Consider the following 50,480-nt stretch of genomic DNA (forward strand, 5'->3'; position numbering starts at 1 on the left):
CTTTAAATTTTCTTAAACTATTGACATCTATCTATGTCTGCAAAGAATGTCTAAAATTCTAAATTAAAATGAAACCATCGAATACCTTCATTTTGCATACCCGTTATAAAATTGTGTAGAGCACACCCTGTCCAGTTTTGGACAAATTACTTTGGTAAATTAGTTTTGGACAAAAAAGAAACTAAAAAAAGAAACTAAAAAAAAAAACTGTCTGGATTTATCATCAGGATTATGTAGAGGAAAACAAATTGTGTAGCTTTTATTAAAGTTGAATAATGCCCTTGCTATGGGTGTAAGACATTTCCATGCCTCATGAAGCCTAAGTGAAATATTTCTAGGACGTTGTCAAGAGACGCCTATTCATTACTGCTCACCTTCACACTTTTTCATTACTGCTCACAAATAATGAGGTCAAAGCTTATGCATCAGGGGACAGAATGTGCATGTGAGCATGTTTGATTCAAAGAAAGAGCTCACACCTGTGATGGCAAAGGTGAGCAGTAAAGCTGGATACACACTGTACCATTTTCTTTAGATTTTTTCCTTTATATTTACCAAAACCATATAATATGAGGTCAAACCTAAACACTTTCAATTTGGTTGCAATCAGGCAGGCCCTTACACTACATAGTTGAAGGTAAATCTAAAGGAAATTTAACAACAAAAGTTGTATAGTGTGTATCCATCTTAAGCTGGATACACACCATACAACTTTTGTGGTTTGATTTCCTTTAGATTTACCTTCAACCATGTAGTACAAGGGCCTGCCTGATTGCATACTTTTTGAAAGTGTTTTAATTTGACCTCATATTATATGGTTTTTGGAAATCTAAAGGAAAAAATCTAAAGAAAATTGTATAGTGTGTATCCAGCTTAAGGCTCAGTTCACACCTATACATTTTTAATGCTTTTTGCAGAAATGCACCACAGTCTATTTACCATGGTTTCCTATGTGACACATTCACATCTATGTTTTTTTCAGCCGCTGCATTTTTGGAAATGGTCAGGGACTTTTATAAGGCTGGGTTTATTCACACTGTCGCACGGAGCGGCTTACAGCAGGGGTCCAGTGCATCCCTGTTCACCGTTTCAGGTCCAATTTTAGTCTAAATTTTTTTGCCCAAATTCAGAACTGAAACGGACCAGATGACGCACAGGACAATCTCCTAACATGTGAATTGGATTGCCTAAAGTAAAACGTTGCCTTTTTTGGTTCAGTTGACTTCAATAGAAAAGCTGCAGAAAAGCATGTAGTGTGTTTTTACTGCGATTTTGCCACAAATTGCATTTTTTAATCCACCCAACAAAAAGTTGGCCAAAAAGAAGCATAAAAAAATCCAAAACACAAAATGCATAAAAAAATGAGTGAAAAAAGCGTCAAAAATAAGTGTGCAAAAACGCAAAATCGCAAAAAGCACTGCAGAAACTGATCAAAAGCAAACTGTATAGGTGTGAACCAAGCCTAATGGGCCATACACGTTTTACAATCGTCTTTAGATTTCTTCCTTTAGATTTACCAAAACCATATAATAGGAGGTCAAATCTAAACACTTTCAATTTGTATGCAATCAGGCAGGCCCTTGCACTACATAGTTGAAGGTAAGGCCCCTTTCACACAGGCGGACCATTCAGATCCGTTCTATTTCCTATTTCCCTATCCAGCGGATCGGATCAGATGAGAATAGACCGACGGTCCGTTCCCATCTGATTCCCCCATAGAGATGCATGGGGACCTGACAGCTGTGTCTCTGCACAAAGCGTGGAGAACAGTTATCATCCTCCTGTTCACCGGGGGATCGGCAGATCGATCCCCCGCTCAGATAAACAGAGTCCGTTTGACGGACTCCTTGTGTGAAAGAGCCCTAAATCTAAAGGAAATCTAACAACAAAAGTTGTATAGTGTGTACCCAGCTTTTTGAGCAGCATGCATAAGTGCTTTTTGCTGTGCTTTCCATGTTTTTTACTGCAATTTTGCAGTGATTTTACCGAGATTTTGCCCCAATTTTACCGCAATTTAGATTTTGCATTTTTTATGCTTTATTTTGGAGGGGGGGGGGGGGATTTGGTGGGCAGATTTAAAAACGCAAAATGCAAATTGCAGCAAAATTGCAACAAAATTGCGGTAAAAACACTGTAAAAAAAGGCACTACATGCTTTTTTGCAGCTTCTCCATTAAAGTCTATTGAACCAAAAAAAAAGCAAAAAATATGGTGGGACCAGATCCCCATTTTTATTTATGGATTGTCTCCATATTTGATAGTCATTTCTTTTGCATGTGTGCGCTATTCTTTTTTAATATACATGTGCTGAATTGTCTTGTATGTATTCTTTAGTTTCCATGCATGCCTAGTCTTGCTCTTATGATTTTTTTCTGATGAAAACTGTACTAATTAAACGAAAATTGGACGTTGTGTTGACATCCTGTTTTTGTTGTCCGAAAATTCGTAATCAGCTGTCGAAAGCTCTATACTAACAATCCAGAAAATCGGCAGATCGTTCGTCGGACGAAATTTTACTTCCGATTTTCGTATCGTGTGTACTGACCTTAACACTCGGCTTCTCTTAGCAATGTCCTAGAAATGTCGCACAGTTTTCTTTTTAACCTTCTTAGCGGTATTCCCGAGCGTGGCTCGGGGTTAAATTTCAGACCAAAAGCAGTAACCCCGAGCCACACTCGGGGTACTGCCAGAAGCATCGCTGGATCCTGTAAAAGAGGTTACTTACCTTGTCACCAGGATCCAGCGATGTATGCGAGCGGTATGCGGCGGCGGATCTTCCTCCTGATCGCCTCCGCGCCCCGGCTTCCGTCTCCTGCGACGTGATGCTCGCAGGGGGGTGGAACCGGCGGCAAATTCAAATGTAAAACACACCAAACACACTGATACCATTCAAAATAAAATAAATTCACATTACATTGCCCCCCAGTGCCCTTTCCTGCAGTTTTACTGTACCTTTTATGTGTATGTATGTATATACAGTGGGTACGGAAAGTATTCAGACCCCCTTAAATTTTTCACTCTTTGTTATATTGCAGCCATTTGCTAAAATCATTTAGGTTCATTCTTCATCCTCATGAATGTACACATAGCACCCCATACTGACAGAAAAACACAGAATTGTTGACATTGTTGCAGATTTATTAAAAAAGAAAAACTGAAATATCACATGGTCCTAAGTATTCAGACCCTTTGCTCAGTATTTAGTAGAAGCCCCCTTTTGATATAATACAGCCAGGAGTCTTTTTGGGAAAGATGCAACAAGTCTTTCACACCTGGATTTGGGGATTCTCTGCCATTCCTCCTTGCAGATCCTCTCCAGTTCTGTCAGGTTGGATGGTAAACGTTGGTGGACAGCCATTTTTAGGTCTCTCCAGAGATGCTCAATTGGGTTTAAGTCAGGGCTCTGGCTGGGCCATTCAAGAACAGTCACGGAGTTGTTGTGAAGCCACTCCTTCGTTATTTTAGCTGTGTGTTTAGGGTCATTGTCTTGTTGGAAGGTAAACCTTCGGCCCAGTCTGAGGTCCAGAGCACTCTGGAGAAGGTTTTTGTCCAGGATATCCCTGTACTTGGCCGCATTCATCTTTCCCTCGATTGCAACCAGTCGTCCTTTCCCTGCAGCTGAAAAACACCCCCACAGCATGATGCTGCCACCACCATGCTTCACTGTTGGGACTGTATTGGACAGGTGATGAGCAGTGCCTGGTTTTCTCCACACATACCGCTTAGAATTAAGGCCAAAAAGTTCTATTTTGGTCTCATCAGACCAGAGAATCTTATTTCTCACCATCTTGGAGTCCTTCAGGTGTTTTTTTAGCAAACTCCATGCGGGCTTTCATGTGTCTTACACTGAGGAGAGGCTTCCGTCGGGCCACTCTGCCATAAAGCCCCGACTGGTGGAGGGCTGCAGTGATGGTTGACTTTCTACAACTTTCTCCCATCTCCTGACTGCATCTCTGGAGCTCAGCCACAGTGATCTTTGGGTTCTTCTTTACCTCTCTCACGAAGGCTCTTCTCCCCCGATAGCTCAGTTTGGCCGGACAGCCAGCTCTAGGAAAGGATCTGGTCGTCCCAAACGTCTTCCATTTGAGGATTATGGAGGCCACTGTGCTCTTAGGAACCTTAAGTGCAGCAGAAATCTTTTTGTAACCTTGGCCAGATCTGTGCCTTGCCACAATTCTGTCTCTGAGCTCTTCAGACAGTTCCTTTGACCTCATGATTCTCATTTGCTCTGACATGCATTGTGATCTGGAAGGTCTTATATAGACAGGTGTGTGGCTTTCCTAATCAAGTCCAATCAGTATAATCAAACACAGCTGGACTCAAATGAAGGTGTAGAACCATCTCAAGGATGATCAGAAGAAATGGAAAGCACCTGAGTTAAATATATGAGTGTCACAGCAAAGGGTCTGAATACTTAGGACCATGTGATATTTCATTTTTTCTTTTTTAATAAATCTGCAACAATGTCAACACTTCTGTGTTTTTCTGTCAGTATGGGGTGCTATGTGTACATTCATGAGGAAGAAGAATGAACTTAAATGATTTTAGCAAATGGCTGCAATATAACAAAGAGTGAAAAATGTAAGGGGGTCTGAATACTTTCCGTACCCACTGTGTATATATATATATATATATATATATATATATATATATATATATATATATATATATATATATATATATATATACATATATATATATATATATATACAGTGTATATATATATATATATATATATATATATATATATATATATATATATACATACATACATACTTTAACGTATGTATAGTTTTTTATTATATTATAATTTATGATTTTGTGTTTCAAACTTTATCATACCCAAGATGTTATAAAGAAGAACGCACAGTAAAAAAAAATAAAAATACGTAAATAGTTGGTTTGGGCTGCTCATTCTGAAGAATTACATGCAAAATAATGGTACCCCTTTCAGCACCTAAAATCCGAAAGAATCATACCGCCAGGGAGGTTAACTACAGATGTCCCTTATCTGCAAAGGCAGTTTTTTTGGTAAGGTAAACTAACCCTTTAAGGCAAAATCTCTAACTGCGAAGGTTATTGCAATTATTTAATGGTGAAGATTATTGCAGTTATTTTCATAAATGAACCCTGTTGTATTTGTAAATGCTAAGTCATACACTCAATGCTATGTCCTGCCAACTGGCATGTGTAAAGAATGCTCAGAGTGTCTTGTACTATGTCACATATCATCAGCTGTCTCTATATTTAATGATATAATAGATCCGGATCACCGTGTACTTTTTTACTTACAGACTGAGGCATCTGTACACCTTTCACAACACAAAACGTGACATCATTGGCACGTTGAAGCATGCTAGCTTAGCACGGTGTTTCCAATTCCACCTCCTTATCTTTTCCTGGTGAAGCACAGCCGGTGACTCTGCAGCAGCTCTCACCTTTCTACCAGCTCCGCCTGTTTGTCTAGTATATGATCATTTGGAATGAAAAGGGGTGTGCACTGCTTTTCAGGCGGGTACAGGAATAGAAACCAGCTCATTCACCTGAGACACACCTGTCAGGATCTATCCACACACTTCTTGCAAGGTAAATCCATCTATTTTTTTCAAGACGCATGCCAATATTATCAATATTAATCTAGCAGCTAACAAATACACTGTTAATTGTCTTTTTGCTGTACTTCAGATAATTTTATGGTGTATGTGCACAATGGGTAAATATGTATTTTCTTAGTTTCTCTGTGAGAGGATCTGAACAGATATACACAATAATTGTGTCACCAAGTTCTATGAACAAACCTAAAATCTGAATATAGTGTGCAATTCCAGGATTTCAGGATTAGAAAAAGTGAACTTTTGTCTACAATGGTCAGTAGAGTCCCTTTGAATACCCATTTATGTAATTGTCTGCTATTTGTCTGTTTTACCAGGTTTAGACAATAATTTGGTAGGAGGTACTGAATATCATAATAATTAACCTTCAGCTTTGTTCATTAACTGTACTGGTTTGTAAATGCAACCAGTCACAATTTCCCCCTACCCTAGTCAGACCAGTATAAGATGGATACCAACTGGCAGGAATGAATTCCCTCACATGTCAGCTCTTCTCAACATACTTACCTGTTTTAATTGTAATTTGACCTATGTTAAATTATGTTGTATTCCTTGAAATGTATAATCATTATTATTTATTATCTATGTTTTATTTTTTGTATATTCATTTATCACGAATTGAAGTAAACCTTTTCTACTGGTGTAATATCCACAGTTGCTACAATGGGAGGCCAATAATGGTCCATTTTTATGAAAATATTAAAATGTTTATTTCATATAATCAAGGATCAATTTGCCTCATTTAAAGTCCCGCAAAACTATGTAAAGTATTTTTGACCAACTGGCAGGGGCTGACTGGCAACTTTTGGCCCAGGGGGCAAGTACAATCCAGAGGCCCATGGTGCAGTGATTCGGCCCCCCTCCCACTCTCCCTCTTCCCAGCCTCCTCCTGACTCCCCATTCCAGGCTGAGGCTCCACTCCAGGTGCTCTCGACCCACCGGCCGAATCTGTGTTCTCAACCTGCCCAGCAGGGGGTGGTTAGGGGAAGCTGGGACAGCTCGGTTAGGGCTGGCTGGGGGAGATTCTCCAGTGGGGCATGAAACTGGCTTCTGCTCAGACACAGTTTACACCATCCATGCTGGGGGGCCTGCGCTCTGTCCTTATCTTCATTACGCACTCAGTAGGTCTTCTCTGACCCTCCGCTTCTTTTACTGTCCCCAATCCATCTCCTGATAGAGCAGAGCCTTGGGGGCAAGCTACACATGCTCAGTTTGGGGTGTAGTGCTAGAGAGTTTTTTTTCTTAGGAGAGTGCATGTAAACAGCGCAGGGCCAATCAGCACTGTCCAGACAGAGGGTCAGGGGTCCTGTGGCCTCATATGACAGTCAGAGGAGAATGTAAACTCCTCCTACAAGCTTTAACCAGACACTGATAGAAGCCACAAGACCGCTAGGCTATATACTGCTGATGAGAAAAGGTATTTAGCAGTTTATATTTACTAAAAGTATTGAATTTCCATGTCCTGTGTACTGTGGGAGACCAGGTATAGTAAATGCGCGGTCCTGGGTTTAGTAACACTTTAACCTTGATCAGAACAATACAGAAGGGCTAATGATGTTTGTCCTTTACAAAGACTAACAACTGTAGGCCATATAAAGATCCCGTACTCAGCCTTGGGTTTGTTGTAAGGTGACATTTCAGGCAAAGGGGAGAGGCAAGCTGTTTCACTATGTATGTCAGTAGTAATGTAAGGGGCACATCACGGAAATCCAATGCTGGAGTTGTTTGTTAGTATTAGCATGATTTATCATTGTGATGCAAGATCTTTACATGTGAATCTATACAAGAATAGGTAAAGATATCCACATCAATGAAATTACAGTTTCCCTGTTGAGGGACAGTCATTGAGCTACCTGCAGACAGTGCTAGCCAAGACTTAATAAGGTACTACAGATACATACCCTCCATATTACCCTATGCAAGCTGCTAACTATAACACTGACCATGAACAAATACCATATGACACTAGGCTGGAGGAAATTTGGGCTTAAAACAGAAACAAAACATAAATCAGTACCCATAATATACAGGTTGCCGGTCTTGGGAGGCACCAAAACCAAATCAGACTTGTGTACCAGCGTTAATCCTTAACGGTCCCCAGCCACGCAACACTGGCTCGGGGACAAGCTCACATTCACCACCGATACCTCAATTGGAACCACTTTCCTGTTAATCCACCATAACTGGGATCCACTAGAGGGCTCCATACCTTAGATAGGTCACCCCCCTCTGAACTTTGCCAAGAATCCTAACGCCTCCAAAGACCCCAACCACCAAAATCATACCATTGTTCCTTTTTTTAAATTTTTTTTAGAATAGAACAACATCACAAACAAGAAACACCAAGGGAGGGAGGGCGGGGATTCTTTCTTCTTCAATCTTCTTGCGATCTGCCCCACTTTTGCTCAGCCTACAAGTTAACTTGGGACAGCCACCCCCCCCCCCCCCAATCAAAAACCCCTGACCTCTAAATGATCCCAACTAGTTAACCCCTGCAGCTAAGTCTGCACTGTACACCCAGTCATGAGGCCCTGCACTTATTTTTTATTTTTTTGCTTTGGTCCTGTCTTTCTTAAAGGTATAGCTATCAGACTACAGAGGAAACTTGGAGCAGTCAACACAGTTAACCCTGTTATATGTCAGCACTGGAGAAATCTTCCAGCCACTAGTGTCTGAAGCATACATCCCCTTCCTCGCTCCGTAAACCTAACACTGAGATGAACGGCCATTGTTTGGAGGCATGCTGGCACATGTGGATGGCTGAACGCCAAGAGAAATATCAAAAGAAACCTGCCTGAATGCGGTCACATCTTCAATGTGCTTGCAAATCTGACCACCTTGTAGTCAGTGTCTATAGCGAGCTCTCCGCAACACACACATTTAATATTTATTTAAATGGGAAACTATGAGGATAGAAAAAGAAATATGGGAGCTGCCATCAAAGCCTTGGTATGAAAGCTGCAGGCTCTGAAATTGTCATCCTGATAACTACTACCATCCTCAATGACTTTTCCTGGTAAAATCATTAGGCGGTAAAGCTGGAATCAGGATCACAAAATTCACTGAAAATTTTCACAGAAATCTAACCTGATCTGCAAAAAAAAAAAAAAAATCACATAATTAAAGAGGACCTCCTTTCTAATCTATAAACTTTTGAACCTGACTAACAGGGAAATAGACAGTCATAATTATCTATATCCTTGTGACTTTTTCTTTAAACATATCCATTTTTGTCCAGACTCTTTGTCCCAGTTCCCACGCCGCCATTTTTAAAATGCCCATGCTAATGCGCATGCACAAGATGAAGTGCACTTCATCTTGCATGTGCCATATGACACTACATGCGTCATTTGGAGTTTTATGTGTTCCCAGCAGATGCATTTAGTATCTCATGGCGCATGCTCGAAATAAAGAGCCATGTGCTTCATCTTGTGAATGCATAGTATGATAGTAAGAACGGGATTTCCTTCAAGACAATTCTATAATTGCCTTCCCAGGCGGCATCGGAAAGGGCCTGTCATCACTGCCTTCAGAAAATCCAGGAAGTAGAAGAAAAAAAAAATGGGTAAATAAGTAAAGGAAAATAACATTTAAAAAATGTGTTAGGCAAGGAAGAATGCTGATGTAAAAAAATGGGGAAAGGTCAACTTCTAAGCAATCATGAAGTGTATGCTTAACTGCAGGTTATATATATAAATAAATATATATATATATATATATATATATATATATATATATATATATATATATATATATATATATATATATATATATATATTTTTTTTTTTTTTTCTTTTCTCAGGAGTAGGTTATCACCAATTACAGCCTCAGGATCTGCAGTACTAAACACAAAATGCAAGTTCCTCACAAGATAGGCACTGTGAAGTGCCTCCTCCCTAGGCTACCATATAGGTAGACTATGGGCTTAAGGATGGGTACTAGCATAGTAGGTAAATAGAATGTGACCCCCTGAAAACTGTACTGCAAAACAGAAACAAAGAAGGAAAGGTACTCTCTTATAACACCTTCAGTTGCTGAAGAGAAATGCAGCCTGGTATGAGCGTGGACTAGAGCATGGAATAGAGCCAAGCACTTGCTTTTCCCAACCTGAATATATGTAGTGCACCATGTTGGTGCCTATTGATTTGAATTTTTTTTTGCTTATAATGCAGAAGGGAGGAGCAAAAAACAAAAAAAATGATCGGGTATCATTTGAAAACAACTGATGTTGCTATAGATCAGGCATGCTCAACCCATGGCCGCAAAGTCATCTCATGTGACCTGCAACCTCAAACCTATAGCCACCTGCACAGCCTCCTTCAGGTGCCCGCCGCTCCACTGAAAGATTGTTGGTCCTCCATAATCCCGGTGGCTGTCATAGACAAGCCACTATTACGGCCAGCTTCCCCGTTCTTCTATTTCTTTCCTAACACACAGACATGGCGAGAGGAGCCATTAGCCAAGTAGAATACATCTAATGGTATCCATACAGGGCTTCTGAAGGTAGATTCTCCCAGTTGTGTGATGAGTGTGGTGCCATTCCTGGAATATGGCTGCTGAGGCACATAGGCCCACAATTAAAAACCGGCTGTTAACGTAATAACAAACTCCTTGCCCCCCCCCCCCTCATAAATATACCACACCTACTGAACATGTAAACACTATTAACCAGTGCCAGTCACAGTTGTACTGTGAGCATTTAACATATTTAACTAGACACAGTTAAAGAGAGGACCTGTCCTTATCCAAGTGGTGGACAGACAGACTAATTCCGAATTCAAATCAAGGGCATAGCCCATTACAGCAACTTTAAATGCTGGCAAGGTAAAAAAAAATGCTGCTAAAGCTGTGACAGACTACCCAAAAGGGGCGGAAAGGTAGACAGCTCTTCCAGCCACATGTTCTTCAAAAGGCCCAGAATTCCCTGGGGGCAAAACTTTTATGAGCTCAGGCCCATCCCATCACCTTGTGACCTTCATCCAATCCTCCGTGACCCTTTACCTGCTATTTTCCGCCATGCCCAGCTCCTGGCCATTCCCCCATCAGTCAAGGCTCTCTTTCCCTAGAGGGATCAAAAGGCCTTCATGTGAGTGCATTATGTGTCATGTTATGGTTGCGATTGTGGGCCTATTGCTTGCTGAGGGCTACCTGAAAGAGAAATGGATAGTGCCGATTTTTTTTTTTTTTTGGTCACTTACCTTATTATAGAAGAAAATATACTCCCATTCCTTCCACTTCCTCCCTCTGCGGCTCCTTGCATTGATTCCTGGGAGCTGAACGTCATCGTTCCCAGGAATCAATGCACCTGCACCGGCCCGCTCATCACTTCCGGTGCAGGAGCGGCATTCACTGCTAAACAGCTTCTGGGCATTCCCAGAAGCTGTGCAGCGATGCCGCGCCTGCACCGGAAGTGACGAGCAGGGCCGGTACAGTGCATATTGGGACCCCGACGTCACGGAAGAGGACACGAAGAGGGACGCTGCGGCTTCAGCTGCCTACACCTGAGATGGCAGCGCTGGAGAAGAAATGTTCAAGGTAAGTATTTCTTCTCACAGGTATTCCATTATGGAATGTACTAGCCCTGACTGTCCCGGGGGTATTTTTAGCTCAAATTGACCCCCGAGGCCAGAACTCCGCTTTTAATAAAGAAGTTTTTTGCACTACTAGGGCATGCAGTTCCGTAGTCTGTTGTTTTTTGTTTAGATTGTCCACAGTCCTTGTTTTGGCAATTCAAGAGATGTCTGCAAAGACCCTGATATAGTGTAGACTGCAACACTGGTTCTGAGCTTTTTTGGCTGGTCACACCTGAGCGTGGGATTAATGGTAAACAGGGTTAATAAAATAAAATTAAAAATAGATTTTTGTGATTGTGATTATACAGTGGGTAAAAATCCAATGGGGATTGGCACCACAGAAAATTGTGATCCTAATTGTTATTTAACCAGTTGCCGACCACCCACCGCAGATATATTGCGGCAGGGCCGCTTGGCTGCGCAAAATCAAGGAAATATATTTAAATTTATTTTATTGGGAATGTTTTATAGCAGAAAGTAAAAAATATTGTGTTTTTTTCAAAATTGTCACTCTTTTTTTGTTTATAGCGCAAAATCTAAAAACCGCAGAGGTGATCAAATACCTCTAAAAGAAAGCTCTATTTGTGGGGAAAAAAGGACATCAATTGTATTTGGGTACAGCGTCGCACGACCGCACAATTTTTCGTTAAATTAACACAGTGCTGAATCACAAAAATTGGCCTGGTCATTAAGGGGGTAAAACCTTCTGGAGCTGAAGTGGTTAAAATTGTAGTACTGAAAGAGGCGCTAATAGTAGCTCTTCTACAACAACTGGGACCTTGGCTGCCAAACAGACAGAAGGTCCTAACCACTATGTGTCCACAATCACCTCCTTTCCACCTGACAAATGCCTTCTGAAAAGCAACTTAACAATGATCACTTTTCAGAGGGCAAAGCTAGTCTGAAGGGTAGTGTCATTTAACCCACTTCCGCCACCCAAGCCTCTGATTGGACATTGAAAAGGGAAGCAGCACGGAAATTAGTGCATCTCCCTGTCACTCTTCTTTCTGATCCCTTTAACACGCGTTTTGTCAGCACACAAACCGATTGGCTCCTTATGTTGCTTCTTCTTTTCACTCTCCAGCCCTGCAGTACTGTAAGGACTCATACCAAATTTAAATTCCAGTATTTACACTGCCTGTATGTTGCATTTCATTTACTGATATATTAAATCAGTATTAAACCCAAAACCAAATATGTAATATATTGCAGCTTCCAAATCATTAGATGTGGTGGCTGCATTCGTTTCCTTTTCTTCCGCTTTTTTCCCCTCTGTTTTCACCTGGTGGTCTGGCCGGTCTGGCCGGTCACACACCTCCTGTATTAGAAAGCCCCCACACTGAATGGATGAGCACAGGGGGCGCCTGTGGACAGCAACATTGTGTCAGTCTGAGGGGGGTGTTACATGTACTAGCATATTTAGATACACTAACAAACTGAAGCCAAACTCCAGTTCACACTTTATAAGCAGTTACAGCAGACAGTTTTTGGGGTTTTTTTTTTTTTTTTTTAGGGATAAAGGTTTTACATAAATAAAAGCTGACCAATGTAAGCACTACTATCTGTGGTAAATGGTTTGTCTCAAAACCTGCACCTATAGGAGAGCTTGTTCTGTTGAAAAGCAGCAAACCTCCTGGCCAGATCACAAGGTGAAAATAAAAGAAAGAAAGAAAGAAAGAAAGCTGCAAGAACCTGGTTTCTGTCCATATTTTCTAATAATATACACTATATTACCAAAAGTATTGGGATGCCTGCCTTTACATGCACATGAAATTTAATGGCATCTAAGTCTTAGTCTGTAGGGTTCAATATTCAGTTGGCTCATACTTTGTAATATAGTGTATATGTAAATTAAAGCAGCTATTGATTTCATATGCTGGCCGTGCTTCCTGTAAGTAGTAAAGCACTATTTTTGTTCTATGGTTCTTCTGGTTGTTCTACTGGTTGCTCCTTACAGTGCAAGTCTTCCTGTCCAGTCTGCCTGACTGAGGAAAAACAATGCATTCCATATAGAATTTGCTGTCATCTATGAAAAGCTATTAGAGAAATAGTACTAATTCGTAGATTTAATAATTTATTGGACTATAGCAGCCTTTTTCTTTTTTTTTTTCAAATTCTTTATTGATCAAACATAAACTGAAAGGTAGCATGACACATAAAATCACAGCATACACAATAAAATGCAGGCATGGCAGGAAAACGTAAAGTAAAGGCATGGCAATACACCAACAGCGAATCATCAAAACAGGCAATTGTCGTAAGAAAAACGTAGTATCTGCGCCATATGATAGTGAGTTGCAATTAAAAGGAAAGTCACACCATTGCGAGTACATGCTAAACTTGGAGATAGAAATAACACTTTTCTCTGAAGGAAGGGGAAAAAAGGAAAAACAGAAGGGAAGGGAAGGGAACAGACAAAGAGCAGCTAGGTGCAGAGAGAGGAAAGAGGGGGGAAAAAGGGGGGAGGAAGGCCAAGGATAGAGCAGAAAAGGTTCCCACGCGAGCGACCCCGCCACATCTGGACTCCTACTCAGGAGCCAGGGGTACTCAGCGCCTGACCCTCGTCCGATAGAATAAAGTCATTCCAGCATGCCCAGGTTTTGGAGTATCGTTCTCTTCTCCCCTGTGCAGTGAGTACCATGTCTTCCAAATCATTGATCCATTTAACCCTGCAAATCCACAGGGAGAGAGTCGGAGGCATCGGGGATTTCCAGCATAGACCGATACAAGACTTAGCAGCATCCGTGAGGTGTCGAAGCACTGATCTTTTGTACTTTCTAGGCGCAATCCCAGAGCAATGTAGTAGGAAAAAGGCAGGGTCATCCGGGACGACAAGTTCCGTCATCTTCTGAACAAAGGGCAACTCCAAAAAATATGGGCCATAGTCCCCTTCTCCCTTTGGCAGCGCCAACACCTGGCCGAGGACTCGGGGAAGACATGGTGGAGTCTAGAGGGGGTGTAGTACCTGTAGTGAGATAAAATCTTAAAGTTCGACTCTTGAATATAGCAGCCTTTTTCAACCGGGGTGCCCAGGCACCCTGGGGTGCCTTCAGGTGTCATCAGGGGTGCCTTGACAAAATACCTAGAAATTGCCCAAAAACTGTATACAAGCCAGTGGGAGGATCAAGCCTACCTATTAGTTACAAAGCCACAGGTTCATTGTGCACCATTACAACCTTCTAGCCGCCAGTATCCTAACAACCAATGATGTCATCAGTTAAAAAGTAGGAAGTCGGGGACCTGCTCCTCCCCTGCCCCTCTCCTTCACCACCGTGGTCACATTGGCTGAGTAAGGGAGAGAAACCGAGGGAGAAGGGAAACATTGGAGTACTAATCAGTACCAGTGTGCAAAGGTGTATTTGCTTTGGAAGAATAAATCACTGCTAATTTTGGCTGTCCTATGTATGTGGCTGTTGCCACATTATGCAAAACTATTAGTTTGGTTTTTTACATTTTAGACAAGGGTACCTCAAGACTGTGTGAAATTTTAAAGGGTGCCTTGATGGAAAAAAGGTTGAAAAACCCTGGACTATAGTACACTAACCACATCCTTGCCAACTCTCATACAAAACAATTGAGAAAACATTTTTTTGTGGCATTAAAAAAATGATTTGCCCTTTGCATGCCACCTGTAACAGCATAGTTTGCTTTGCCTCTATGTGGCTGGATATTTGTCAGGACATTGGGGGTTTGGAGGGAATTTACATTTTAGGAATATAAGACATTGTGCTACAGAAAAAGACTCACTTGGTATTATTTTACACATTATTAGAACAACTCAAAGTATATGTCATATATACATTTGTGAAAGTACTTCATATCTCTGGGGAATTGAAGTGGAATTTCTAACCAGGAAGGAGAAAATATATATATTTTTTTAATCTATTTAGCACTCCTGTTATAAGGCAACATATTTTTACTTTATTTTTATTGTATTTTTTCTCATCATATCCAGTGAGCAATGTCTGGTATGAGTTTACTTTGAATATTAAGATAACTCAGTAGGTTATAGAGCACCTGTAGTGTTGGAGAAAATGGAGGTAAGGAATGTAGTCACTGCCTTTTTCTTTTTTCAGTTATAAAGATTTTAGAGTATTTTGAAAAAGAAATCCTATAATGTTCCTACCTCCATAGCAGTTAAACCCCAACTAGATACACAATCTTAGCCCCATATACACATACTAGGCCCTATCTATCAATTATGCAAATAGTCAATGTAAGATGGTTATGTTGTAGCAGAGTTTAGTGTCACTACAATGTCACTTGAATGGCAGTTGAACTTATCACAGCAGGGCTTGTTCACACTTGCTCTAAATACTGGCATTTATAAAATGCGCCTATAGCAATAACGTACGTAAATAGGTGCTTATTGATAAGCGTTTAAAAAGAATTAAAAAAGCTCCCCCCAATGCCCTATGCGTGTTTGCGGCGTGGTTGACATGCGTTAAAATCGCACCACAAACGCCTATTATCAACTGTAAGGTACTACCACACCGCAACCGCCCTTCAACTGCACTGCATGCCAGCGTGGTTGTGTCGCATTACCATACTTGAATGGAAGGAGATGAAGTGTTTCAACTCCTTTCAAACTGGAGGCTTTAATTTTGAAGCGAAGCGACGCTAATGCCTTATGTTATGATAATCTGAACTGCACTAGTGCTGTCCATAGTATCATTTGCATAGGCGGTCTGGGGCATTAAAAACACCCCTAAAATGTCTGCTTTCAATGCCAGTGTGAACTAGGCCTAACTTTCCAATAACCTATCTTTGCTACATTTCCATGGTAAGGATCAGACAGCATGTACAGTGCCTTGTGAAAGTATTCGCCCCCCTTGAACTTTTCGACCTTTTGCCACATTTCAGGCTTCAAACATAAAGATATAAAACTGTCATTTTTTGTGAAGAATCAACAACAAGTGGGACACAATCATGAAGTGGAACGAAATTTATTGGATATTTCAAACTTTTTTAACAAATAAAAAACTGAAAAATTGGGCGTGCAAAATTATTCAGCCCCCTTAAGTTAATACTTTGTAGCGCCACCTTTTGCTGCGATTACAGCTGTAAGTCGCTTGGGGTATGTCTCTATCAGTTTTGCACATCGAGAGACTGAAATTTTTGCCCATTCCTCCTTGCAAAACAGCTCGAGCTCAGTGTGGTTGGATGGAGAGCGTTTGTGAACAGCAGTTTTCAGTTCTTTCCACAGATTCTCGATTGGATTCAGGTCTGGACTTTGACTTGGCCATTCTAACACCTGGATATGTTTATTTGTGAACCATTCCATTGTAGATTTTGCTTTATGTTTTGGATCATTGTCTTGTTGGAAGACAAATCTCCATCCCAGGTCTTTCGCAGACTCCATCAGGTTTTCTTCCAGAATGGTCCTGTATTTGGCTCCATCCAACTTCCCATCAATTTTAACCATCTTCCCTGTCCCTGCTGAAGAAAAGCAGGCCCAAACCATGATGCTGCCACCACCATGCTTGACAGTGGGGATGGTGTGTTCAGGGTGATGAGCTTTTTTGCTTTTACACCAAACATAACATTTTGCATTGTTGCCAAAAAGTTTGATTTTGGTTTCATCTGACCAGAGCACCTTCTTCCACATGTTTGGTGTGTCTCCCAGGTGGCTTGTGGCAAACTTTAAATGACACTTTTAATGTCTTTCTTCTTGCCACTCTTCCATAAAGGCCAGATTTGTGCAGTATACGACTGATTTTTGTCCTATGGACAGAGTCTCCCACCTCAGCTGTAGATCTCTTCAGCTCATCCAGAGTGATAATGGGCCTCTTGGCTGCATCTCTGATCAGTCTTCTCCTTGTGTGAGCTGAAAGTTTAGAGGGACGGCCAGGTCTTCGTAGATTTGCAGTGGTCTGATACTACTTCCATTTCAATATTATCGCTTGCACAGTGCTCCTTGGGATGTTTAAAGCTTGGGAAATATTTTTGTATCCAAATCCGTCTTTAAACTTCTCCACAACAGTATCTCGGACCTGCCTGGTGTGTTCCTTGTACTTCATGACGCTCTCTGCGCTTTAAACGGACCTCTGAGACTATCACAGTGCAGGTGCATTTATACGGAGACTTGATTACACACAGGTGGATTCTATTTATCATCATTAGTCATTTAGGTCAACATTGGATCATTCAGAGATCCTCACTGAACTTCTGGAGAGAGTTTGCTGCACTGAAAGTAAAGGGGCTGAATAATTTTGCACGCCCAATTTTTCAGTTTTTTATTTTTTAACAAAGTTTGAAATATCCAATAAATTTCGTTCCACTTCATGATTGTGTCCCACTTGTTGTTGATTCTTCACAAAAAATTACAGTTTTATATCTTTATGTTTGAAGCCTGAAATGAGGCAAAAGGTTGCAAAGTTCAAGGGGGCCGAATACTTTCGCAAGGCACTGTAGGTACATTGGAACGACAAAAAAAAAAAAAGATATATGTATATATATATATATATATATATATATATATATATATATATAAAAGGGAGACAGTAGCCCAGCATCAAGAAGATCATGCATTGTCAAATAGGCAATAAAGCAATACACAGCCTTTCCAGCCTTTTTACCCTAAGTAATCCCTTAAAACCATTTTTAGGGTCTCAGGGAACCCCTGTTAAAATTGATTCATTGGGGGTCATTTGGAAGAATTCCACTTTCATTGGTGGCCAGTGGAAAGAATCCCCCCTTACAACGGTGGTCAGAATGCTTCCTTTACAGACAGTAAAAAAGATAATTGAAGTAATGCTGCTGGCTCTGCCAAGTGGCTCTGAACCCAAAACTGGGTAGGCTCCATCAGGTTGGAGGTCAGCCAGTCAGTCACAGCTCAAGGAACCTCTAGGCTAATAGGCAAGGGATTGTCAAAAGAAATCCGTATACTGGGTCACTAGCTGTTCTAACTTATGGGAGCGCTCCATTAAATTCTCCCTTAGATGGTACCTAACTTCTTCTAGAATCCACAAATTGCAGGGATCCCCCATCCCTGCAATAAACCATTGTGCCCAGGGTAGCCACCCCTCCTGCCCACCCCTTGTCCCAGGCCTGGCTGATACTGAACATGCTGGCAGGAGGAGAATAGAAAGAGAGCACAGGGGTGTCCCTATCATTTGTTGCAGCTTATTACTGTCAAGTTGACAGGCAGGCTGGGAATGGTCAAGGGCATTTCTTTGGTAGGTAAAACGGTTCCCAAATACATAATTTAACTGTGTATAAAGCTGGAGTTAAGCTTTGATATAAAGCAAACAAACTTTCCATGGGGCTCGTTAATTGTTTAGTAACCCGTTTTTCAAGATGAAAGCAGCTATGACTGCTCTACTTTTATTATTTCACAACTTGACAAAAGCACTTGATGTTTTGGCATGCTTAGTAAAAAGTAAATCACTCGGGTATACTGGATGTTTTAGAACAATTGATGTAAAAAAAAAAGTAGTTTATTGTCACTTGAATCACATTGATTTTGATAATAAATGTCTGTGGAAAGCATGGCTAAGGCACCCAAATGCACCTCAAAATCAACCCCCATCCCCTTTACCCCAACTGCCTGCAGAAAAAATAAAAAAACTCAATTGTTGGAGTAAAATTGGCCGTAACGGCCATTTATTAAAAAAACACTAACAAAATGTAACATTCCTTAAAACAGAAACCTAAATAATAATACCATAACAAAAAACATAAGGTTGCCGATCTTTGGAGGCACCAAGTATCAATTATCCACTTAGAATCCGGTAACTGCTTACATGGTCCCCAACCACACCACAACTGCTCAGGGACGACCTCCACATTCTGCAGATACCTCCCAATTTTTAACCTACCAGTTAACCCACCATTAACTGGCATTCCACAGGTGACTCCATACCTTAGATGGGTCCCTAAACAGATTGGCACAGCAGGTTATTTTTAAAAACGCTTCCAATACCCCAACTGCCAATGTGAAGACACGTACAGGTGAACAAATCCAACATAGGGGTGGGTGGGAACGATCTTCCCCCAGGTGTTCTGCTGACTGCTGGGAAGATGGAAAAAAAACTCTTCGATGACCCCCCCTTGCAGCCCCTCCTTCCTGGTGGAACCATTAATTAGATGAAACCCAAAACACAAATAATTAGTTAACCCTAACTCTCCCTGATTCCCCTGTCTGCCCAGTAATGCTAACCCTATGCCTATTTATTTTATTCTTTTGCTGCGGGCTTTACATTTACTAGGGATGTTACACTGTAACTGTGGTTGACTATTTTGGTAATCCAAGATGTTGAGGTTAGAGAGAAAATAATTATGCTCTTCTGTTGGTGGGTGCCTATAACTGGCACTGAAGGATAGAGCTATGGATTCTGGTAAGGCCTCGTTCATACAGAGCATTTACATCTGTGCCATGTGCAGGGCCGTGTTTTACCGGAGGATGCACAGGTGTTGCATGTGTCCCTCCCTGTTACGGCAGTGCCATTCATGTGTATTGGGACACAGCGGCTTTACAGACACAGCTGCTGCTCCCAATATGACATCTGTACAGATGAGGGTACACAGCCATGAACGAACCCAGGGTGAGTTCGGGGACATGTACCTGCACCCACACAGATGTCATACTGGGATGCATCCGTGCAGCTGCTGCGTCCCAATAGACATGAGTGGTGCTGCTGACACAGGGATGCATGCAACACCTGTGCATCCATATATCAGTAAAACATGACCCTGCATGGGGCACGGATGGAAGCGGCCAGTGTGAACGAGGACTAAGGCTTTGAATGTCAGTTGAATCCTTGAGATGCCACATTTAAAACTCCAAGTGCATCTTTATGCAAGGACCTACCATGTGCTGTAGTCATGCAACTGAGCATCAGATTGGATGCAGATTCTATTTGACTGCCAACTGCTTTGATTTTTCATTCAAAGGATGTTTGGTGGCAGGGAGATGACAGGACCACTCACTAAGCGAAATTTGGCGAGTTCATCAAGAACCAGCCAAAATTTGTGCATGGCCATCCTTAATATACAGGGGATTGGTGCACCCACATAGGTTTTTTCTTTGTTGACCAGAGTTCAGTTTTAACACAAAGGAATTCGGACATCAAGATAAATACCTATTTGATAAAGGTTCTCATTGTTTGAGTCACATACTCCAGGGTAGTGAAACTACTGTTCAGTTTCACTTTAATTGACGTGACTACTTGGATAGATTATACAGCTTGTACATACAGCTATTTGACCTAATAAAAACTAATCAAACTGCTGCATCGTATTTATGACTGGCTTAGGTAAGTTACATTAAAAAAGTCATTTCCAACTGATTCTGTTTTTGAATTTTTATTATTTTTTTCTAACGTGTTGGTGTTATATCTTTTTGGATGTTATAAATTGCACTGAGTAAATACAGCTGGATTAAACAAAAACTGTGTGTCTTCAATTCAGGCTGCAAAGCAACAAAATGGGAATATTTTAAAGGGGGGGAATTCTTTTCTATACCCACTGTATTTTCAAAAGGTACACAAATCTGTCTTTTGCACCAACATTTGTCCTGTGAAGGCATGTCAGAATTCTATTGAAGTGTCGTGGACACTTTTAATAAATTCCTCCGACTGTTTTTGTTTTTTGTTGGTTGCCCTTAATGGCAGTGCCTGGCTTCTTCCAATGCCTTTTAATAATAGATTGCATAAGTCTCACAAATTCCAGAACTGAATAACAAGATTTACACCCGTAGACTTCAACAGGGTTTGCTGCAGAGTTCACAAACTTTGAACCTTGAGTAAGATTCACAAAACTGTTAGGGAACTGAACCCAGGAGGATTCACTCATCCCTATGTATAATAAGTCTATATCTTTATGGTCATTAGCTGTAATGACAATCAACAGGCTTTCCTCCCCTTAAACTTAGAATCATGTTAACATTATTTAGACCATACTTCAGTAAAACTTCAAACACGTAACAACTAGTGACTGCTATGGGCTTTCTCATAAGTTAACAAAAGTCATATTTTACACCCCCAAAGTAGTATACATTACAAAGGTGCTCAGTGTTTTCATGCTGCAACCTTAAGGCTGCATCCACACCTGAGCATATCGTTTCCAGATGTATTTTCGGGTGTTTTTCAGGCGTTTTTTCAGGTGTTTTTTGCAGGTGTTTCGAGCCAGCCATTGACATCTAACAAAAATGCTGGAAATCCGCCAAAAAAGAAGCTCATGTACTTTTTTGAGCTTTAGGCATTTTTCTTCAGGTGAAAAAACGCTCAGATTTGAACAGGGGCCTTTGAAATGAACAGAATTTTGCTTGTTGGGCATTTTGAGACTTCAGAGATGAGCGTTTTATGAGCTGAAAAAAGCTCAGGTGTGAACAGGGCCTTAACCACTTAAGCCCCGGAAGATTTTACCCCCTTCCTGACCAGGGCCTATTTTGCGATTCGGCACTGCGTGACTTTAACGGACAATTGCGCGGTCGTGCGACGCTGTACCTAAACTAATTTGACGTCCTTTTTTTCCCACAAACAGAGCTTTCTTTTGGTGGTATTTGATCACCTGTGCGATTTTTTGATCATGCGCTATAAACAAAAAAAGAGAGTCAATTTAGCAAAAATAACAATATTTTTCACATTTTTTTATATGAAATTCCCCAAAAAAAAAATGTAAAAATCAAAATTTTTTAACATTTTAGGCCAATTTGTTTTATGCTACCTATGTTTGGTAAAAAAATTGAAAAAAGCGTATTTTGATTGGTTTGCGCAAAAATTATTGCGTTTACTAACTAAGGGAAAGATTTTTGTCATTTTTTTTTTTTTAACGAGTAATGGTGGCGATCTGCGATTTTTTTTTTGCAGGACTGCAACATTGCGGCGGACAGATCGGACCCTTGACTGACATTTTTGACACTTTTGGGGTTACCAGTGACATTACTGCAGTAATCAGTGCTATACATATGCACTGTTACTGTAAAAATGACACTGGCAGTGAAAGAGTTAACTTTATTGGAGAGGGAGGGGTTAAGTGTGTCCCTAGGGGCGTGTTTCTAACTGTGATTGGCTGTGGCTACTAGTGTAAGAACAGAGATCAACGGTCCTACATAGCAGAACCGTTTGATCTCCATTCTTACACAGGGAAGAATGACAGGCGGCTTTGTTTACATCAGCCGTCTGCCTTTCTTCCGGTGTAACGGAAGATCGCGAGTGCCCGGAGGACATCGGGTCCGCCGGGAACACGCGCGGGGGGTCCGTGACCGCGCCTCTGGCGGCACACGCTCGCTCCCTAGACCCTCACAGACTAGCGACGTAGACCTACGTCGCTTTGCCTGTGAGGGGCTGACTGCCGACGTAAATCGTCGTGCGGCGGTCGGCAAGCGGTTAAGCTTATTCAGCCTATTCTGGAACTCTATAAGAAAAACAACAAATATTTATTCTGAAAATATATAAGGCCTCCAATAATTCTAGATTAGAATACTGACACTCAGGTTGGCAACTTTTGCTTTATCTATAGAGTACTGGTTATATACATATACTGTACATAAGGTGTAAAAGCCATATATGTGTTGTTTACTTCAAAACATGCATGAAGGACAGAAAGACTACAAACTAAAAAGTGAGGTGCAAAATGAAGAAATGTGAAGCAGGCTATATTATAACCCATACAGTTTACTATAATTTTTAATTCCTGAATAATATCCATTAATATAATTATTTTCTAATGATTACTTCACAAGCGTAATCTTTGATAGAAGTACAGAGGGCACATGTACTGTACTTGTCATTATGTAAACTACTAGAAGAAGACATTTGTCACCTTGCTGGAAAATTTCAGTAATTTTAGAGCTAATTTGAGATATATTCAGAATAGGTAAATAAAGAATGGTCAGCCCTTGTGTCACCAATATTACTATTTGGTTTGAGAATTCCTGGACATAATCCCGTTTTACAGTCAAAAATATGTTTTGTTTTTCTAGTTGCTGAAGCGTCCCTAGGATTCCAGGCAGAATATGGAACAAAGTAGACCATCTGTAAAATGGTTTATTGAAACACAGTCACAATGGTTTATACAAAATGGAATCCCTGAATGGTTTCACGGCGTGATCACAAGGAAGTAAGAATTTAAATAATTTTTTCATTCACTGGTCCTGGGGCATGTTTAATTTTTTTTTCTTCAAAAAGGGATAGTAAATGTAAATGTTTATAAATACATATGCTAATTGTAAAGTACAACCTTGGAACTAGAAATTAGAAAATCAATACAAATTATTTTTGCTTTATTGCCCCCAATTTGAGCTTATTAGCCATCAAAATTTCTTTACTAAGACATAAATATTTACCTGAAAATCACAGCTTTTAGCAACAGAGGTGTTTATGATGTTTAAATTATCTTTTCCGTTTATGAAAGGGGAAGCAGGAAGAATTATTTTAAATATTCCAAAATTCTGCACTCCTTTTTGGGAAACTCTTACAGTGAGTATTGCTACTCAGGTAAAAAAAGAGTGGTTTTTTTGTGTGATAGAGGAAAGTAGCACCACCAGCCACTAATAATTAAAAAAAAAAAAAATATATATATATATATATATATATATATATATATATATATATATACTGTATATATATGTATATATATATATATATATATATATATATATATATATATATATTTTTTTTTTAATTATTAGTGGCTGGTGGTGCTACTTTCCTCTATCACACAAAAAAGTAATACTCACTGTAAGAGTTTCCCAAAAAGGAGTGCAGAATTTTGCAATATTTTTAAAGAATTCTTAGCCTGCTTCCCCTTTCACAAAAGGAAAAGATACTTAAAATATCATAAACACTTCTGTTGCTAAAAACTGTTATTTTCAGGTAAGTATTTATGTCAGTAATAAAATTTTGATGAATATATATAAAGTATCTTACAAAAATGAGTACCCCCATTATGTCTTTCCATGTGACAACACTGAAGAAATTACACTTTGCTACAATGTAAAGTATTAAGTGTACAGCTTGTATAGCAGTGTAAATTTGCTGTTCCCTCAAAATAACTCATTCATGTCTAAATCGCTGGCAACAAAAGTGAGTACACCCCTAAGTGAAAATATCAAAGTTGGGCCCAATTAGCCATTTTCCCTCCCCGGTGTCATGTGACTCATTAGTGTTACAAGGTCTCAGGTGTGAATGGGGAGCAGGTGTGTTAAATTTGGTGTTATCACTCTCACTCTCTCATACTGGTCACTGGAAGTTCAACATGGCACCTCGTGGCAAAGAACTCTCTAAAGGATGTGAAAAAAAGAAGTGTTGCTCTACATAAAGATGGCCTAGGCTATAAGAAGATTACCAAGACCCTGAGACTGTGCTGCAGCACGGTGGCCAAGACCATACAGTGGTGTAACAGGACAGGTTTCACTCAGAACAGGCCTCTCCATGGTTGACCAAAGAATTTGAGTGTACATGCTCAGCGTCATATGCAGAGGTTGTCTTTTGGAAATAGACGTATGAGTGCTGCCAGCAAGGGTTTAAGGGGTGGGGGGTCAGCCTGTCATTGCTCAGACCATACGCTGCACACTGCATCAAATTGGTCTGCATGGCTGTCATCCCAGAAGGAAGCCTCTTCTAAAGATGATGCACAAGCAAGCCCCCAAACAGTTTACTGAAGACAAGCAGACTAAGAACATGGATTACTGGACTGTGCTCCTACTGCTGGAGACTCATCAATTTACAAGGGTTAGGACTGCAAGTAATACAGGGTGCCGTGAAGGGGCCTTACAACTTACGCATGCGTTTTCAAATGTGTGCTAACTAAACCCCTGTTTAACGCAAACTGTTAAATAGGATACTTTGTTTAGTAAGTAGACTGGTTGGTGAGTTGAACTGGGAATTTTCTTTGGTTTTTGTCTTGCATGTTGCATGCGTTGCCCTTCCATGTGCTCCTTGCTGTAAAGGCCAGTTATAGTCGGAGGCAGAGGCTACTTGTTACTGATGATATCACTGAGCCTAAAATTATGGTTGTAATAAAGTTAGAAAGGTTTTAGTTACAAATTGTATTAGCAGCTTGGTAGGTGGTGAGGGAGGAACCAGGGAAGGCATAATATAAGCAGATTTAATGTTAGCTTCAGTATGTCAAGGTTTACAGGATCAGAAAAAATTAAGGAACAAGATAAAACATTTCCTCTTTCACACCATGATCTATTATGAAATAGATTTACAGCATACAGTGCCTTGAGAAAGTATTCGGCCCCCTTGAACTTTGTGACCTTTTACCACATTTCAGGATTCAAACATAAAGATATAAAACTGTAATCAACAACAAGTGGGACACAATCATGAAGTGGAACGAAATTTATTGGATATTTCAAACTTTTTAACAAATAAAAAACTGAAAAATTGGGCGTGCAAAATTATTCAGCCCCCTTAAGTTAATACTTTGTAGTGCCACATTTTGCTGCGATTACAGCTGTAAGTTGCTTGGGGTATGTCTCTATCACATTGAGAGACTGAAATATTTGCCCATTCCTCCTTGCAAAACAGCTCAAGCTCAGTGAGGTTGGGTGGAGATCCTTTGTGAACAGCAATTTTGGCCATTCTAACACCTGGATATGTTTATTTGTGAACCATTCCATTGTAGATTTTGCTTTATGTTTTTGATCATTGTCTTGTTGGAAGACAAATCTCTGTCCCAGTCTCAGTTCTTTTGCAGACTCCATCAGGTTTTCTTCCAGAATGGTCCTGTATTTGGCTCCATCCAACTTCCCATCAATTTTAACCATCTTCCCTGTCCCTGCTGAAGAAAAGCAGGCCCAAACCATGATGCTGCCACCACCATGCTTGACAGTGGGGATGGTGTGTTCAGGGTGATGAGCTGTTTTGCTTTTACACCAAACATAACATTTTGCATTGTTGCCAAAAAGTTTGATTTTGGTTTCATCTGACCAGAGCACCTTCTTCCACATGTTTGGTGTGTCTCCCAGATGGCTTGTGGCAAACTTTAAATGACACTTTTTATGGATATCTTTAAGAAATGGCTTTCTTCTTGCCACTCTTCCACAAAGGCCTGATTTGTGCAGTATACGACTGATTGTTGTCCTATGTACAGAGTCTCCCACCTCAGCTGTAGATCTCTGCAGTTCATCCAGAGTGATCATGGGCCTCTTGGCTGTATCTCTGATCAGTCTTCTCCTTGTGTGAGCTGAAAGTTTAGAGGGACGGCCAGGTCTTCGTAGATTTGCAGTGGTCTGATACTCCTTCCATTTCAATATTATTGCTTGCACATAGCTCATTGGGATGTTTAAAGCTTAGGAAATCTTTTTGTATCCAAATCAGGCTTTAAACTTCCCCACAACAGTATCTCGGACCTGCCTGGCGTGTTCCTTGTTCTTCATGATGCTCTGTGCGCTTTAAACGGACCTCTAAGACTATCACAGTGCAGGTGCATTTATACAGAGACTTGATTACACACAGGTGGATTCTATTTATCATCATTAGTCATTTAGGTCAACATTGGATCACTCAGAGATCCTCACTGAACTTCTGGAGAGAGTTTGCTGCACTGAAAGTAAAGGGGCTGAATAATTTTGCACGCCCAATTTTTCAGTTTTTTATTTGTTAACAAAGTTTTAAATATCCAATAAATTCCATTCCACTTCATGATTGTGTCCCACTTGTTGTTGATTCTTCACAAAAAATTACAGTTTTATATCTTTATGTTTGAAGCCTGAAATGTGGCAAAAGGTTGCAAAGTTCAAGCGGGCCGAATACTTTAGCAAGGCACTGTATAAAGTCATCCATGTGATCATACAGTATAAAGCTGACATGGTGTGCTGAGGAGCAAATGTTCAACTGGAGAAGAAAGCTAAACAAAGTGCAATCTGGGGAAGGGTGGATGGATAGATGGGTGGATGCCTCAGTTTGCTCCAAGGTACATGACGGACAGGATTTTCTATTAAAATGGAAATTGTGTTTGTAGATATGAGACTTGAAAATGAGCAATCATGAGATTCAAAATATCTTCTAAAAAAAGTTTTGGTTTTCTAAGTTTAATTTATTCTAAAGGTGAATAGTAATCCACATTGATCCAATTCATGTAAATGTATTGGGAGAGATAGCTCTGGGTAGTGTAAGAGAGAGAGAACATCTTCCACATAGGCTGCCAATTTGTGATCTATGTTGCCCAATAAAATACATTGTGTATTTTGAATTAGTTGGATAATGGCTAGTAGTTGTTTAAGAAGAATGATGAACTGTGGAAGACATTAGGGACATTCCTGTCTTGTTTCATTGACATTATTCAAATACAACTAATAACAATAGCATAGGATGAAATATTGGATTGTTTAACATGTAATATCAGAACTGAGTATTACACAAGGTATGTGAAAAGGTTTAGGTAGATATGAGGCTTCTTGATTAGTTTGATTAGGCTACTGCAAGATTATAAACCTATAAAGGCAAGTATGTATGTAGACAGGAGTATATTAAAACAATGCACATATCTGTAGCCATGATGGTCAACTAGCTGGGTGGGAAGCTATGACCCAAGCTTGGACAACAGAGGTCCATGAAGAAAACAGGTAACAAACAAAACCAAAAAATGATATATATGAACAATATAATGTAACTGGTATTCTAAAGAAGAACCCATAATCACCATTCCAGAAAAAGGAGACAGTTGAAAGTGGAAGAGGGAAGGCAGTTCAGGATCTTGGATTTGCTAGCTTTGATTGTAGGGATATCCTGGAGTGCTTGATGGTTGTTCTTGCCACGATGAGGGGTAAAGGACATCCACCTAATCTAGCAGATGATCCAGCTTGACAATTTCGGATAAATATGGATTTGCCATTGTTTCAGCCAGTCAGCAAAAGGATACTCTCACCTTAAAGTTGCACCATGGTAGCAAAGACTATTACCTATTACATGGAGGTTTTAAAGATTGCTGACAGAAAAGTGTTTAATTTGCCATATCTGGAGAGGCACTGATGAATGCCCGTCAAAGTCAATATGAGATATCCTTCCAATTTCCTGTAAGATAGCCTCCTTATACATTTAACAAAGTAGGCAACAAATATTGTTGCAGAATAATTTTTCAGGAGATATGTTGTTGCACCCTCTATTTTCTTGTAACTCCAGTTTATGAAGGATGGATCTAAGATGGCTCCTGCTGCTTTCCAATTGCTTACACTAAGAACATCTGTGTATTCTTAAACTCTTCTTTGTGGGAGGCATATTGCCTAAGGTTGTTTTAACGTATAAGGGAAAATTGCTTATACGTTTATGCTCTTTGGTCCCAGATTTTGTCTTTGAATAATGTAATGCCATCATGGCCGTTCAGTTGTTTGTCAAAGGATCCCTGGGTGCAAGTAGTTTGCCTTCATCGAAAGCCAGTGAGAGATCTGTGTTTAGGCCTGAGGTGGGTGGAGTCAAACATTTCAAACACCACTCTTACCTGTTTTCTCTCCTTAGGACAATAGTCAGCAGGACAAATAGTAAGGCAAAATCTTCTCAACAAGGACAGCACTAAATACCAGACAGAGATACTATGCCAGCCCCAATCCATCCAAAACTAGACAAAAATGTTTTGGGTGGAGTTCTACTTTAAGCTGAAACATGCTGTCTGAAAAATTCCATAACTGGACTTATTTGTCTGCGAGTCTATTACATTATGTCTGTATCGCCAGTAAGGGCAAGAGGGGTTAATGAATGTATTAATGCAGGGCTTTTTTCAGCTGGAACTTGGTGGAACTTAGTTCCACCACCTTTGGCTCAGGCCCTATGCTCCCTGCTCACCACTAACACTTGTAAACAAAGACGTCCAGCTTCTGTGTTTATCAGTGACAGCTTGTCTCCCAACGGCTCCCACAGATCTGATCTCCTGAGCGGCTCCTACCGAGTGCAGGATGGGGAAAAGGGATATGAAGGGGCCTAGGGTGCAGTGCAGACTCCAAAACCCCAACTGGATGATCTCCCTGCAAGTGAGAGAGGCAGAGCCACCTACAGTGTATGGGGAGGTAATAGAAATGGCTTGGTGCTTCAGCTTAATACAGCAACACAAGTAAGACATGTGGAAGATGGTGGAGCTTGTAAGGAGGGAAGGAAAAGATGGGGCAGTGGAAGGGGGGGTTGCATGCAGAGGTCAGAGCTGAAGAGGGGTGAAAGTGAGATGTGGATAGGGTATGCAGAGGGAAGGAGCACCCCTGAACTCTGCGCAATGTACGTAGTGCACCCCTGAACTCTGCACTACACCCCCCCCAACTCCATCCAACTACACCATTTAAATTGGTTTGGAGGGTCGTGATTGAGTTCCTGCACCTATTTTCTGAGAAAAAAAGCCCTGTATTAATGTATAAAATGTTTGCTGCCCCTAGCCAGATACTCAGCCTTTAACTGTCATTTCTGCTGTGCAGAACTGGCAAAACCGGGTTTCTTAGTCAAAAAAGGAAAAAAAAAAAAAAAAAGAAAACGGTTAGCACACTTTTCATGCATAAGCACATGTTAAAATCTTTAATTTTCAGGGTTACTTTGAATCTGACTGCAGACTATGATATCATACTTATAGATCTTTATAGAGTAGCATAAGAATAACTAAAAAAAAGCTTACTAACCAGACATGGGCAATTGTACACACCAACTTATTGTGGGAGTACGATTTGGGCATTAACTATTGTCATTGGCACCTATGTCAGCACAACAAATTGCTGTCACATGTCTTAACTGTTTTTAGAGCAGGATCATATTACTTTTTTTTTTTAATTTTCTGTACTCACTGTTCTTGGGAATGACACGTATTGATGACTAACTTTTCCTGTTCAACACGTGAGAAGGAGATATATTTAGGACACGATAGTCTTCATGAAAGAATGCACCTCTAAGTTGTCTTTATGGTAATAATAAATCCCTATCAGATATTACTCAGAATCACAGAGACAAAACAAAAATGTGCTTTGATATGACATAATTTTATTGATGCTAATAGAATGCTTTTTGGTTAGACTAGAACATGACACATTGCGATTGCAAAGCTAGCCATACATGACTTTTTTTTTTTCATTCAGCCAGAGCTGAAGGGAAAAAAATTAGCAGGCTCTCTACTGTCAATATACTGTACATTGATTAGCGGCTTCAGCCACTAATCAACAAAAGCTTTCCAACATTCCCGTTCCACAGAAACTGATCTGATGAACAGAAATGGATCAAAATTCGCCTGGTCCCTTCTGAAGCAGTCAAATTTCAGTCCATCTATGGCCAGTTTTAGCCTCAACATATAAATGTTTTACACCCTGATCTACTACATAAAGAAGGGTAACAGCATGGATGAGATAATAACAAAATTGGAAATAATGCTTGTTCACTTTGCAAAGTGTATTTTCATCATGTAAGGGAGCTTTTGCTTAGCTTAGTGAATCAGGTCCAGCTGCGCTGACTTCCATTATCTAGTCATGCGCAAAAAAATCTTGTTTTTTCTTTTTTTCCTTGTGATTCCATATGATTGGGTAATCTTTGCAAAGTGAATTTTTTTCCATATTCCCCTGCAAAGTTGCAATTTCTATTGTAAAGTGAAAATGCTCTTTTCCTTTAGCCAAAATCAGCCACAATGTTAGTATGGAAGGGCATGAGGACTGTTTTGACCTACATCAATGCAAAATGACAGTACTAAAATCCAAAGTACAGATATCCCTTGAAAGTTGATGACTGCAATGGACTGACCAACTCGATAGAGGGTCTGTGGGTGGGTGATGTTGGGGGCAGCTTGGGGGAATTAGCTGCCAATGAGTCTGGCCTGACTGAATAGAAAGGTGACGGTAGGCCCTATGCAGGGCTTGGGCTGCTGCCTTTAGGTACGGCCTATTGATCATTTCTGAAGGTGCTGATGGTAGTAGGTTAAAGGAGCGCCTGATATCAAAATAGGAGACCAACTTGGATAATAAGATCCTCGTTTTAATGGTAGTAGCAGAACTAGAGGGCTTCAGCATGCTCTGCTATAACCATTAAAACGACTATCTTATTATCTAAGTTGGTCTCTTATTTTGATGACGGACGCTCCTTTAACCTACTACCACCAGCAAGGACAGATATCAAGCAACAGAACTTCATTCTACACTCACCAATAGTATTCCCTTCTCTTTGATTCCCACAGTTCCAGTTACCAGAAATCATGAATAAGAGTAGGATGTTATCCTACTACACATTCTAGAACTCAGTCTAGAACTTCATTCTACTCTCACCAATGTTATTCCCTTCTTTTTGATTCCCACAGTGCCAGTTCCCACAAATCATAAATAAGAGTTATGCTCTGAAGTTGGTTGCCTCTTACATATCCACACATAGGAATCAATAGCGGTAGCACTCACTGTCTGATCTGTAATACAGGCTGTTATCGCCTCCCCAGTCACGTCCTCATTTTCAGTCCTGGCTCAGAGTCCAGATCAGCACTTCTATTATTGCTGGAGTAGGACTAGAGTAGTAGCTACTGGCTTGTGTTTTTATTTTTTCTCTTTTTTTTGAATGGGGTTGCTCATATGCATTAGTCCATCTCCCTGCAATAGCAAACAGGTGGGTCTGGGTTCAGTAGTCTGTTCCCATTTACAAGGCACATCAGTTTCTGGGAAGTGGTTTAAAGGAACAGGATTTTCCTTTATGTTTGCACTTATATTAAGTTATAAGCCACCTTATTTCCCAGAAGGAATAACAACTTTTGGTTATCATAATAATAATGAAAACCTGATTCAGTTTTACCATGCCACAATAACTAAATTATAGCTATGTATATTTATACTATTATAACCAAAACACTGCAATCCATTTTAGTTTGCCATAGGCCAAATGTGGCAACCCTAAGTACGGTGCCCAGCAGCTATCTGTTTTACACCCTGCACCAGCTCAGCCATTGTTTATGAAGACATGCAAGCATTATCTGTCTCAATTTGGAGGGAAGGGCCACACTTTGGCATCTTCTCCTTCGGTGCCAGAGGTCTTTATCATCCAACTGGAAAAAAGGGTTCCATCATAGTTTCTAGGACTGCTCAATAGTTTTCAGGTAGGCAGTAGGCAGTTTCTGATATTTTTTTAAACTGATATGCTTTCTGCCAGTGTTAGTATTTCTGAAAAACAGTCATGATTAGACTAAAGGAGCAGAAAGTGTTCACTTATCTAAGTTAATGTTCAACTAGTTTAGTAAATAAAGTGCAAGGCAAATTTAAAGTGGAGATCCGCTTTCCCCTACACATACTGTAGCTGCTGACTTTTAATATTAGGACACTTACCTGTCCTGGAGTCCAGCGATGTCGGCACCGCAGCTGATGTTTCCATCGGCTGTCGGGTGCTGCCGCCGCCATTGCCAGTAAGGGAACCCGGCAGTGAAGCCTTGCGGCTTCACGGCTGGGTCCCTACTGTGCATGCGCGCATTCATTTCTATTGGCTCTGCTGCGGGGGAAGGAGGAGTGGGCCAAACTTCCGGGATGGACGGCCCGGAAGTGGGGAAGGGTACCTGTCAAAAGCAGGTACCCGTTCCCCCCTCCCCCCTGAAAGGTGCCACATGTGGCACCGGAGGGGGGGGGGAGCAAAAGAGCAGAAGTTCCACTTTTGGGTGGAACTCCGCTTTAATAACAGACAGGATTTTTGCATACACATGATTGGATGACTGAAATGGACACAGCTTCACATCACTCACAATGCAAAAGCTGGCCATAAATGGTTTGAATAGCGGCTGGTTTAGCAGGGACGAGCCGAGATTCAAATCTATGGGCAGCCTGATTGTAGCCAAGTTGATCCATCGATCAACAGCCAGCATGTCAGATTTTTGGCATGCGGTTGTTGCCAGCAGCTATAGCCACTAGTATTAATCATTGGGTTCTCACAGCATGGACAGCTCCCCCTGCCGGGAGAACACAATAGCTCCGCGGGAGGGATTCCTCCACCAACACTGTCAGTGGTTACAAGAAAGAAAATCGCATCATCTATGGCCAGCTTAGGTGAACATTCACATTACAAAGAGGACATGATCTATTCTTTTAGTAAATCAACCCTACTGTCTTCCAATACATGAGTATGAATAGTAGGACAGAATTACCACACCCTGTACCTTTCGCATACTTATCTGCATTCCTTTTGGCAAAGGTTTTTGTTTTTATATACATACTGTTATGAACTCCTAAGAACTGGGAAACTGTCTCCAGATGAGTCAGACTCAAAGTAAGCGAATAAAGAGGCATTATCATCAGGTTGTGAATGGCTGTCTTAAGGTTGTACACTAACACAGTAAGCATAACTGGAAGCTGCCTATCTTAGAGCTATGTATGATGGGTTCATATGAAATATCTTAATATGGAAATCAGGTGATGCCAGTTTTTATTCTCAAATAAGATGTCGGCATTAAAATAGATCTATTTTAATTATAGGGATGCAGAGAATTTGCTAAAGGATAAACCACCAGGATGTTTTCTCATCAGAGTAAGCGAAAGTCGGATTGGATATAGCTTGTCCTACAGGTAAGCTGATTATTATTTAATGTGAAATTACATAATTAATTACCATTTTAATAATCCACTGAAACAATCCAAAGCTGATATACAAGTCCTGAATGATTAGCAACTTGTAACTTTGAATCACGTGGTGTTTTACAGTGTCATTTTTTTGTGCACCGCAGCCCAACGCACTGTATAGTAGAGGCACAACAATACAGCATGCATATGTGCGTTGTATTACACTAACACAAAATCATGTGCATTTTGTGATCTGTTGCCTTTGATCTTTGTGCATTGGCAGGTCAGTCATAATGAATGTGTATTACTAACATAAATAACTAAATCAGCGCAATCCCAAAATAAATAAAATAAACTAAACTGAACTCAATGGCAACTTACATATAGTGTTTTCCACTCAACACAAAAGAACCAAATCAACACAACAAAATGCAGCGCCAATAAATCAGTGAATATATATATATATATATATATATATATATATATATATATATAAAACAATTTAGTGAATGATGAGTAATACCAATCTATATACTCTTGTGCATTAGAATACAATGAAAAATAGATAAATACATAAATAAAAATTGACTAAATAAACAAGTAAAAATTCATATAAAACATGTGATCAAGTGCATAAACACACATTTAAAAAGTCCATATAAAGCATGTGTCATAAGACTGTAAATATAAAAAAGTCCCTCCCTCTGTGCCGTGCCAGTAGACAACTAATGTGCTGGTGCATCAATCCACATAAACAGGTGATAAAGTGCGCTCCAATCTTTGCTCACACGCAGCTCACCTTAATGTCTGACTTATATATTCCAATGAGTCAAACACACTTTACACCTAGAGGTGTCAGATAAGGTAAAACTTCACTCCTCTCCTTCCTCCTCTTTACTCCGGGATACACCGCTCCACAGTATATTTAAGGATATGAAAAACAAGGAAGACACCCTCTAGTGCTCTAGTGAAGGCACTTCAGCAGTGTGGGCTAAAACAGGCTCATCTATACCAATCCGCGAGACTGACCAAAATGTGGCGTCCGAGCGCAGGCCCTGCCCTCCATACACGTTACGTCAAAGAACGACTTCGTCAGCAGGGGTGGAGCCAGCATATCATCCCAGTCATTAAGTACCTCACCATACCAACAGTGCCCGTCCTCATATTATATTCACTGATTTATTGGCGCTGCATTTTGTTATATTTATTTATTCATATTGAATGGGCTATGTTAATACTCCTCAAAGCATCGCAAAATTGGAAATGGGCCCTCATTGTTGGACCATACCTGATTAAACATATGATTGGTTTGCTTTGTTTGCCTTTGTAAAGCCTTTGCTCTGCTCCTTTTTGCTAAATAATATGTATATTTACTAAATTTATTGTTAACATATTTCACTGTGATTTGACTTGAAGTGGTTCTAAAGGCAGAAAGTTTTTACCTTAAGGTGGAACTTTACCCATAACAACATGATAAAAAAGAATGTTCTTTAGCGGGGAACATACATTCCACATTAATAATTATGCTGCCAAAATTAGTGTGTGCTGTAAATTGCTTCCAGCATTGCTCCTGTTTCTTCTTGCTGAAAGCCATGATGGCTGGCTGCCATTTTGCTGAAAACCAGAGCCCCTTAACCACTTTAGCCCTGGAGGATTTGGCTGCTCATTGACCAGGCCCTATTTTGCGATTTGGCACTGTATGATTTTAATGGACGATTGAGCGGTCGTGTGACGCTGTACCCAAACTAAATTGACATTCTTTTTTCCCCACAAACAGAGCTTTCTTTTGGTGGTATTTTATCACCTGTGCGATTTTTATTTTTTGTGCTATAAACAAAAAAAGAGCGACAATTTTGAAAAAATAACAAAATAACAATATTTTTCAAATTTTTTTATATGAAATTCTCCAAAAAAATGTAAAAATCTATTTTTTTTAACATTTTAGGCCAATTTGTTTTCTGCTACATATTTTTGGTAAAAAAAAATCACAATAAGCTTATTTTGATTAGTTTGCGCAAAAGTTATTGCGTTTACTAACTACGGTGTTATTTTTATCGTTTTTTGTTTTTTTTTACTAGTAATGGCGGCGATCTGCGATTTTTTGCAGGACTGCGACATTGCAGCGGACAGATCGGACCCCCAACTAACATTTTTGACACTTTTGGGGGGACCAGTGAAATTACTACAGTAATCAATGCTAAAAATATGCACTGTTACTGTAATAATGACACTGGCACGGAAAGGGTTAGCCCTGTGGGTGATCAAGGGGTTAAATGTGACCCTAGGGGCGTGATTCTAACTGTGGGGGGCGTGGCTTGTGAAGTCATCACAGAGACATGTGATCCTATATAGCAGGATCAAATGACAGCTGTGATGACTTCAAGGAGAAGTACGGACGGCTGTGTTTACATCAGCCGTCTGTCCTTCTCTGTCAGCGGCAGGAGATTGCGAGTGACCGGCGGCCATCGGAGCCGCCAGCCACACGCACTAGCTTCCCCGCTGATGAGCGGGGGCGCGCCTCCGGTGGCGCGGGATCGCCCCCTAGCTCCTCCCAGACGAGCACCGTACATGTACGGGCTTTTGCATGGGAGCGCCAGCCTGCCGCAGTACATCTGCGGCGGCTAGGGCTTAAGTGGTTAACTGACTCTAACCCATCTCATGATAGAACAGAGCATTTGGAGTCATGCTGCACATGCTCAGTTCGGTGTGTATTGCTAGAGACTTATTTTTTCTTGGGAGAGTGCATGTGATCAGCACAGGGCCAATCAGCACTGTCCAGACAGAGGATCAGAGGAGAATGAAAACTCCTATAAGTTTAAGCAGATACTGATACAAGTCACACGACTGCTATATACTGCTGATGAGAAAAAGTATTTAGTAGTTTAGATTTACTAAACTATTGCATTTCCATGTTCTGTGTACTGTGGAAGACCAGATATGGGTAATGCAGGTTCTGCGTTTAGTAACACTAACTTTTTAAAATATTTCAGTTATCCAGACAGTTATCCATGTACTGTATATCCTCTCATAGTAATTTTTCCTTGGATTTTGCAGGACACTGGATCGCTACAGACATTTTATGGTTGATATTTTGAAGGATCAGCAGTGTGTTATTGCAGGTGATTCAAAAATCCACATGACATTGGAGGACCTAGTAAAATGTCATACACAAATTCCTTTGCATCCATATAATGAAATTTTAACACTTCCATGCGGTCAGGTATGTTTCAAAGTCACCTTAACCTTTTTGTTTAAGTTTAACATAGACTAGAAACAAGCTTTCAAATGTTGCTGGATGGTAGTAGTATTTAAAGTGACTCTGTAGCCAAAAGAACACTGATCATACTCATCTATCCTAGTGCCCGTTTATGGGTTCTTCAAGAGCTTTGGCCTCTGCCAGAATCTTCAGCAAATGACACTTCCTAGATTGTCAGATGTATATGTTCCCTATCATGTGCTGTGTTTACTATTGCCTGTTGCCTATTTTCCTTGTGCCTAAGTCACTACAGGACATAGTAATGATATAGGATCCAGCAGGAGGATCCACAGCTTACAGTGTGGGACGAAGCTTTTGACTCGTAACTGTCTGTAGCTTTTGAAGGTTCCAGAAATGGGAGAAGAATTAGTGAGTATAAACAGTGTTCTTTTGTAGGGTACTTCTTATTAGTTTTTTTCGGTTAGTGACAAAGTCACATAAAAGGGTTTGTCCACCCAAACCCCACATTTAACTTGTCGGCGAATGGAGCTGGACTCAAGTACCGATTGGCTTCCAATACCCTTTCTCTGTCTGCTGCAGTCCCCAGCTCTGCCCTACTTTGCTATAGAATTTTATCTAGTTGCAAACTATAGGGAAACTATTAGGCAGAGCACCCACACAGAGATTACCGGAGGGGAGTGGAGATTGAATTTATAGTATGAAGAAAAATCTGTTTGACCACACTTCCATAAAATCACCTTTATTGAATATTAATCCACATAGACAGTCCGCAATGTACAAATGTATTTGAGCTATGATTAAGCACCTAAGTTGGCGTGTAATGCGTTAGCTGGTGGGCTATATTATCCTTGTTTGTACATTGTGGACTTTCTATGTGGACTATGTTTCAATAAAGGTGACTTTATGGAAGTGCGGCCAACTGGATTTTTCTTCATACTAAGACTTCTGCTACGAACAGGGCCAGCGCCCATTAGTGTGCAGTGGAGGTGGGACAGGTGAAGACACGCCTTTAGCGGTGTTTCACTATTTCTACATTGCAAATGGGATTTAAGTACAGAGATCTTGTCATTGCAGCACCATAAATGAGTTTGAAGCAGCTTCAAAAATCTCTATAATTTCATACAATGGTTTAACCTCCCTGGCGGTATGATTATGTCAGGAATTCTGTACCAAAAGCAGTACAATTTTTTGCATGGAAATTTGGCGTTATGTATTATAGGCCTACAATTCTTAGTAATTACTGACTTAAACCTGACCAAAACAAGACTCTAGTAGACATCCCAGATGTGATAAATTTGAAACACAAACGCATGAATTATAATCTAATCAATAATATAATTTTATTATATAATATAATATATAATATATATATATATATATATATATATATATATATATATATATATATATATAATATAATAAAATTATATTATTAATTAGATTATAATTCATGTGTTATATATTATATATATATATATATATATATACACACATATATATATATATATATATATATATATATATATATATATATATATATATGTATATATATATATATAATATAAATGTTATGTGTTTGTGTTTTGTGCAACGTTTGAATTTCCCTCCCAGTTCTGCTCCCATGCAGCATTGCTGCTGCAGGGAACGGAACCAGGAAGTCCTCATACCGACGGACGAGCGGCGGGGATCTCGGCTGGCGATCACAGCAATGGGAGATCATTGCTGGATTGCCAGGAGAAGGTAAGGGACACCGCTGCACGCTCTGTACATCTACCCCGAGCGTGACTCGGGGATACCGATAGTAGCAGGAAAAATCCACCCAGAGTCACGCTCAGGGATACCGCTAAGGGGGTTAAAGCTACATAACCATTTAAATTTGATTGCCTCAACCACTTTCGTAAGGTTTTACCCCCTTCATGACCAGGACATTTTTTGCTATTTAGCACTGTGCTACTTTAACTGGCAGTCAGTCATGTAATGCTGTATGCAAATTCATTTTTTATACTTTTTTTCACACAGATAGAGCTTTCTTTTAATGGTATTTGATCACCATTGGGTTTTTTTTATTTTTTACGATAGAAACAAAACAAAATAAACATTTTCAAAAAAAAAAAAAAAAACATTATTATCTACTTTCTGTCATAAAACATATCCAATAAAATCAAACTTCGCTATAAATTCAGACCAAAATGCATTCTACTACATGTCTTTGGTAAACAAAAAAAATCCCAATAAGTGTATATTAATTGGTTTGTGTGAAAATTATAGCGCCTAAAATGCCAGGACAATACTAATACCCCCCAAATGACCCTTTTTTGGAAAGCAGATAGTCTGAGGCATTTAGTAAAAGGCAGGTGAGTTTTTTTAAGTTGTAATTTTGTTACATACTGTCACCAGTGCAGTATAACATCATCATATGACTTTGGCGGTGATCAGGAACACTGACTTGTGACAGTAAAATTCTGTATTCAATTTTTTAAAACTTTTTTTTTTCATTTTTTATCATTTTTGATTACATTTTTGACCATTTTTTTTATACATACTTTCATCAGAGTAACCCTTGCAAGCACAGGGAGAACATGCAAACTCCATATTAGTTGGTTATGGGACAGAAAGTGAAGGGAAATCTCTGCAATGTGAAACAGATGGTGAAAAAAGACCTGACAGGAGTTATAACCCTCCTTTACTCTATCCAAAGTGAAAAAGAAGTTTTGGCTATAGTTCTACTTTAAACTTTTGTGTGTGTATGTGTGTTATTGTTGGTACTATTTAAGCCCAATGCCTAATGTTAGTGCCTCGGTTTACCTTGGAAAATGGGTCCTGCGAGGTACCATAATGTTGGTTTGTGATGCCTTTTGCTTAATGTGCAAAAAAAGACCAGATTACCAACTCTGTCCCAAGGTGTGCTGGTGAAGCTTTTTTTTTTGTCCTATGATTATTTGATGATGCTATCCACCAACTCACTACAGCATCCTGCATGAAATGTGGGCAAGTTTGTAAGATTCGCAACACACATGGGCGTTCGCAAGTGGGGACAAGGGGGGGCAAGTGCCCCCCCCCTGGAAATTTCCTGGCCTGCTCTAAGAGGGTAATCTATGGACTCCCTGCTATAAAGGGGGACCCTGGCCTGCCTGCTCTAAAGGGGGATATATAGGGAACCTGCTCTAAAGGGGATCTATGGAGGACCCTGGCCTGGCCTGCTCTAAAGGGGGATCTATGGGGACCCTGACCTGCCCTAAAGGGGATATATGGGGATCATGGTCTGCTCTAAAGGGGGTCATATATATATATATATACAGCATATGCTTTGCAGGGAGTGCCTGGAGTACCTGGTGGTGCAGGAAAACCTGGTAGCATGGAGAATATAGGTAAAAAGGTAAGACTAAAGGGGGATCTATGGGGACCCTGCTCTAAAGGGGATCTATGGGGGACCCTGGCCTGGCCTGCTCTAAAGGGGAATCTATAGGAGTGAAAAGGGGCAGAACATGGATGATCTAAAAATGATGACCCCCCACGTCTGCAGACGCCCATGGCAACACATACAATACATTCTACATACTGTTCACCTATTTGTAGAAAACATTCATAAATCATCCTGCTTTTTTTTTTTTATAACGAATGCAATAATTTAGAGGTTGGATGAAAGGTTTAGTGTAGGATAACGCTTTGGTAGTTAAATACCACATTTTTTATAGAGGTCTATACTTTAGACAAAAAAGAGGCACAAATGAGAAGAAAAGAGTTGGGGCCCAGTTCCAAAAGAGGGACACTCTCTCTAAACTTGGGATGATTGGACATTATGAGGACAGGCCCTAAAGCACACACCGAAAGGCCTTCAGGAATGCCCTGACACACACACACACACACACACACACACACACACACACACACACACTTTACAGTTGGTAGGTACCAATGGGTTGAGAACACCTCTGCTAACGCACTTCATTAGATCTAGATCTGAACATGGGAAGGATAAATGTTTCAATTATATAGCCATATCTTATTTGGTCTCAGCATACAACCATTTGTAAGAAAGCCTGACTTTGTTGTTATTTTTTACGTACTGTACCCTTTTTCAGACTTCAAAATGTTGAAATAGTGTGCTAGATGCAAATCTAAGGCATTTTTTTTTTGCAAAGGATTAAGCATATTTAAATGGCTTGAAACATTGTTAAATTTAGCTTTTTTTTTTTTTTTTACCTGTTCTATTATAGAAATCAAATGCAACTACAGACTATGATGACCTTTTTAAGCATAGAAAAACATTTGCAGCATCATTTCCCATGCCATCAAAGGCTTCGACTAATTCTTTAACAGCCTCTGGAGCAACAGTACAGCCAGCCTGTCCCCCCGTACCACCCCGAAGGCGTCAAGCTTCTCCAACTAGTACTGAAAGCACAAGTTCATGTAACCAACCTCCAAATCTGCCAGGAAATAGACTTTATCCAGCACTGCCGACAGAACCCATGATGTTCAACAATGGTGTAAGTCTTTCACACATACATACATAGGATGTTAGAAATACGATACAGTTGTTGCTGGGTGTGATCCATAACTAACATGTTTTTAGTTTATATGTGTTTAGTAATATGTAAAAAATTATTTAAACGAAAAATATTCTTTATGTGTTTGTATATGTAAAAAACCAGCATCCAATTGGAATCCCATCAGCGCTGGCAGCCAATGGCTGCGAGCACTGACTGGTGTGTTCTGGCCATGGGGCAGTCCCCTGGTCAGAACACGCAAGAAAACTGCTCACATTTAAAACAGTATCAAAAAAGCAAATCTGTATAGTGGTCTGCAGGAACACTGGGGTCCACTCCTAGATGTTGTGGCTCCAAGGTGGTCGTACATGAGGAAGAAGCGTGGGGAGCCGAAGCTCCATGTGGCAGGATGGCCGGCGGCTTCAGGGTACTGCTCCATTCCTCCGTTCCTCTGGCGCTGACAAGCAGGGAAGCCTAGCGTGGCGTCAACAGGTCCAGCAGCCAATCGCACAAAGCATTTTTTAGAGCATGCGCAGGAACCTCACACAGCGTGCGCGCTCTTTTCTCAAGTGCAGTGGCATCAGTGGGAGATCGTTGTAATACCATTGTTAGTATAGCGAGATCCTCTCAAGCTCCTCTCGAGTTCCTCTGTTTTTTTTGTTAAGCCCGCTGGGTTGAAAGAAAAAAAACTGCTAGTGTGCACCAGGCTTTGGGTAAAAGTAACTGAGTTACTGATGTGACTATAAATATTGGAGTATGTACCTGACATTCATTAGAAATGAAGAAGCTACTTGGAGGCATGTGGAAACATCTTCAACACTACAGAACAAGGCCAGTTAAATGTGACTAACTACCACTACCTAATAAGGACATAGCATTAAAATCCAAAATCTGGAAGATATGGAAGCCTCATCTTTTTATCATTATGAGGGTCAAAGGGATTAAAAGAAAAGTATGGGGTTGGGTTTTTTTCTGAATCATGCTTCCCCAAGTGGATGCTGCATCTGTTCCCCCACTCTAATAATCTGTTCCCGCTCTAACAAACACCACAGATCGCTCGGTTCTCAGGGCTCCCATTGAAGTGCTGGGCTGTGGAGGGGGCGGGAGCGGCCAGCTCAGGCTCTCAACGGCTCACTGAGAGGCTGAGACAGGTGCCAGACCAGGCATGTGGGCAAATCCCAACATCTTGCCCGAGCCTAGACCAGCTCTGTGACGTCAGCCGACATGCTTAAAATGGGTCACAGGAGTGGGTCTAAATGGAATTATATGGAGATTGTACAAACAGATTGTAAAGTGCATAGCCTGCATGGTAAACATGGATAAATACGGTATACAGAAAAACAAATGTCAATATTGGAACACTAAACTATGTACATTTTAACAGAACTGTACAAATTCTCTTTTTCAGGGCATTGTGTCACCAAATAATCTTCCACCTATGACAAAGTCATACAGTTTGGATTCATCAGACCCCACTGCAGCTCATAACACAAATTGTCAGATTAAAAAAGAAGAGAAGCAAGGACAGGCGCCAGTGAAACCATTGAACGCTTGTCGGAATGCCATGACCAAAGCTGTATCTTTGATGACGGAAGGGGAAATAGTTCAAGATTTCAGGAAAATGGAAAATGCTATGGCAACACACTTGAGAGGTGTGAAGGAAAATTTTGAACGCTTTGGACAAACAGGGCAGAAGGATGGAAAGCCAACAATACAACCAAAAAATAAAAACTCAAAGTTGCCAGAGGAGTACAAGCCACCACCCCCATTCGCACCTGGCTTTTGTTAAATCAAACTTGCTAAGTTGAAAAACTGACAATGCATCCCTGCTGTGCAGGAGACATGCGTGAAGGATTCAAAAGGGTGATTGCCTGCTGCTCTATATCATATGAGATGCAGATCAGGAATGGCCAAAAGCCAAACATAGGTCATATTTAGAGGCTTTGAGGAAAAAAGTGCGAAACCTTGTTTAGGAAAAATTGAGGCAATAATGCAAACATTGTTGTATTACATAATTTTAAAAATTCAATTTTACATGCTTTTACCTGTGACTATGACCATTCTGCATAGGCATTCAAGTATTTACAAATTCCTAAAAACAGTAAATGAGCTTTAAAGTAATCATTGACCTATGAAACTGCTGCCACTGTGGATTAATTTGTTCTTAAAGATTACAGTAGAAACATTGAAGTTCAAGTCTTTCTCTCAGCAGTTCAACTTACACTTCTACTCCTCGCAGATCATCTGTTCAATGTTACATTAGAGATGAGAAAGCTGGAAGGCTGATGAGGCACTTCTGGGAGGGGGAGCAAAGTGGGATAAAATGGCTTAAAGTATAACTGATACTTTTTTTTTAGTTTTGGATAGAATGCAGAGCAAATACAATGCTTGTCAGGTTTTATTGCTGTCTGTGCCCCCATTATGGAGATTCATCCTCTCTATTTGTCCTTTTTACCATTTTCATTAAAAGTGAAAAAAAAAAGAAAATCCCAAATGTTGGGTTTTTCCCAGAAAAGTAATAGAGGGGAAATCTTCCAATGTGGACACTAGTTCTGGTGACTTGGGGGACCCCAAGGAATTCCCTTTATTAGCAGGGATTTCCTCTCACTTCCTGTTTGGTTATGGGACAGGAAGTGAATGGAAATCTCAGCAATGGGACACAAATGGCGGAAAAAAATCTGACAAGGGTTATAACCCTGTTTTGCTCTATCCAAAATGAAAAAAAAAGTTTTGCCTATAGTTCTACTTTAGGCTGACCATATATAATTCTGTTTTTTTTTTTTTTTTTCGATCAGCGGGCTGAACAAAAATAACGGAACTAATTCCCCCATCCACACATTTATGGTGGATGTGGGAATCCTCTTCATGTAGTTATATTCTCTGTGTTGTTTGCCTTACCTTGTAATGATGGACTGACATGTTGTGGCCGCAGTTTGTAGTTCATGGCTGATCTTATCTCCTGGTTCCAATGACCCAAGGGGAGAGGACAACTTCCTGTTGTGGGTCACACAGCATTTAATGCATGCATTGCCACCCTTCTGTGTTGCATCACACATGTAGAAGTGCTAATGTGATGATACACTGCACGAGTGAGCTCTGTTTGTGTATATGACTGTTCTGCCTGCTTGTGTCTATGTCTGATCAAATTAATGTGTTGCTCCCAACTGCATGGGCACTAGACTGAGACACACAGGGATTGTGGGATATATAGTTTCTTTAAAGGAAGTGTCCATTTTCACACAACACATAGAGGCTATCCATTAACCTGTGCAGCGCCATGCTGCATGCCTCATGTTTCAACACTGAAACTGCTAGAAACAACAAATGACACCATGCAACTACATGATCAATGCATATCGTATGTAGATGAAAAACACCAGGTGAAGGTAGGAAGGTTTACCATGCCTTTAAAGTTGACCTTCAATAGCTGGTTAACTAGTCACATTACATTTATATTTTCTGTAAAACCTAATTCCCAATTCAGTCTCAAATAATACCAAAATTGCTAATGCCATGTTTGTCCACACAAGCTAAGCATTTCCTGAGAAGCAGCATGTTTTTACACATTTTACTTAAAGCAGAACTTCACCCAAAAGGGGAAGTTCGGCTTGTTTGCCTCCTCCTCCCCAGCCCTTCCATCTCTTTAACAATTGGCATTTTTTGGGGGTGAGAAGGTACTTGGTTTTGACAGGTACCCGCTCCTACTTCTAGTCAGATCGCCATGGGGATCCAATTGAAAGTTTGCCTCCCCCCCTCCCCCCGCAGCCTCCTAGGACTGCTGGACCATTCACAAAGCACAGCGCAGCTCCCGCAGTTGGAAGCCAGCTGTGAAGCCACAAGGTTTCCCTTAGTTAGGATGCCAGCATCTGGACCCAAAGCCCATTGAAGAATCAGTTTGGGGGGAGGACAGCGTTGGATCCTTGGACAGATAAGTGTCCTTATATTAAAGGCAGCAGCTGCAGTATTTGTACTTTAATATTTTGGGGGAAGACTGGAGTTCCTCTTTAAGGTGCCTGCCTGCATTAGAGAACTCTTGTCCAATTAAGCCGTTTACAGTCCGTGCAAGGAATGTTCATACATGTGTAGACACTTTAGACACTTTCATGACCCTGGCTGATGATCCCTGGCTTAACGTGTGGTGTCTAAGTTATTTTTGGTCTATGGCTTTTTCCCAGATGAGCATTGATTTTCTCCAAAACACAGGTGATCATATGTACAGGTGGCTTGACTTTACTTAGCTAAGGGAGCTACGTAGACTCTACTCCTCCAACTTATTTTTTCATGGCTTGGCAACTTTAAAGGAAAGCCAAGAATGTTTATTTATTTTTTTTTATAGCAGTTGTGTTACAAATTGTTTAGATAATGAAACCATTAGAATTTTAGATTTCCAGGATTATTCAAAGTGGTTCAGTGCCAGTTCACATTTGTGCGATGTGGGAACGCTGCGAATATACAGCGTGTTCCCGCATCCGCACCCCTGGCAGTTCACACTGCCATATGCGATACGCTGGGGGTGTCAATTAAGAGTTAACGACACCCCCAGATCAGATCGCATATCGCAATGCAATCTGTAAGTTCGCACAGAATCGGATCGCACTAGTGTGAACCACCATGCGATCCGATTCTGCTGCGGACCAAAAAAAGGGTCCTGTGCGTGTTTAGTGCGATTGCGGTGCGAATTCAGCCATAAAAACTGTATAGCTGAATTTTCACCGTACAGAGATCGCATGTAATTTTAGGAGCAGTGCGCTCCGAATTACATGCGATCTTTGTGATCGCACAAATGTGAACCGTTACTCAAAAAGAAAAGTGATAATGTGCTATATTTTGTATAAAGTGAGGGAATTCTGTTAATAATACATATTTTGAATATTGTACAGATTTTGTATATTTATTTCTGATGTAAAACATTTCATGTGATGCATTTTCTGTGATTCTAAAGATACTAAAGGACCATTTTGCACTTTTTTAGGTTTTTTCAAGTAAGAAAGTTAAGTTATGTATTTCTACATGTTGTCTAGTACACTAAGGGACACTAGGGATTCTGTATGACATGAATCTGTAAAATAAATTATTTCTCTTTTCTGACATTCATTTGTTGTAATCAATGTGCAAAGCTAAAAAAAACGTGGTATCAGTCATAGAGTATAAGTTCTTCTGAACTTATCATTAACCACTTCAGCCTTGGAAGGTTTTACCCCCTAATGACCAGGCCATTTTTTGCAATTTGGCACTGCGTTACTTTAACGGAAAATTGCGCGGTCGTGTGACGCTGTACCCAAATACAATTGATATCCTTTTTTCCCCACAAATAGAGCTTTCTTTTGGTGGTATTTGATCACCTCTGCAGTTTTTAGATTTTGTGATATAAACAAAAAAAGAGCGACAATTTTGAAAAAAACTCCAAATTTTTTACTTTCTGCTATAAAACATTCCCAATAAAAAAAAATTTAAAATTTAATTTTTTTATCAGTTTAGGCCAATTTTTCTGTTACATATTTTTGGTAAACAAAATCAAAAAAAGCATATTTTAATTGGTTTGCGCAAAAGTTATAGCGTTTACAAACTATGGGATAGATTTTTGGACTTTTTCTTTCTTTATTTATTTTTTATTAGTAATGGCGGCGATCTGCGATTTTTAGCGGGACTGCAACATTGCGGTGGACAGATCAGACCCCTAACTGACATTTATGACACTTTTTGGGGACCAGTGACATTAATACAGTAATCAGTGCTAAATATTTTTCACTGTTACTGTATAAATGACACTGGCAGGGAAGGGGTTAATACTGGAGGTGATCAAAGGGGTTAAATGTATGCCTAAAGTGCTTGCTCACTGTGTGGGTGGGTTCTGTGACAGACACAGGGAGATCGCGGTTTCAGCTTAGCTTCTGATCTCTCCCTGCCTGTCTGACAGAAGATCTGCCTGCTTTGTTTACATAAGCAGGCGGGTCTTCGGTCAGTTTCCCTGACGATCGCGGGATGGTGGGACCGCTCCTGCCGCACCCCCTCCGCTGTGTCTAAACTATGTGATTTTGCGCAGTCGAGCCGCCCTGCCGCAGTAATACTATGGTGGGCAGTCAGCAAGAGGTTAAACAAATACAGCAGCAGGTAGAAAGAGACAGACATAGACTTTACAGTGCCCCTGATTAAGAAACACTTAAGACTCCTTGGATGAACATAATTGTTGTTCCACTTCAAAAACATTCAAAAACATAAGCACTCAATAGGCTGAGAAGAGAAGGGCATATACAGGAGTAAGTTCTGGTTGAAATGTCCATAAAATTCAAGCATGGGCTGATTGCTGGGCAAAGGAGAGTTGGTGACGGTAGAAGGCTGCATGCTCTGATAAGAGCTAGAAGGAACTCTGTGGAAATGTACAAGAGAGAGAAGAGCAGCGCCATCTAAGTGCAGTATAAAAGGTATGTTTAATAGCAAAAGACAAATGCAAACAAATACAAAATGGGCATGATAAACCCGCATGTAAAGGGTTCATATACTCCAGTGGGAGGACGAGCAGCTGGGATCTGGGGAATCTTCGCTAGTTCCGGCTGTGCTGGTTGCTACTAGCACTTCCGGATACGCCATGTACCACAGAGAAAAGCCACTGACTTCACTTCCGGGTAGAAGTGAGTGAGAGGTTGCTTGCTTCTTCCCCAGGCAATGAGTGCGGCCATCAGGGAGGAGGTATAAGTAGGAAGTCCAAGTGACCGGCTCACAATTAACAACTACTGCACACTTGCTAATCGGTATGAAGACAGACCTAGCAAGTGCAGGAGTTTGTTAACCCTTCACTAGGCATAGAGTAAAGCACATTAGATTCTACCTGAATAAAATATGTCGTGGGCATGCAGATTAAAGAGTAGCAAAGAAGAAGGCAAGAAATTAAGAAAAAAGGGGGGGATAATAATAGTGAGAAAATGACACAAAAAAATGTGACGACGAAAAAATACATAACATAAAATGATAATTATGACAAAAATATAATGTAATGACAAAAAATAAATAATAAATAAAAAAATGAAAAATAGATAATGACAACAAATAATAATGACTAAAAATGATGACAAAAAATAAAATAAAAATTAAAAATAATTTAAATGTAAGTAGTAAACAATAATGTAAGATAAAAATAAAGAGATATACATATAAATGTTAAAGCAGAGAATAACTTGCCTAATAATGAAATATATGTAGTATAGAGGTTATAAAAACGAAGGATGTCTAAAAGGAGGGGGAATAAAAGTTATTTTGGGTGGTATATCTGGCTGGAAGAATGAAAAAATGAAAATGGCAGGTCAAAAGAGAGTGATATGTACTAATGAAAAGCATATAGCATATTGGAGGGGGGAATATATTGTGTGATAATGGTTGCAGCAGGGAACTAATCTCTAGCGCCTCGTTTAACCCACCAGGTGCCAAAGTATCATGCCTGTAAATCCAGTAGGACTCACGTGCACACAGATGCCTGAAGTGTTCTGCTGCAGGAAGGTTGTGGGGAATGGCCTCAATAACCCACACTCTGAGCTCCTGGGAACACTGGTTGTGTTTTGTGAGGAAATGTTTGAGGACACTGCGCTGGTCCGACCCTGCTTCTACAAAACGACTATGTTGTCCATACCTTTTCTGGAGTGTGTGGATGGTGCGGCCCACATATAGCAGTCCACAAGGACAAGGCAAACAGTAGACCACGAACTCAGAGGAACATGTATAAAAGTCAGGGATGGAGAAACTCTTGCCCTTGGAACAAAAATATTTTTGTCCATGGGTGACATGTAGGCATTGTTGTTCCACTTGGCAAGTTTGTATCCGTCAAGAACGTACAAATAACCTACACTATATTTCACTATGCTAATTAACCTACACTACACTGTGATGTGCCTCTAAGCAAATCTATCATTTTGTCTCTCCTCCCTTTCACATCTTGTCATTCACTACTCCATTCACCTACTGTATACCGGACTGTTGTGACTTTGGATTACCACATGGGACCCAAGGTCATTACCACAGAAAAGGGTACCAAACAATCAGATGAGCTACAATGAGAGTTACTAGGAGTACAGCTGTCGTAAACAATACATTTGAATTAGGCAAAGAATAATGGGATTTTTGACTTACTGTGAAATCCCTTTCTCTAATGTTCATTGACAGACACAGCTCTTCATCTTCATGACTGTAGGGTTATACTGCCCCCTACAGGAGTAGGACACTAGGCAGAGAAAAAAGCTTAAGCACACCTATGGGGCAGTCCTGGGGGTATACTCCCACTTCCTGCTATAGGTATTCAGTTTTGTAACAAGCAGTGTCAGAAGAACAAAAAAAACACCAAAGAGGGGCGGGTGCTGTGTCCGTCAATGAACATCAGAGAAAAGGATTTTACGCTAAGTCAAAATTCCCATTTTCTCTATTGTTCATGGAGGGACACAGCTCTTCATCTTTATGGCTGTCCCAAAGCAGTGTCAAACATGAGGGGTGGGAACAGCAGAAAACAACCTTCCCCGAGGCAAAACATAGACAACCAGGTAACTTGGGGCTCAACTATTACCAAACTGGAGCTCACCTGAAAAAAACACCCTTAAATAGGACAAGTCCTCAAAATAGCAGCCTGCAAAGGTTTGCGGCCAAAAGAAGCATCAGCAGATGCCAACACATCCATTTTATATTAATTAAAGTGTAAACCAATACCATCTACCTGCACACCCTGGTGTGACATAAGGAAAGGGGAAGTCATCGAGGGGTGATATATATCATCTTGCTTTCTGTCCTATATACAGGAATAGCAGAACCCAGACCTGGTTTTCGAGGGAACTTTGAGTCTGAGCAGTCCAGCTCGGGTTTTGTGTCTCACATGGAAATGGTAATTGATTATTTGGCCATCCAGGTGAGAAAAAAAGGGATAGGTGGGAGCATGATGTTGCTCTGCCCTTGGACTCAGACAACATTGCTGAGAGAGCTACAAGCTGGATTTGGTGAAAAAAGGTTTTCATTAATTTGTATTGTGAGGTTGCTGGGAGAAACCCACCACCTGTTAGATAGGAAAACCCGTGTGTTTAGTTAGAGCCAGACGGCAAGGATTTATTTACTGTTGTGTTTTAGTTTTTGTTTGCAACCTTTTAAAAATAAACCTGCTGTCTGCAAAACAGCTTAAAGAGACTTTGCTGCCAGACTT

General features: G+C 40.4%; 1 protein-coding gene across 1 annotated transcript; it reads left to right on the forward strand.

Annotated features, from left to right (window-relative positions):
• The first annotated feature begins 5,416 nt into the window (after positions 1–5,416).
• On the forward strand, positions 5,417–43,291 carry HSH2D (hematopoietic SH2 domain containing). Its single transcript, XM_082242634.1, has 6 exons — positions 5,417–5,585; positions 23,111–23,247; positions 33,524–33,613; positions 36,662–36,827; positions 41,042–41,311; positions 42,720–43,291. The coding sequence occupies exons 2-6, from the start codon at positions 23,144–23,146 to the stop codon at positions 43,098–43,100; spliced, it is 1,011 nt and encodes a 336-aa protein (XP_082098760.1). The 5' UTR covers positions 5,417–5,585; positions 23,111–23,143; the 3' UTR covers positions 43,101–43,291.
• Positions 43,292–50,480: the final 7,189 nt, after the last annotated feature.

This window comes from Pelophylax lessonae (genome assembly GCF_965119305.1).
Source record: "Pelophylax lessonae genome assembly, chromosome: 1".
NCBI classification, from domain to species: domain Eukaryota; kingdom Metazoa; phylum Chordata; class Amphibia; order Anura; family Ranidae; genus Pelophylax; species Pelophylax lessonae.

Coding starts and splice junctions, on each gene's coding strand:
- HSH2D (XM_082242634.1), top strand. CDS start 23,144: ATGGAACAAAGTAGACCATCTGTAAAATGGTTTATTGAAACACAGTCA. Junction 23,248..33,523: donor CACGGCGTGATCACAAGGAA/GTAAGAATTTAA, acceptor TTTTAATTATAG/GGATGCAGAGAATTTGCTAA. Junction 33,614..36,661: donor GGATATAGCTTGTCCTACAG/GTAAGCTGATTA, acceptor TGGATTTTGCAG/GACACTGGATCGCTACAGAC.